A 72,089-nucleotide genomic window follows, 5' to 3' on the forward strand; every position below is an offset into this window, starting at 1 on the left:
TTTAATCATTGCTGTACGTGTAATATGATGACATATTGCCTCTATTTATATTTAATGGAGATGTATTACCAGTGTCTCATGCCCTGCTTCCTCTGAGTTGCCCAGTGAGAGTGTGGACAATGAGTAGCTTGTTATGTTATCTTTTATCTTCTAAGCTCGTGTCCTTGTTATTACCTCCTCTATGCTTATTTCCATCTCCTTTGTGATATCTTGATTGCATTTAGTCTTTCCTGACCTTTGATTCAAGTAGATTAAAGCTTTCTTAATTTATTTTTACATGCATCTTTAGCTTTCCTGAGTAACTCTGCTGATGTTTGGCCGTGTGCTTTATTTGAGGGGCACACAATTTGCTGATATAAGTACATCAGCTGCATATTCCTAGCAGGCTTTTCTTTCAGGTCTACTGTTGGGAAAAGGCTGAGAGCTCCATCACAAAGCCAGGCACACTCCGAGCCTGGTTCCAAGCCTGGTTCATCCAGGTCAAAGCCAGCTCTGCTCTTTGGGGCAGCTGTTCTATTTTCCTCCAGGGAAGAACTAGGCGCCTTGTCTACAGTTCAGGATGGGTTAGAGTTCAGAGAAAGAGAAAACCCAGAGCTGCAGTTGAATAGCGTTGCTAATAGAGCTCCTGCTAGCTATCTTTTATGTCTTTTAAATGTGATTTCTGCAGATAGGTTTTTATTTTGGTAACAGGGGATTGAACGATGATTGCGGTGTCCCCTTCCTAGCCTTGCTTTTAGAAATCAATAATGGCTGAAGACTGTCAGTGGCAGTCACGGTGGGTATGGGCATTCACAGAGAGATGGATCTCTTTGTGGTTGTGGGGGCAAAGGATCATTTAGAGAAGGAAGGAGTTCTGTGAACAAGGTAATAACCCTGGGGAAGTGGGAAGGAAGAGTTGATAATTCACTTAAGTTCTCTTAGTTCATCTCTTTCAAAGCCAGTCATTCTTTTTCTGTTCTTATTCAGTAACATCTTGAAATATTTGACATTTGAAAGTACGAATGCAAAACAAATTGGTTTACCTAAATATAAACTACATCCTGTTACCCATGGTACTTATTTCTTAAGTAGTTACATCAATGTAAGTGAACTCATGGTGTTGTGTATGGTATTTTCAGGCTACAGATTCCTTCTAGAGCACCACCATCAGTTTAAATGACTTCGTTCCATATAATGGTCTTGAATACTGTCTGTTACTGATGCAGATGATGTCCTTTACAGTTAATAAAAATAACAATTCAAATAGTCCAGTCACAAAGTCCAAAATGGCTTCTGTGAACAGAAGGGTTGTTAATGCAGGAGTAGGACCTGTAGATAAATGCTGTTATCTCAAAGTATGGCACACTGGGTGAAAAAACTGTGCAGAAAATAGGAAAACCAGAGCACATGTGGGACACAAAAGGAATACACAGGATGGAAGCAGTAGCCACCTTCAAACAATATGTATCTACAGGGAAGCTGTCATCACTGCTCCTCTGCGTGGCTGTGAAATATGGACAATTGCAGTCATTAAATTAAACTCTAATTGTTTCCATACGTACTGTCTCCATGCCTTGGTGTAAACTGAGATTCTGGTGATATATCCTAATAAACAGGACTAGATAGAGAACAGCAATGTGTCAGAGCATTGCTATGCATTGTCCCATGCAAGAAGCCACCGCTGGAGATGTCCAATGCAAGCAACTGCAAGAAATACAGGAAGCCACACAAAATGCAAATGGAATTGCTCACTTGCTTAGCATTTTTCTTTTGGTTCTGATCTAAGAGCAAAGGAAAAGCTGACTCTGGACCTTCCAGAGCTGTTTGGTTTGATATTTCTGGTGTTTGGTTCCCTGTCACCGGTCTCTGAATCTCTAAGATATCTCTTAATCTGTGTGAGGACTGCATCATTTCTGCATGTTTAATACCTGGATAACTTGGCACCTGTTGTAAAACTTGTGGTTGCCAACCCACACGTTGTTTTTGTAGCATATACTTCTGCATAGAATCATAGAATGCTCACTTGTATCATTAGCATCTGCAATTGTTAACCCTTCTAAAAATGGGGAATCAGCCTTTACAGGTGCTCAGAGCTCACCCACCTTTTCCCTGTCTGCAGGTTGGGCAGCAGAGTACACAGAGGGAAAGTTGTTGTCTTCTGTTAACAAGAAAGCAGTAAAGGTAGATTATTTCATCCATTTTATAGGTGGCAAATGTGTGCATGGGCAGGTGTGACTCAGGTCAGCACACTGGATGTTGCCCAAGAGCTGTCATTCTGATCTTGGCTTCGACATCATCTTATCTCGATCAGCAGCTTGTTCTAGGATGCCTGTCACAGGAAGGAGCTTCCTTGTGCCACCAGGTCTCTATGCTTCTTGGCAACTTGTTTTGGGCACCATAAAATGGTGGTAATACTTCCCACTTCTCCTTCCTCTGGTTGTTATCTGAAGGGCCTGTGTATTCTGCCTTTTGCTGTCAGCAATAATTAAAGCAGATCTCCAAATAACCGCAACTCACAACTGTGGTTTGAACAAAGATCTCAGCTGAAAAGTCCAAATGAACTTTCTATTTGTGAGAAGAGTTATCCCCAATCTATGAACGTTATGTACTTCAAACATTCTTTATTCCTCATGGCCATATTAATACCCAGGGAATGGTCACAAACACCATCCTGAGCTGCAGGGGAGCATCTCCCGATTGCAGAGCTGAAGACGACTCCTTTTTTTCCCCAACCATTTGCAGAAAGCAAAACAGGTTCTGTTGACTCTTTCAGCAACAAACTGTCTGCCCCTGGGCAGAGAGCAAACATGGAACATTTCAGCCCCACAGGAATTGGAGAAAATGAAGAGCAACTGACTTAGGAGGGCTGTAATCACAGTTGTGCTTCAGCTTGAGCTGCCACGATCACTGTCGCTGCAATCTGCACAGCATCAGCTATTGCTGCGAAGGCGTGAGGGCTGTGGTGTGCTTCATCTCTGTAAGCAAAATTAGGCATGAAGCCAACACAAAAAGGGAGATGAAGACACAGCAGCTTTCCACTAAGTACCAGTTTGGCTTTTGACCTCGCTGCTGTGCAACAGGTGAGGGCTGGGAACCTCCAGGCTGTGGGGACGGAGATGGGCACAGCTCTGCCATCATTTGTTTGTGTGACAAATGCGTCAATAACGTGGAAAATGTTATTTATTATTTAAAGCTGCAGCAAGCTGTTTGACAGAGATTCAAAGCGCTGAACGAGTCTCGGTAGGTTTGCAAAGTCACTGCCATTTGCCTTTTAGGCTTGGGTGGAATGCAATTCAGAGAAGTGCCAGCATTTGTCTATGTGATTCACAGTGGGACTGGGATGAGAGACAGGGAACGGTGTCTGCCTCTGTGAAAACAGCAACAGAGGAAGTTATTGGTATTGTTCCCAGGCTCTTGTGATGTTCGCATTGGAACAAGAAGTGATACTTAGTCCATTTCTAGATAGAATTATGAATCATGGTCCTCTGGGACCCTTGGCTCGTACACCTATGAAATCTGGATTGGTGCAGGCTGGAACATAAGCTTGCTTGTAATACTTTCCTTGTTTTTTTTTCCTGCAGTCTAAAGAGAAGGTCTTACCTGCATGTAAAATTCTCAGTGTTATAAATAATTTCTTCTTTTCTTTTCGAGAGCGACTTTAAGAAATGGAAATGTTTGCTTCCATCTTACTTTGTTTTCTGTTGACTTAATTTGATCGCTGCCCAGATGAAAAAGAATAGTAGCTCATATATTGCAACGTATTTACTTAGAACGTGTGTGACATCAGCTGGCTGTTACTGTCTCAGGAAAAGTCAACGTGATGTCATGGAGTCACTTTACTTTGAATGAATTAAAGATGAAATATGGCTCTTCTGTACGCTGTTACTCAAAACGGAGCATCCATGATGTTAATACGGCTGACTTTATTTTGTATGAGTTTAGAAGTGTTTCAGGTTTCGTTGCAATAGTGACCTGCTATCTAATCAATGGCAGACAGTATACAAGTCAGAACAGGATCTTAGAGAGAGATTAATCACTGAAAGCTTTATAATTTTAATTTATATTTGCTGTTTCCCCTGTTTTTTGCAGACTTGGCATTTCTCAATGCAGCCGTTGACTGTTTCTGTGACTGATTCATGGAAGAGTATAAATTACCAGGTCAGTACATCTGCACTTATGCTAATAATAGGGGGGAGTTTGCATAGGTGACTTCAGTGCCTTAAAACCTAAGATAAATATAAATTCATGACAATTAGTCCAATCCTTTTATAGGTACAACCATTTGGTACTGTGCAGAGTGCTTAGTATTTCTGTTTGTCTGGCTGTTAATTACCAGGTAATGAAATTATCCCTTAGCTGAAATACCAGTTGTATTGGCTGCTTCTGATTGCTCAGGTGACATCTAGATACCATCCAAGCCAATGCAAAATTCATGCCTGACTCAGTACGCTTATTTGTGGTTCAGTGTATATGAAGCTAGAGATTGCAAAAGGCCTCAGCCCTATGTCACCAGTAGGCATAAGGGGATGCAAAATGACCCTCTGCTTTTCTTTGGCTGCTCTTGGCTCCTGTTTCTTCAGTAAAACACAAGTCTTTTGCTGGATGCCACGGGGTACCTAAAGGCATGGTGTGAAGAGCAGGTTCTCAGGAGGATGGGGAGGAGTTCTCTTGGGTTAATTTTGTCATGCCAGGTTAATTGGGGAACAAACTTCTCAAGCTTCGCTTGAAATAACTGCATAAGACCGAGGAGTTCTTTACAGATATAAACTACCAGGTGCCCCAAGTACTTCCTTGTCCCATTCAAACATGGATTTTGAGATATCTCACCTTGGGTTCGTTGTTTGTGTAGCTCGAAGTTCGTTCTCTTGTCAGGAGGAGCTTTGCTTTCAGCTATTGAGCAGCGTAACAAGCTCACAACAAAATGAAAGAATTTAATTCTGATTAGTTCTGTTTTCCCTTAAGGAAAGTTATTCTTTAATTTTTTTTTTCTTTTCCCTGATATGTAGTATTTTAGTTCTGGTGTTCTTTATTATACTGGTGACCATCTGGTACTTCGTACATGCTTTCCTGGTGCTGAATATTGACTTCTGTAATGATTCCCCAGCAACCTGGCTCTAATTACAAGGATTTTGTTGCTGTTTTTAAAGCAGATTAAATACCACTTTTTTTTTGTCACGTTGGCACTGATCGTGTGCTTTTTCCTCCACAAAGAGGGAACACACCTAAATTTAAATGTGGATTTTGACTGGAAAGACACAGAATCACAGAATTATCAAGGTTGGAAAAGACCTACTAGATCATCTAGTCCAACCATTAATGGCAGTTCTACCACATGAAATTTTTCCATGTTTTCCAAGAAAAAAAGTAATGCATGCTGTGGAGACTGACTTCACGTGCTGAGCAGGCACCTAATTTGCTTGAGTAAGAACCATCTGCCCCCAAGAGCCTGATGTTATTTCATCATTCCTACATCAATACTGAAGTTTAATGTCAATATTAGGATGAAGTGTCTGTAAGGGTTTGGAAAATAAGAGTCAGAGAGATCAAGTATTTTATTTACGCACAGTGAATTTTTAAAGCCTCCCCCATGTTTAGATTGAAAATGCTTATTACCAAACAATTTAGCTTCAGGAGTCTTCCTCTAATGCAAGATTCATTAGGTAACTGCAATGGTCTGATTGAAACATGTGGGAAGTCAGCATTACCCTCACCTGTAACACAGGCAGCTCTATTTAAGAGGTCTCTGCTATTCTGGAGCTCCTCTGTTATAAGAAACAGTGATCTCAAACTCTGTGTCATGGTCTTGAGATGCTAGGTTACTTTCTGTCACAAATGAATCCAACCATTCGGTCAATATCTTTTTCACCACTTCAGTCTAAAAGGCTTCAAAGACCGACTTCAGCAGCTCTTTTTCTTTTAACTTAGGAAGGATTTGTTGCTGCTGTAAGCGTTGCTGGCTCATTCCTTAGCGCAGATACCTTCAGAGCACACGTGTGGGCTGTAAACACACCACTTGTGCTCTTTTCTGCCAACGCTGTTCATCGGCATATAGAGAAACAGTTTGTGATTAATCAGACTGTTCATTACAGCTATTTATTGTACCTGGGAGCACCACATAGGTGTTTATTGGAGGTGGCACGAACATTTTGTGGCCAGGATCCCTGTCCGAGGGCTGGGATATAATCATACGACTGCTAACATTTCCATGTTGCCAGGATGCTGCCAGTCAATATTAATGGGTTACTTTTTATTCATTTAGCTGGTGTTTTTGCAAGATGCCTAAAAAAAAACAACCCACAACAACAAAAAGATCATATCTGTATGTTGTTTTTTAATTTATTTTCACCTTTTTGTCTCCTTTGGAGACCCCCAGTGTATCAGCACTTTGTTTACCACAAATTAAACCTTAGCTGATTGTTTACCAGACTGAAGACCCTTGTGCATTACTCCAGCACTTTCCCTTTTTTTAATAATCACAACCTGGGATTCATTTGCAAGAGGCCCTAATCTGCATGAGAATTATACAATTAACTTTTGATTAACCGCCTAGTTCTTCTCGAAACCGCGGTGTATAGGATACTCTGCATTTAAATAATTTGCCTTAAATTGGGAGCAGGCCTTTCATTAAACTGGCGAGTTTGACTAAACAACAACATTTGGAGATAATCAGGGTCAAAACAATAGGCAAGGCGGCAAGGCTAGAATGTCATCTTTAAATATAACAGCTGAGATAAAGGCACCCAGATTGTGCCTTATCAAAACACAAAAAATCAAAGCTCTCTCTTGTCTGTGGCAAAATACTAGGCCCTAGTGTTTAGGGCGACCATTGTTTGGGCCTATAAGAGTGGCAGGATTTGCATTCAGAGAGTCGGTTCTAACACACATTACATCACGTAGGGTACTTATCTCGGAGTCTGACAATAATTATCGGGAAGAATATACTCAGAATGACTTTTTTGTGATTTTTATGCATCCCCAACACAAGGAAGAGGAGATAACAGCATTATGAAAAAGGGGAGAGTCTCAAAAGGCTCTCCCTGGAGCTGCGTTCTTCGATTAAATTTGCTATGCCACTCTGGTGTGCTGAACAAGTGGAAAGAAAGACTATGAGGCTTTTATATAGGGTAATAATAGCCCTGAACACAGCCCTTACCAAAAGATAAGATCCATTGTCAAAACAAACAAAAGAAGCTGTATTAAACACCACTTGAAGAATATATATGAGCAAAGTTTTCAATCCTTGGTTTTTATACCTTGAACCTGGTTCGGTCATGTGGCCCTGTTCTAACCAGACCCCTCTGCAAGCACAGAGGGATTCCTGGCTTCTCTTCTGCTTGTTCTGCACTGTGCTTTCATGCAGGGGGGTGTAGCTGTTGTTTCAGGTGAAACAGAAGAGACTGAAGCAGTAATAGCCCATGTTGTGCATCTGCCCTGACTTTTTAGTTACTGAAGCCCAGAAGCCAGACTTTGCTCCCGTGATGCTTTTGCTGAAGGATGCAGTAATCGTTTTCATTACTCATTTTTCCAAAGCTGACTGTGTCCTTGCATCAGAGCTCGGCTTTAGCTCTCCACGAGGCAGCTGAGCATGGCATGCACGTGGTCACTAATGCTCGACCCAGCTGGCTTCCAGAGCAAGTGTGGAAATTCCCAGCAGTGCCCTCTGGCACCAGATCAGCCTCTCCCCTTCTCCTGTTCTTCCCAGACAGCTTTGTTCACCCACCTGCCTGCTGCTGGCTTTGATTTGTGATGGCAGTGTGGGTGTCCATCTCTCTAATGGGTGTAGAGTTGACCTGCAAGTTTGGTGATCCAGATGCAGTCCCTCCCCAAATGCACGAAGGTGAGGATTATTGTTGCCACATAAAGGAAATGGACTTTGGTTTGCAAATCTGCGCTGGGAAAAGTCAGTACAACGTGGTATATACCATAAATCTGTTTTTCTTTCTTCATGGTTGTCATTACTGGATTAAGAATAGACATTTGGCAGGAAGAATTGCTTACCATGGAACAAATGTATGGGTAAATGATGTGCTAATTAGAGCAGGGCTGAATTTGGCTATGGCCAGACACTGGAGAAAGACAAAGCTGTTTAAAATAACAAATACAATGGGTGTTACTTCCACTTAGGAACAAAGGGTACGTCTGCCTTTCCCTCTGTGGGGTGCTGAGCAGTTCTCTCTTTAATCATAGCCTATTATCTGCATTGTGCTACTGTCCATCTTGCTTCTGCTCACCAGCCTCCACTATAGAACTGCAGAACCACAGAACATCCTGAGCTGGAAGGGATGCACCAGGACCATTGGGTCCAACTTCTGGCTCCAGACAGAACATCCTCAAATCCAGACCCAGTGTCTGGGAACATTGTCCAAAGAGGCAGAGTTGGCCAAACAGAGCTGCCCAGCTGCGGTTCTGGTGCAGAAGGACACCTACTGGCTAGGGGTAAGCTGTGTCCCATACCCATAATGTTTTGGGGAGCAGGTGATCAGGGAGAACTGGGAAAGTGTGAGGGGGAGTGTGGGGATGTGGCTTGGGACAGGGAAGTGGATTCTGGGTTCGTTATGCCAGGAGGTTGAGAAGTTCAGCCTTGACAAAGCTTTGGTGGTTTAGATAAGCATCTTTATACAAGTATAACCCTTTCAAGTCTTTATTTCAACTTTTTTTTTTTTTTCCTCTTAATCTTTCAAGGTTTTTCTCCTCACTCTTTTTCCTAAGCTCTTCCTGCTTTCAAGGGACCCCTTTCTTCTCCTAAATCGAATCCAGGTGCTCGCTTCTGTTCCTTTCTTTCTTGTTTTACTCTTCCCCCCTACCCAGCAGACTGCGTACCTTTTTGTTACTGCAGCATGAAGCCACCTGTGGTGTTCTAGTCCTTATGAAGTGCTGTATGCCAGTGACAGAGCATGTCTCATGATGCACAAGCAATCCCAGGCACCAAGGAGTTGAGGTGAGTCCCCCAGATCATGTCATTTGGCTTAAGAATAAGACTGTAAAAAGGAAAATGTCATTGGCGTCCCTGTATTTTTTTTCTGTTGATGGTCTATTTTTTTCTTCTTCTTCTTAATCTTATGGGTACTTAAAAAAAAGAAAGGAATCTGAGATGTACAGAGGCACAGCTTTGTGAATAACACAAAGTATCATGGGGCTTGTGATTAAATCTGTATATAACATTTGAATGGAGCAACAGAAGATACTTTATTTCTTAAGTAAATCAAAGAGCTTTGATATGGAACAAACTGCAAGCGTGAATTTATGGGCTGCTCTCCTCCAACATCAGACCCACCCCAGGGCATACAAGCAACCAGCCCTACTGCAACACAGTACAAGGGCTCCTTAGCACATAGGCTCGGTGTCTGGCTTTTAGCTTCTGCTGCTGGGAGCCCGACAGCACTGCTGGGTGCCTGCAAAGTCAGAACAAGGAAATCCTCGCCCCTGTCTGTGCAGGACTGAAGGGGATGAGCCCTGGGGGTAGTGGAGACCAAATGCATATTGGCAGAAGGCAATTAAGCCTGAAAGTGGATTTATTTCTTTATTTAGATCTCCTGAAACCAACCTGCCCGAAGTTGTTTTACTGCCTCCTCCCTGTCCCTGTGGTAAAGGCCCACCTGAAAGAAAAGCCGGAAAGTCCAATTCTGCTGAAACTTCTCTACTCAAGGTATGAGAGTTCAGAGCACCAGTGTGGTCAGATTATTTATCTCTATCTAGCAAATGTCACCATTGTGCTTCTTCATCTGAATCAAACAGATCACAGGGGCAGGCTGGAGTCCCTGTGCCCAGATGTGAGTCCTAATCAGTTAGCATTCGGCAACGTGGGATGCACTCTTTGCTTTAATAAGAAATATGACAAGTCATGGAATCATAGAATCATGGAATGACTTGAGTTGGAATGGCACTGCCATTCCGTTAGGCACTGGAATGGTTGCCCAGGGAGGTGGTGGAGTTGCCGTCCCTCGCAGTGTTCAAGAGCTGTCTGGATGAGGAGCTATAAGATGTGGTTTAGTGGCTTGTGGTAGCAATGGTAATGGGAGGATGGTTGGACAGATGATCTTATAGGTCCTTTCCAACCTTATGATTCTATGACCTTCAGCCCCTGCTGTGGCTTGAATGCCAGCTCAGGCTCCCAGAGCCCATCTCTGGCCTTGGTACCTCCATTGATTGGGTAGCACAGCTCTCTGGGAGCAGTGCCAGGTCATCTCCATCCTCTGGGATCAGTTGGATCATCCTAGATGGATTTACATCAAAATAAATGAGCCAGTTGAGGTTGAGTAAGGCTTTAATTTGTCTGATCTACAATAAATACCTTTGCAGGAATGATATGGAGAACCTGCCATTAGTGCCTTCATGGGGGGAATCTGCCCACTGTGAGCACTGAGTGCTCACTGTTGAACTCAGCCAGAGCAACTTTCATTGCTCCTCAAACAGCTTCAGGACCTGGCAGACAGCAGCGCATGCTTTTTCTATTTGAAGACAATGCCCTTGTTTATTCCAGAGCCTAAATTAAAAAGGGAAACAAAACAAAAAAAGCACGAAAGAAGTTAAAAAAAACACCAATGTCTTGCACAGGAAGGAGATGCTCACTTATTTTCTGACAGAGTGAGGAAGCCTTTGGGGGATCTTGAAAGCGTCTACAGCCAGAAGGCATGTGTGAGCTGCAGCAGGCCGTGCGGCGGGAGGAGAGCCATGTCGCTTCTCCACATGACAGAGTCTGGCAGTCGAAGTCAGTAACTGTTATGTTGAAAAAACTGTTGTAGCAAGGAGGAAAAGAAGCAGAAAACCTGGGAGGGACCGCAGTGTCTGTGAGTTTTAGAAGAAATTCGAGTTTTCTGCTGGTTCATTCTTTGTTAATAGCATGAATTAATAGCGTGAATCTGTGGAAGGAGCTTGTACTAGGTCAAATCAGGAGTCCAATTTTGGCTGCTTTAAGTTAGAATTTTCATGGAGATGTTCATGAATAGGTGTCAAAAGAGAGAGTGGAAGGCAAGGCTCAATGAAAGAGACAAAATGTGACCAGAGAGGTAGTTCTGAGAGTCATTTGTGTAAAAATGGACGTTGCACTGTTGTTGTAGGATGGCTGCTCGGCCACCAACCTCAATGTCAGGAGAAGTCAGTGTCCATTGTGGGACATTCAGCACTCAGATGAAGAGGGCAAAAGAGGAAAGTGATAGATGGGGGTTGAAAGAAAGATGAAAACTGGAGACAAAAAAGGTCTTCTCTCATATGTGTGGCAGAATAGACCTGACTTGAGATGTTCTGGGCAGTGTTTCAGAGTAACCAGCAGCAAATGTACTGTACAGTTGTATTAGTGTGAATAAAAGCTTAGAACTGTTATTCTGGGTGAATTAGACGGCCTCCAGAGGTACCCCCCAACCTCAGTTCTTGCATGGTGGCATTGCAGGGCTCAGTAAGTGTGTGATAAAGCTATTTGAAAGGCTAAGCGGATTCCAAGGATTACTCATATAGGTATTTTTTTCTTCTCTTTGTATTTTTAAGGAAAGCTAAACTTAAGTGCAAGGGAAAGGTCGTAGCTGTACTATATCACATGTTGGTGTGTTCAGGAAAGGTTCTTCAATGTGCTGTCAGAAGAAAATCTGTGTCAGTTAGGAACTGGTAAAGGGCCGGTGCTTATGGTGGAGATGCTGCCAGTGTGAACAGGCAATAGCAGATATGATAATAAATGTTTTTAAGGTGTCTGTTTTGAACTACTTCCAGTCTGGCAGAAGGGAAAAGCAAACAAGCCAATGTATTTGCTACCAAGCTGAAGTTATTGGTGAAGAGTTGAAATCACAGTGCTCATTTCCTTTTACATCAGCTCTCATTTTTAGGCTTCCCATGTCAGAAGGGCCTCACTGTCCTCTGGTGCCGAGTGAAAACCTCATAGCTAAATGTCAGTTCTGGTTGAGTAGGGTTTTTCCTGTTTTATCGCATTATTTTTGCTATCAGTTAGGGGAAATGGACACTTGATTCATCTTCTCACATACATTGATTCAATCTTCCTGTTAAATTAGAGCTGGAGAAGGCTATTTGCCTCCATTCACATTTACAATAAGATAATATAATCTGATAGCTGCTCTCCCAGCCCATTATGGAAGAAGGATAAAATAGTTTTGTTTCTGTAGGTAAAGATCTATTGACTTACCCTCCTTCAGCTGCATTTATAGCAGCTGCTGTCCTCACTTCCATACGTCTTAATAGCGTTCCGCCCAGGCAAACTATCGATGAGAATCCCTCTGAAGAGCAGAGATAAAGGTGTGGGTAATGCCTTTCTCTGCACAAAGAATCTAGCATTTTTCCCCTAACTTCTATCAACTGCATTGAGAATCGTGCAAAACAAGCACTATTTCTGCTATTCCTGACAGGAATTTCTTTGCAAACTTGCCTCTCCAATTTGGCCTTGTGGGCAATCAGGAGTAAACTCATTCTGCATGAGCAAAGCCAGGGCACAGAAATAAAGTGGCATCCATCCCTGCCCTCCTATGACAGCTGATGGACCAATAATTAACATGCCAAGTGGCAGAGGAGATATCCACAGTGAATAATACTTTAATAAATGTTGCCCCACACTTGCCTGTGCTTGCAATGTAGTGGCATTAATCCATATCCCATTTATTTCAGTGCATGTTCAGGTTTTAAACCTGAACCTTTTAAAGACAGGGGAGGTTTAGGAGGAAGTTTTTCCCCCAGAGGGTGGTGACGCACTGTTCACAGGTTGCCCAAGGAGGCTGTGGATGCCCCATCCCTGTAGGCATTCAAGGCCAGGCTGGATGTGGCTCTGGGCAGCCTGGGCTGCTGGTTGGTGACCCTGCACACAGCAGGGGGTTGGAACTGGATGAGCACTGTGGGCCTTTCAACCCAGGCCATTCTGTGATGTTTCTTGTACAGAATAAAGTGTATCAAACAATATTAGAACTATATAATTTACCAAGGAAAAAAAAAAAAGAAGTACTGTGTGTCATAATGCACTTTTCCTAACAGAAGAAGAAAACAATTTAACATAGCGTGTTAAAAAACAAAACACACCCACACCACGATTCTAATTGTTCTTGTCATGGAAAAGGTATGACTGAATTAAATTAATACATGAGAGACTCGTTTCATTCCGCGGTAACCACCGCTGTTCTTTGAAAGGCTGTTCTTTTTTTTTTTTATTCTTTCTTTTTTTTTATTCTTTTTTTTTTCTTAAAGAGTTCCTTATCTGAAAAGGTTTGCCGCGTCTTCATGCAAGAAGTTGTCATGCTTTAGAAAAATCACAAGCTGCAAAAAGTCAGGATTGTCAGTTCAGAAGGCGCTGCTTGTTCCACTGGGTAAAACGGAGAAAGCATTGCTGGCAAATGATCTTTAGGAAGAAAAAAAAAACAACAAACCCAGGATGGAAACAGCAGCAGAATGAAGATAAAAAGGCTTGCAGGCTTTATTCTCACTGAAGGTTGGCAACGGGAAATCTGTTGGAGTAGAAGAAGAATATCTGATAGGTCATCTGTTGTGTAATGAAGAATAGAAGACAGGAGACAAGCTAGGAGAAGCAAGGTGATTCCAAACCTCCGAGGAATGTGAGATCTTATGAGAGAAACATGAAAGCAATACCTTTATAAACTGACCAAATTTAATTTACTATCAGTGAGCTTTGTAAGACTGTAGGCTGACAAAATCCATTTATAATGTTTTGGGTAAGACTGAAGTCATACATTTTTCTCTTGTGGAATCATTTTATTATGCATTCATTTCTTTTTTGAGCAGGCCTTCTGATTAAAAATTACCACTAAGATGTCAAATATTTCCTTGTCCTCCGCTATCTGGGCTCGGTTACCCAATAACTTATTCTGACTATCCATCTTCTTTAATCACAATAAAACGTGTTTTCAAAGGGCGAACAAAAGCAGATAAATATGCTGTCATATAATATGCACAGTTCTCAGGGACGCGTCCACATTGTTCTGTTCCTTGAGAGGCACTGCAGTTGTCAGTATGTTTTGCTGCAGTGTTTTAAATGCTCAGCCTCACCATCAATGAGCGTCACAAGAAGAGGTGCTCTGGTTGCTTTCTGTCTAATCTGTGACACATCCCGAGACGTGAATACTGGATTCTTTCTGTGTGGAGGAGGTTCGGAGTGGATGCGTTAGCAGCTGATTTGCATTGCTCTGCTGGAATGCTTGAGACAGTGAAATCCCCAAGCCAGGCTGTGGAAGAGATAGGGGTGGTTGTGGTGTTTATTTAGGGGAAGGAAGAGCTGACTGAGTCCTGCCAGCTGCTCCACTTCATAGTTGTAGACTTAGAATTCCTTGGTGGGACCTCTCTGGTCTTCCATGTTACAGAAAGGTGTTGGAGAGCTTGGTGCTCCCATGGAGCTCAGTGTTTCTCCATGGGAAAAATGGGTGAAGAAAGCTGGTAATTGGAACAGGTTGCTTAAGGAGGCTGTGGATGCCACATTCCTGCAGGCATTCAAGGCCAGGCTGGATGTGGCTCTGGGAAGCCTGGGCTGCTGGTTGGTGACCCTGCACACAGCAGGGGGTTGGAACTGGATGACTGTTGTATTTCTTTTCAACCCAGGCTATTCTATGATTCTAATAGGTAGTTTTCCTCCTGGGACGTGCAGCCTGTTCTGAACTGAAAGTTCACTGGGTGGCAGTGGAGGTCTGATCCCATTGCGCACTGCAGGGACTCAGCTGCAACCTGGGAGAACACAGTGGGAATCAAACATAGGGTCTGTGTGATGAAATACACAAAGATGTCAGTGCTCTGACATGGTGGCATAGTAGGAATGTGTTAACAGTGAGTTCTGTAGTGCACTGTAATACTCCATTGTAACTCTTTGCCTGAGTTTTCCTCGAGCCATTATGCACAGCAGCATATTTAGTCTCAACTTAGAAATTTAGCAGACAAAGAGCTAAATTAGGTTAAACTACCTGATGATTCTATTACATGCTTTTAAATACCCTACAGTAAGAAGACTGTTAGAGACCTGATTTATGGGGAGGGGGGTAATTTGATGGCAAAGGGCAGAAGCAGCAATGTGCTTCAGGAGCTGCTGTGGCCATAGGAGGGTAAGGACTCTTTCCTGACCTGGCAATATGAGCACATTGCTGCTCTCTGCAACAGCTGCAATTTCTCAGCACGGTCCTGCTCTTGGTGCCTGGTTTCTCATAGACTTACAGTAGAACCAGACAATTTCACCTGCAGCACAGCATGCTTCTGCTGCAATCTGTGCCAGCACGCTCGTATTATTTTTAAAAGAATGTAAGTTTTCCTTCATAAAATTCCAGTGGGCAATGCATTAAAAATGACAACTCTATATACAGTGAAAACAAGAAAATAAAATATACAAAACATTGCTAATGATCAGTTCTTGAAAAATTTACCAGACACATATTACCCAGGGAGCTAAACTCATTAGCAGAGACTGATGCAAGAGCTGAGATACTCCAGGATGACGCTCAGGCGCAACATATTCAAATGAAATATCTTTAGCAAAATTGTTTTGTTTCTTTCGCGGAAATATTTGGCAACAGGATGTCTTCCTTTAAGAAAGAAAAAAAGAAGGTGTCTGGGAGGCTGGTTGCAGCCGCTCATTAATCAGTCATCCCGATGTGCATGAGCTCAGGAGCTCCTTGGGGAAAGCGGAGGAGTTCCTAATGATGGGAGCGAGTGATTCCTGTCTCGTTGGCACTGTCCCAGTCTCCGTCCCATGGTGATGTGCACCTCAATGCCGGTCCCCGTGGGGACAGTGGGCAGCTGGAGAGCTTGGGCTCGCTGCAAGGTGCCACACCGTGCTGTGCATACTGTCAGCACTCAATCAACAATCGTAATTAATAGTATCTGGCCGACCTCACCCAATGGCTGTGTGACATTGGATATATTGGGTGGTGGTGTATACCGATCCATTAACTTAACGGCGCTGTGTGTGTACTCTAATGCTGACACCTCCTAGAAACAGACAATTGTTTCACACCTCATTTGCAAACTGGAGGAGATATGAAATGAATTAAACTTCCTGCAAACACTCAGGAGGTTTACAAAGGGTCCTATCTCTAAGTCTACCGTACTATTTGCATAAAAGAATTCAGTATCAGTGTAATTATTAATGATAATTCTAAAGTAGTTGTGCTGCTTCAGGATTTTTCAGATTAAGAATGTAATGAATTAGTAATAAAATCCTAACACGAATTTATTCCAAAATACAATTTCCTTTCTGGTTGTGAATCCCCTTGTATTTAGCATAGAAGTACTTGCTGAAATAGCTTTTCTTCAGCACTGTGGTTTAAAGATGCACGTCTTTGACAAAGTCAAATTTGTATTAATGAACCACTTGTGAAAAGTCATCGTCTTCTTTAGCAAAAATAGGATTCAGCTGATGTGTCCTTGCATCCTTTTGCTTTGGATGGCGGTGGCAGCCCATTCCCCAGCCCAACAACCGTGCCTAAGTGAGGGAGCAACCCGGAGTGCTTCCCATTGCAGTGCTTTGCTGCTTGTTTCCCTCTCGTCATGTAAATCCTCTACCTCTTGAACTGAGTGCACTCACCCCCCTCATCGTTAACACGTACCTTTTTATTTGTTCCCTTTGCATGCCATTAAGCCTGTGTGACACCACACATCTGCGCCTCAGCATGCCTTTCTGCAGACCAGTGAGTCATTAGCGGAGATAAGATGAGTCCCAGATGTTCAAGAAACGTGGTAGCACTCCATGGAGTGCAACTGGGACAAATAAAAGCCAAAGTTTCAACGTTTATTGGGCGCCACAAGGTAAGGAAGTTCAGTTAGTTACGTGCAGGTGGTGACACCTTTTAATGTATATATTTTTCAGAACCCACCTCTTGATGTTCTTTTGTGCGGTGAGGAGTCTCGTATAACCAGGGCAGACTGAATCTCCCCTATGAACCTCCCTTTCTCCTTTTTCCTCTCCAGGTGCTGCTGTAAATGCTGGTACAAATGTTGCACTTACTGGGTTTTAAGTTTCGCTGAAAAAATGTGGTTATTCTCAGAATCTTTGGAGCTTTGTCATCAGCTCTGGCTGCTCCAGCCTGGCCTTAAATGCCTGCAGGGATGGGGCATCCACAGCCTCCTTGGGTAACCTGTTGCAGTGCGTCACCACCCTCTGGGTGAAAAACTTCTTCCTCATATCCAACCTAAACCTCCCCTGTCTCAGTTTAAAACCATTCCCCCTTGTCCTATCACCCTCGTAAGCAGCCATTTCCCCTCTTGTTTAAACACTCCTTTCAAACACTGGAAGGCCAGTTTTGAGCATTTTGTGTCTGTATTGATGCACTGTGAGATTAAAAATGCAAGACCCAGTTAATGCAGCTAGCATAGTAAACAGTGGATGTTGGTTTCACTCAGAACAGAGGTTCACTTCCTTATTTCATGACCAGATGGGAACATGCTTTCCTGGTTGGATGGATGCAGTAAGGTCTGGCCATGAGTGCTGCTTTCCCACACTTCCAGCCAATCTGTTTGCCACAGCCCCATCCTTCCCATATTCAATACTGAGTATGACTGCAGGAAAACATCCCACATAGCGTTATAAATTCAGTCTTAACACCTCTTTAATGATTTTATCTTCTAGTGACCAGGATAAAGTGAAAGCCTTGCTGTGAGGTGGTGTCACACCAGGTGACAACAACCCAGGGCGCGTTATCCTCCGCTCAATGCAGCAAGGCTCACGTTTTAATGGGTGAAACACTGCTGAAAAGTCGATTGCTCGGTATGGAAAAAAGCCCAGAGGAAAAGGGACTTTTGCCCTGCAATGCTCCCTGAGAAATTTAGCGCTGACAGAATTGTTTAATGATATTACCATGAAAAAGAATTGATGTTTGCTGAAAATGAAGATATGCTCTTATTCCGTTCTCAACTTTGGCCTCCAGAGAACTAATTTACCAAGACATACTTTTTTCTTGTATTTAAGACCACTGGAGCACACGCTTTACATTAGACATGCTGATCTGTGTTAATGATGGCTCTGGTAAAATTTTCATAGATGAATTTATTTTTCCTGGTGATCCAATTTTCTGTTCAGATTCCATTAGCATGCTTAACGTGAATAATAGCAGATTCCTGTTTGTTTCAGGACGCAGCAGGAGCTCTGGAGGAGTGGATTTACTTATTCTCTAAGTTACCTTGAGAAGGGAGAGCTGCTGGATGTAAGCAGAAGCACGATAGATGGCTCCAACACAGTGCTATATTTTAGTCTAACAACTGAAAGGTTAATTGTCTTTAAAACTGTTTGCACATGGGCAGAGCCACAAGTCCACATGCTTATTTTACTTCCTTTTCAAGCTGAAGTGTGTGGAGAATCAAAATGTCCAAATTGTTTATTTCGGGTTCATTGCTGTAAATGGCTTGTTGTCTTTCTGGAGCAAACAGTCCTGGAGGACCTTTAATTTACACTGAGGAGAGCAGGAAAGCAAGATTAGTGGCTACTTCTCTCCCAGCAATACAGAACCACCTGGAACTGTTTGGAAAGGCTGTTTGTAAAAACAACACCAATGAAAAACCCTCCTCTGTGCCCGGGTGTGGGATGGTGGATATCTGCACTCACCACTAGAGAGGAGCTGTAGAGCCCAGCCTTTACCCCAAGGCTTGGGAAGCATTGCAATTTAGGCTGCAAACATGGCAAGTGCTGAAAGGTCCGAAAAGGACTCTTTATTTTAATCTCAATAGTTTTTGCATCATGGAAAAGCATTTTGGTTGAGCTCTGTGTGGCCAACTCCAGCCCTGCCCGTGGTGGGGCTGATTTAGGAGCTGGTGCTGTCATGTGCTGAGTGCTCGGCGTGTTCCCCAACATGCTTCTCTCTGTTCTCCCACATGCGTTTGGTACCGCCTCATATCAGATGCAGCCTGGCTCATCCACGCTCGGTTTCAGGATTGAATCATGACCCTACAAATATTAAATCACCACGTTTGGTAAGAGCAACATGAAGCGCCGAGCCTCGTCTCCTCCTTGATTGTTTGCAGATGTTGGGGTTGTCCTGAAGAAGCAGACTCATCCTAAAAAATGGTCAACATCTGTGCAAGCACTTTAAAAACGTGATGTATATCAGGTAATTAGCACCACATGCCTCCCCCTTCCCATTCATATTAATTGATTTATTTATATTTGCTCGCTCTCTAAGATAGCATAAGAATGAAGCTGTTTAGCATCTGAAGCTTTATGCTTTTCCGCCTGTCTAATGCGCTCTGGCTTCTGCCAGTTGTGGGCTTCCTCTGTTGGTGTTGTTTCACCTTTTGTTCCAAGCAGTTGTTCCCCTCACAAAACAGCTCCGCTATCTGTGCATTTTGCCTGTTTGCTGTAATGAAGACAACTGGATTCGTAATAGTCTATTAAATGGTCTATTAAATAATGTAGTTGCTGGAGGGACCCCGGTAACACTGTACGGAGCGGCAGGGTAATAACTCTGTGATTCAGAGCCTGCATGGATTTCCTTTCTGTTGCAGCTGTTTGAAATGTTTTCTTGAGTGTTTTCATAAATCTTTCTACTTCTCAGCTGGCCCACAGCCAGGGTGGATCCACTCATTTAGCTGGAACCTGAGTTTCTTGGCAAGTTCCTGACTGCTGGAAGTGTTAGCCTGTTATCAGGTCTGATGGCTGCTGCTGACATGTAGAAGTATGCTCCTTGTTCAGGACCGGTCACTTGGCTGAAGGCAAAGCCCCATTGTAGTAGATGGACATCTAGGTTAACCTCAGTGAACAAAAGTGTGTATTTACTTTCCTGAGTGTGGTCACAGGCCTTGATCTGGGGACATCTGTGAGCAGCTCCATGGTTGAGATGCCTTACAAACCTACTGAGAGACCATCTCAGTGATCAGGCAGTCTTAACCTTAAACACAGAAGCAGTGAGCTGCTTTTTGTGGCTGTAATGCACAGAGTGCCTAAGTACTTGCTCGAGACATATGTTGAAGCAGAGCCTGAAGAGTATTGGTTTGGATTGACACTCCAAGGCCTTGTGATCAAGACTTAATTCCCCTTTCAGAACTTGGTCTCAAAGGCAGTGCAGATGGTCTTTTCGAGGTGATGGTGTAGGTGTTTTTCTGAACTAAGGACTAACTCACTGCCTCACCATCTGCAGAGGGGAATGTCAGATACCATTGACTTCAGATATGGATTCTACTAAAGTTCTTTGAAACCCTTTTTTTTTTCCTTTTTCTTTTCAGTTTCCCCACAAAGAGATTCATTTTCCTTTTTCCTTCATCTGTTCTTCAGTTTTTCTCCTCTACCACTGGAATATCGGATTCATATTCCAATTTATGCATTATAACCCCAAACCTTTATCATGATATAACATCTCATGGTACAGTTTCAGCATGACGACTGTACTTTGGGATAAGTGTTGTTCTTCATCAGAGGTTGGGCTGTCACTCTAATGTGATCTGTTCTGAGTGGCATTAAATCACAGCACTCCTTCTCCTTCCTGCTGAAGTAACTATTGTGTGTTAAAAACACTTGAGATGAAATTACAGTAATGTTAGAGGCAACTTTGGGTAAAGTGCTTCTGTTGGGAAGAGTTTTTGTTGATGTGACCGTGGTTTATATCACTAACACTTGGCCAGTTATTCTACTCTCTGCCCTTTGAACTGAACAGGAGGAATCGTTCCTGCTTTGGTCCATGTTAAGTTCAGTGGGTTGCTGACTTTCTGCTCAGAAGCCCAATGCGTTTTCAAGGTAAGAACTTCTTTCTGCTTGGATTTCAGCATGCTGTGAGCCTCTCTTTTCTCTCTGGGGAAGGGGGATGATGGGGTGTTTGACTTTTTTGGCCTTTCCTACCTTTGGAAGCATCTGATGGCATGATTCCCTTTTGCCATCAGGGTTTATTCTCTAATGCTGTGTTTCATAGAGGAGTAGGTTCCAGAAGAGATGTAATATTTCTGTTCTCGATGTACACTGCTGATTTTGTGCTCTCACATCTGGTTTCTGTGGTATCCCTTATGCATAGAGAATGGTGATCCTGGGCTGGAGGAGCTGACACCCTATGGATGACCATAATGCATTTATTGATGGGACATTGTCTTCTGTTTGTCATCATTTTGCTTATGAGCTGCGTCAGTGCATCTTTTCAAGTACTGCATTGCTTTCCTCTCCTTTCTCTTGCCCTAAGAAATTACTGAGTGTTTCTCCAAGAGTTCCATCTACTAAGATTTTGATCCTGTTTACGCTTTGTGGTGCTGTTTCAACACTTAGCTTGCTCGGTGTGTTCCTTTTAGTCTGCATATACATTCTTTTGTGTGTTCCTTCTGCTGAACTTAAATCCAACCTGCTGCTGACTCTGGGGACCAGAAATATTCAAAGGCCCCACAGTATGAAAACCTTTGAGTGGCATTTTCATAATTTCAGGCCAAAGTTTTTTCTTGCTAACCGCACATGAATCCTCCTTCAGCACAGCCTGCTCCTTTTTAGTGATGTGGTTCACACTGGACATTGGTTATAAGCCTGATGTCATCCTTCTGATGGCAGTTTAATGGTTACGTATTTTAGGCATGGTGCTCACAACAAATCCAGTGCAGAGAATGAAGTTTTATGTTGGAGCCAGGAAATGATTTTATTCTGTGGTTATCATACGGTGGGATTTAATCCTGAAAAAATGTTGGCTTTGCTTAAATTGGTTACCTGCAATTCATTTGCAGTATTGTTTCAGTTGGCAACCGCGTTTCCCTGTGTTATCCACCGCATGTAGTCATCGTGTGGAGTTGGATGGCAGGTGCTCCGGTTACCTCCTGAACCTCCTGGCTATCTGTGAATGAGTGATTTGGCACCACTCAGTGCAGCTGGTGCAGCTCTCAGAAAGGGTGGCTTTCCAAGGACTGCTTCGAGATGGTTGCGATAAATCCAAAGTTGGAGAGGTTTTATTTGTTTTCCATAGAAAAGCTATAAAGTCGAAGACCGCTCGTATGTTGTAAGAGGACTTTCTTTACCCTGCTGAGAAGTGGCAGATGGGAAAACAAGAATCTTACGTTTCATTGATACCCAGCATGTTGTACATGTTAATGTGCTGCTTCCGATCTTCAACAAATCTCCAAGTTTAGAGAGCAAACAGTGCTACATTAAAACCTGCAGCAAGAATCTGTGCCAGTGGTTGCTTCCCATTCTTCCGTGCATGTGCAGACATTACCCATGCTCAGTGGAGCAGTTTGTTGCCATTCTTTGGTGCCAGTTTGAGACATGAGCGAAGTGTTGGACTTCCAGCTTTGCGTCTCTGGCGCTCTGTAGACAGACACTGGTGGAGCTTTGAGCTGGTGCTGTTGAGCTCCTTTGAGATGGCGTCTGGGGTTTGGGGTGCTTGTCCAGAGACCCTCTGGGAGTCAATGGCTGTTATGTGCCCTACCCTGACCGGGGTATTAGCTGCTATATGTTCCTGTAGGTTTTTACCTCTGGGCGCTATTGAGGACAAGCTGAATGTAATGGACATCCTTGTTGCTTTTGCTGACATTCAAAACCTGTCTTCTATAATGTAACAGATAATTCTGGTGTCAGTTAAGGAGATGAGATCCTTATTTCCGTGACCATCTCAAATGGATGTGAAAGTAACATTTTGCTTTGTCTGATTTATGACTGCACGTTGCTGTTGCCAGTAGATTATCTGAACTGATAATGGATTTTTACTTGGCGTCGTGGAGACTTGTTACAGATGTGCGTTTCTTCCTTTTATCTTCCTCCAGAAATTTGTTCATCCTGGAATACGTGGGTTGGGCAGGGAACAGAATGGGCTTACGCTGCCCTTTGTGTGAGCCACCAGAGCTGTTTCAGCTTTCCTGGGGATTGCCACTTGTTTAGGGTTTGCTTCCATCCTGCAATCCCTGTGAGGGAGCTTTTATTGACACTGCAGATCACGGAATTGGATCACTTATTCCCTTACCAGGTTGCCTTACCCAGTCTTCTGGCATTTAGCAGAGCTGTACACACGCCTGAAAGCGCTGTTAACTTGTTTTTAGCTCACGTTTGGCACCGAGGGCTGGCTGTAGGCATGCTGCACTTTGTTTTATTTATTTCTCCCTGCCAGTCTCTCATCCCAGCAGGTTTTCTGCTGCCCCAAAGCCATCTCAGCAGGTTCACTAGGGGACCCCTGTCGAGGCTCAGCGCTCCCCATCCCTGCCCCACAGCTGGGAACGGGCACTGGTTTGGTGAAGACAATGATTCGTGCAAAATAAAAGAGAAGAAGATGAGCTGGAGGTGATAGGAGCTCTCGGAGCTCCCCGGTGTCGGTGAGTGGCAGACTTGGGGCTGTCGCGACAGGGCGGCTTGCAGCGCGTCCCCGTGACCACCCGGTGGCAGCACCGCCACACGCCGCGGCTCCTTTCCTTGTTTTTTCCTTTTTCTTTAATATTTTCTTTTCTTTCCCCCCTGCTTCCCCCTCATTTCTCTCTTTTTTCCTTCTTTTAATTTTCTCTTGTTTTTTTTTTTTTCTTTTCTCCCTGTGACATTGCCCAACGCATTGGTTTAAATCCCCTGTTAAGACACACACGCAGTAAATAATCCTTAACACTTCAGGCTGCAGCAAGTGCAAACCAGGCCTAAGACATTCTCAGCGTGTGGTCAGAAATAGCCATTTTTTGGGCTGGGTTTTGGAGTTTTGACTTGAGCGGAAGCATCAGAATTAAGTGGTGGGAGAGGATCATACAATAATGTACAGTCATTTTGAAGTAATTTAATCACAAAAAGTAAAAATTTGGAAGCAAACAGATATTTTACTTAATAGAAACCATCTGCACTGTACAGTAGGCAAATTGTATAAAAATGAATAAAACTGTCTCTGGAGGCAAATGACTCAGGCACCAGCTTATGTAATGAAGATGTATATGTGCCTTTTAGCATTTGCATTGTCTATTAGACTAGGTAAATCGCAGCGCTGGTGTAAGAGAAACAGTTACAAATTTTATTACCATCATATGACTGATGACAAATGCGGCGTGAGCAGCAATGGAGGTGAGGCAGGGCTCCTTCCAGCCCCCAAAACAGCCTTGTGCTGTGGATGGGACACGATGAGTCCCATAGTTTCAGGTGCTGCTTTTTGGGTCAGCTGCTGGCCTCGATGCCAGGTGGGTTCATTTGTGCTGCTGGGATGGCGCCTCGTGTGCTGCCGTCAATTGAGGATTTCCAGCTTGCAGTGTTGGGCAGATGCTCCCCAACTCATTCCTCTGTGCAGCACAACGTGTTTGTGTGACGCAGAGATGCTTCTCTCCTTCCCCGCTGGCGCGTCTCTCTTCCCCTCTTGTTGAAGGACGGGTTTCAGCACTTCTCAAAATATTTATTCATTGGCGCTCAGCAGCTTGCCTAAATGATGGCAAATAATATGAATTATTCAATGTCAGGGCTGCCATGGCCCGCGTCTGCGCTGCTTTGAAAATGAAGTTTGTAGGAGCCACGTTCAGCTGCTGAGATTTAACACTCGAAGGAAACGTGCGCTGTGCTAAAAGCTTTGTACCGTTCCTTCCGAAGCCACAACATTATCTGTTTAGAAAAGCAGGGTGCAGGAATGTTCTGACACAACATTGCTGACAACAAAGGAAAATCCCACCCTCCCGGTGACATTCGTGCTCATACTTTCCCAGCTGGCAGTCCAAAGGATGGGTGGGTGAGGGAAATCTGTGCAGTGCAAGGGCAGATTTATTCTCATTTTAGGAAGAGTAAGGAGGTGAAGGCAGAATTGGTTTCCACTTGCATATTAACCGTATTTGGCAACGAGAACATTTTGCATTAACAAATATGTAAAGTAAAAATACGTCCCAAAAGATTAAGGCTTCTGTGGATTTTAAAACAAATTAGATGCAGTTTTCCACCCTGATATTCTCCATTTCCATTCTGCTCGGCGTCGTTGCAGCTCAGAGCAGGGAGGTGGGGAGCTGAGATTTCAGCCTCTGGGGACCCCCAGCTCAGAGGCTGGGTGCTGGGCTGTGCTGCTCCCTGTGCTGGGGGGGATGGATGTGGCACCATGGAGGTGTTGGGCACCAGGAAGGTTTGGGTGCTGAGAGCAGATAGGTGAGCAGGGAGGAGGGTAGTGCTCACCAGGTGACAGGGAGGAGAGGCCACTGGGTGCCTGCCGACCCCCAGGAAGCATTTTGGGCAGAGTGCTGCATGTTTTCCTTGCTTTTTTTTCCCCTAAGGTGAGGCACAGAAGGTGGGATCACACCCAGGAGGTGGGCAGCAGGTGGACTTATGGCCACATGGCGCTGCTTCTATGTGCCCCCATGACAGTGAGTTGACTTTTTAGCAACCCCCCCCCACAGTGTTTGAGTTTGGAAGTTCTCTAAGAAAGAAGGAAATACTTGGAATCCAGGGGCTGCTCTTGGCCAGAATGCAGTGGTTTTGTGGTAAGTCAACTATGGGGCCTGGCTGCTTAATAGTGGATCTGTAAGGACAGTGTGTTCTCCTGCCCCTCGGGGCAGCCTGAGGTACCACAATGACTTCAGTGGGCTTGGATTCAAACCTTCCCTGGCACAAAAACACAGATATTTATCCCGGACCTACTGAATAGAGAAGGAATTGGACCATTAAGTTCAGTGATGGATCAGTCCCATGCTCGTCAATATCTTGTTAACGGTATTTCATTAATTAATAGCAATCCCTCTGACAAAAGGGAAAGACTTTTGTTGCCTTTGACTGTTCCAACCTGAAGGAGAAAAGGTCCTTCTGCTTCTTTTGTATCTTTGTGCAGATGTGGTCTGCATTCAGGAAGGAAATAACAAAGATTTCCTAAAGACATAGGGACTTTAAAACCTCACAGATGTCAGAAGTATAATTGTTCTTACATAACAAGACCAAAGGCACAAATAGCAGCTTATCCTTTTATTTTCTAATTGGGTGGTAAAATCCAGCACAACGTGGAATTCTGTGGTGCAAAAGTAGTCTGAAAGCACAAAGGAAATGGCCACGGAATGAAGACATTTATTTTCTTCTTGCTTCCTTGTAACGTGGTTTATTTAGTTTCATGTGATTTGTGCCAGGACGAAGTGCGTCCTATAAACGAAAAAAGGGAAAAGGTTAAACTGGTAATGAAGTGCAATGACGATAAAAAATAACGTTGACCACATAGGAAAAAAATTAAGAATAAAAAGGAGTGAAGAGTATTTACAAGGGCAGGAAGGGCGAGTCAGTGGGACCCCAAAACAGGTTCACTGGGAAATTAAAGACTGCTCTGTTTGGTGAGGGAAGGGAGGGGGCTTGGGAACAGTTCTGTGTCCCTTAGGCCCAGCTGCTCCTATGGAAATCGCTGCACTGGTGCTCTCAAATCACGTCTTGCACTTTGGCAGATTGTGAGGACTTTACGCCCTGATCCTTCTGCTCCTGGCAGGGGGGATTTTGCTGGTGCTCACATCCCTTCCTCCCTAAGCTGCACGGCCTGGGGATGCTGGGGGGACCCTGGTAGGAGTTTTGTTACACGTGGGATGGCTGCTGATGGGGACCTGGGCTCAACCTGGCCATGTCAGGAGGGCTCTCACTGCTGCGCCCCACGAATGGGGCTGGGGGCGAACAACTGACCCTGCTGCCGGCCCTGCCAGCTGTGCATCCACACGATGGCACTCTTAAGCTTTCAAACAATTTCATTTAACTGCATCTAATGTGAAATGTAGTGGGTTTTTTCCTCTGCCAAAAGTGAAGAAAAAGGAGCTGGGGGGGGAGGACACAGCACACAGCATGGAGTCCTGTGCTGTCCCCAGAGCCCCTCATGCCGGGCCCACAGCTCCACATGGGGACACAGCCCTGGCATGGCTGAAAGGTGACAGGAACGTGAGTTTGGATGCACTCAAAGCATTGGTAAAAACAAAAGCACCCTTCTGTGTGGCAAAAGGGCCACAAACTCAGCAGCCCCAGAGCTGGCTGCTCTTTGGATGCTTATGGGGGAAAAAGGTCACGCTGCTTGTGGTGTAGCTTGTTCTGCTCTGCCTAAGCTGTACAAAAGTCAGAGCATGGGCTGCTTTCTTGCACAGCTTTAGCTATGAAGTGTCTTTTATAAACAAGAATCCATTGCTATCAATCTGGCAACTTCTCAGAGTGCTAAATTTGCTCCATATTAAAGTGTGTGTGGGAGGGAAGGGAGGTGGAGGGGTGGTGGGGGTAGATCCTGTTGTGCACTGCGCAGTTACCCTGATGGCTATATCACCCTGTCTGGGAGGTATGTGTGCGCCTGTCTGAAAAGTCAGCACATCACTGCACACCAGCACAGCCGTGGAAGCAATTTCTGCTCCTTTCCCCCTGCCTGCCAGGTGGGTTTGGGGCTGTGGTCAGGGGCTGGAGGGATTTTCTGGGTCTGCAGCCTCCCGGTGCTTGCTCAGTCAGCAGCTTGCCCTGGGTTTGTGTGCAGGTCACTGACCTGCTGTGTTTTCCTGGCAGGGAAAGCACTAGATCTTGCTCCTTTGTTCCGTTCTTCACCTGAAGGTATCGTCTACCAACTGGTTGCAGAACTCCAAACTTCTCCAGTAGGTCTTACAAACCCTTTGCTAAGACCTACATAGCAGTGAGTCACTGCTTCACCATACTAAAGGGCTGTGTGGATGAATGGGAGATGATGGCCTCTTGTGGAGATGTGGCACTGAGGGATGTGGTCAGCGGACATGGTGTGAATGGGTTGGTTTTGGACCTGGGGATCTCAGAGGTCTTTTCCAACCTTAAGGATTCTGTGATTCTATGCGTTTGGATCTTCAAATGTCAGAGGGGGCCTGAATTTTGCATGGATGCGAGAGAGTTGTGCACGTGTTACCTGCAGCCCTAGGTGCCTTGGCCTGCTTAATTCTCAACTTTGTCCATCTAAAGCCAATCAGTTTTTGAAGGAACTTTACCCAGTGCCAGATTAGTGTCTCATTTTTCAGAAGGATTATCCCCCAACCTTTTCAAAATACTCTATGGCATGTCAGGGGTTAAAAATAATTTGCTCGTTGAGTCCTTGACGCTTAATTAAAACAGAGGTTATTTGTACAAAACGGGAACAAACCATTTGGGCAGAGTTCACTCACATGGCATCCTCTGCCTCGTTTTTGCTAAAGAAATTCTTTTGTTATGATTTTTTAGCATGAGCAGGTCATGAGTCATCCCAAGCTTTTATTATTATTATTATTATTATTATTATTAGTGTTACAGTGCATTTAATAGAAATACAATAAGGAGACCTGCACTGCTGTTGCTGTGCTGGTTAGGACAGATTTTTCTCCTCATGTACAAATAATGGGTTAAGTCCATTCTTCACAAAACTCCTTTCTTTCGGTCATAGAATAATACCTTCATGTATTTCCTCTTTACCTGGAGTTGGGAACTGTGCTGCTTTGTAAATAAGCAGCAGATACATTTTAACTCACTGCAAAAAACAATCACCGCTGTGCACAAGAAGAAGTTGGTGCCGTCTCAATACCAAGTTTATTTACAGTGCTTTTATTTCCATATTAGTGAGGGAGGGGAATGCGGCAGGGACTCTTCACTGCAATTATGAAGTATCTCTTGAGGTCACCTGCATTTTCGGTTACACGCGTTGCAAAGGGAGCATAATTTATTCCAGTTAATTTTGGGTTTGAAGAGCAAAGAGGCACAGGCTATTAATCCAGTGAATGTAAGAGGTTTGGCATGGATGTTTGTCTTTGCAGCGCTTTCCTCTGCTCTGAAAGTCTCAGTTGAAGGGGGCAGTTCATCAGTTGGTTTGGGGGGCAGAACTCATCTTTCCTTTAGAAAATGCAGAATGCTCAATGAATGGCAAAAGTGCTTTTAAAAGGGGCTCGTGGAACACTTTGAAAATATTAATTAGTGTGTTGAAGCATTCTGCATAGCATATCATAGTAAAACTGCTCCAGGGGGTTGCTTGGAATGAATTATTAATATGAATCCCTCTCTCCCTTATGCTTCACACCCTGATTTTATGGGACTTGGCGTGGGTTGGGGTGTCTATTAGATTCACTTATTGCCTGTTTAGTGAGAGTACTTTGTAGACTGCATCCAAAGGTCAATATATATATATATATATATATTTTTTTTTCTAACAGAATCCCAAATTTCACATGCCACAAAGACGAGATGGCCCCAAATACGAAAGACGAGCTACTGAAAAGAAGCAAGCTCACCAGAAAGCCGTGATTAAATTCATGCAGAAGGTATGCAATAGCAAAGGGGAACATATCCAGGCCCCTCAGTCCCCATGGCACAGGGATGGAGCCCACTGGGCTCATCACCACCAGCTTGGGCAGAGCCAGGGCTATGGCACAGCGCATGCAAATCTCACCAACGCGCTTGTCCCGATGAGTCCAAGAAGTGCTTTTTCACTACAGCTGTGTTGTAACACGTTCACGCTTCTTTCACACACATTTAGATGCCTTGTTCCACAAGTATCGGATTCATTAAATTCACTGAGTACAGTTGCTTTTCCCTTCTTGGCTTGCAATATCTCAAAGTTGAACCTGTTAACCTAACACTGAAGGAGAAAAACTGTGCTTAAGAAAAAAATTGTTTTTCAGCTCTGGAGGTCTGTTTTGATGATGTCCCTGGTGTACAAATATAAATAAATCCATAAAGTAATTTGACTTTTAATTCTTACTTGGATTACGGAAATATTTGTATTGCGTGGCTGCCAGGCTGAATTACAAAGGGTTTTGAGGGTCCAGTTTTCACTCTTATAAGCAAAAGAAATATAAAAATGATGGTTTGCAAAAGCGTGGCACCTATCAGACAGTGATCTGTGCGCGGCTGAGCAATGGGCCAAAGCCCAGTTTGCCATCATGGTAGAGCAAGGCTGAACTTTGGGCCCAGTGAGCTGTGGCTGAGCATTTGGAGCTCCCACTGTCCCGAGTATGGGCAGCAAATGAACTGTTGAGAGTGCTGAGAAGGAGGGGGATGTTGTGTTGGGCTTTTTTCCCATAATATCTGCAAAGAAAAGGGTCACGAATTAGGAAAGAGTCTATTTCTGTATCTGAAAATAGATGCTTAAAAATAGATCTATCTCTGTGTCATATTTGAAAGAAGATGGTGGGTTTAGGTCCTCTCTGAAGGAAGCAAAAGGAAGAAGGGAAAGCTCCTCACAACAGCACGGATATTCCTGAAGCAGAAAGGGTTAAGTTTATTTACGGTGTTAAATACTTTAGTTTCAGTCATCATTTTAAAAAGGAATTTGCGCCAAGGAGATTCTTAATGTAAGGATTTTTTTTTAAGAAAGGAAGAAAAAGGTGAAAGACGACGCATGATATTGGAGTCTATCAGACAGCATAAATCCACATCATCTGCAGAAGTTTGCCATGGAAGGCTTTTACTCTTGTGCTGCTCTGTCCAACAGCTCTGCCAATGCAGGCTCTGAGCTGCGAGCTCTTGCGGATGACAGATTGAGGCAATTATGGCAGAAACTCATCATTAGCATCGGCCGTTTCGTACTTGTAAGAAAACGAACAGCTATTTCATTTGTTTGAAAATAGCAATCTTGAGAACGTGCTTCGCTTTAGGAGTTAAACTGGTGATGGATTTTTTTCTGAGGAAAGGATCATCTTGCAGTTTCTCAAGTTGTGAGTGTTACTGGCTCGATGTAATGTGTCTTTTTTTTCCTTATTATTCCTCTTCTCTTTTCCTTTTTTTTCCCCCTCTTCCTGAGGAGAAAGGTTGCCAACTGATTAATATTTTAAACATGTAGACAACCTGCAGACCTTGCTCACAGACTCGGATTTCTCCCTTATCCCTCCCGAAAAAAATGGTTTCATTGCTAGAATTTCGTGCTCCCAGGTGAAACACAATTATTTATTCACTCTATTTCCCCAAAATGAAGCACAAATAATAATAGGCAGAGTTCAGCAAAGAGTTAAAACAATATCGCGTGTAATCTCTGCGGGGTTTGGTTAAGATTTCTGTTTCTCACTTAAAATTTTGTGGGTCAGCCTTATGATGTGGGCAATGAATGGGAAAATACTGCATTTCAGGAACTGAATTTTATATGTCCTTAAAGAAGAGGCTGGTAACGCTTGGAGCAGCAAAGTGTGAGATGCCAATTTAAGAGGCCCCACAGAGCAAGCCGTCATGCGCTGTTGTAGGCTCCTCTGGATGATTTATTGGGATTTATTTATATTTATTATTCAGATGAGGATTTAAATATTCCGAGATCTAATTTGAAAGCGTAAGTTGAGAAGCTGAAAGTTGGCTGTGAGATAAGGAAGATGAAGGAGCTGAACAAGGACCTTTTGGAGGCCCCTCAGTCCCGGCCAAGCCCCAGTGGCAGTGGTGTGGGCAGGCTCTGTCGTGGGGCAGGCTTGGGTTGCCTCCCATGCAGCCTTCCTGCATGTCATGAGCCCAGTTTAGCACCTACTTACTCAGTGCAAATCTGGAGCACTCCATCTGCACCAGAATTGCACCAGCAAAACTGGGAACATACAGGTTTAATGATAAAACATCCTGCTCTGAAAAATCCTGTGTTCCTGCTCTTCTCAGGGCCCCATTCTTCTCCCATCGTGTTATTTTTTACAGTGGGGCTCCTTTTGCTTCGTGCCTTTGTGACCATTTCAAAAAGGAATGGTTTAGGGGCCTTCAACCTGGGCCTACCTGAAATATTCAGCTGTAATCACGCTGGATCAGTGCTCGTTTTGCTAGCAAAATCTGCATCTTAAATATTTGCAGAGATACACCCGTCTGTTGTAAAACTGCAGATGTGTGTCTCTGCAGATATATATACTTCAGCGTGATATATTATGTTTTATAATTAAAATTTTATTGAATTTTAATATAAAAACAAATTCATACATTAAAAATTAAGTAGAGAACAAACATGTGTGGTGTCAGGAGGATACAAGCTGCGGTACAGTAGGACAACAACATCTGACCCATAAAAAACACCCTGCTTTAGTTATAAAATACCTTTGTGGCTAGGAGATTAGTGTGATATATTATTGAGATTCCAATATTTGGAGAAATAATACTGTTTTGTTACTTCCATTCATGAGTGAAGAAGCAACTTTTAACGCCATTAAGCGCTGTTTTCCCATGAGGGACTCTCAAGAACGTCAGGGTAGGTGCTGGTTTTGCAGAAAGCAACTTAATTCTCTTTAGGACAGGTGATAAGTGTACCCTGAAGTGCCCAGAACTCTTTTCTATCAGTATTTATCATTCTGGGGACAAATCTGCTATGGAGAAAATGAATGACCCACCTCTTGGTTACAAGAGCGAGAACCAGATGACCCCGACCCACCAAGTCCAAGAGGTTGGCTGCACATTGCCTTCCCTTTCTTCAAACCTTCTGTGTGTAGTCCCGCTGATAAAAATGTATAGGATGCATGCAAATACAGGAGAGAAAATAGCACTGAAGTATTTGAATACTGTTACATAAAGGGGTGATGTGCCTTTGCCTTGAACGCTGTATTCATTTCCATTTCAAAAACCATACAGCTGAAATATAAAAGTTCGTAGACAGTTGATGGAAATGATTAGACACAGGGTGAGATTCATGCATGATGAGAGGCTGTCAGGATCGGGAGAAGAGTTATATGGCTAACAAGAATGAAAATGGTGAAGAGGTATCAAATAATGAGTAGCACTCAGGAAATTGTTGAGGATGCCCTTTTATTCTCCCTTTTTGCTGAAGAACACAGGAATGGCCAAAGGAGGTGACAGGGACCATATCTCAGGCTGATGAAAGGAGAATGATTCTTTAGGTTGGATGTGGGATGTGCTGCCACAAGATGTCCTGAAGTTTGGTGGGTAAGGGGTTTAGAAGTGAGCAATTAGAGACCTGGCTAACAATACTTGCCTTAGATAAGCTATGGGTGTAAAATCTCACTGTCCATGAGCTTCTTGGACTGAGGGAGGTGTTTCCTAGGGTCTTCGCAGGATCACCTGGATCTTTCCCAATGCTGTCTGTCTGCCTGTCTGACTTGAACCTGCCCCACACCAACAGCCCTCCCACCTCCTGCCCTGTCTCCAAAGGAGAAAACAGGCCCAGTTCTGCCTGAAAGTTACAATTTCACTTCTAAATCTGTTCCACAGTCCTCTCAGCATCGTCTTTTTTTCTCTTCTCGTTTGAGAAAGTTCTGCAAATAAATTAACAGCAATATCTGGGGTCTTCACAGCTCAGCAGAGATGAGCGTGCCGTGACTGCAGGACGGAACCTTTCTGAAGACCACATGCGAGTACCACACTCACACAAGATGCCTGTAAGTATAATGTGAACTGCAGGTGACTGTGCCTTCAACTTTTAACACACTTCTCCACTTAAGCTATTCAGGGCTCACACTTAAACAGTGATCCACAGCTGCTGCAAATTGATTTATCCCCTGATGACAGTCAGTTGCTGACCGAGTTGCTGGAGAGAAAGGGCTCTTCAGTTCAGGTATTCCTTTCCTTATTACTTTTTCATTTTTACCCTGGCTTTATCTTACTTGTGGCTTATGATTAATGCAAGATTGCAAGTTTAATATGTGTTACAATCTATACGTCACCTCTACTGGGCAAAAGCAGGGTTTTCTTTTGTTTCTTAAACAGGGAGAAAAAGGACTTTGAAAGGGATGCTGAGACATCCCAATACTGCAGACACCTTTTTAGCAGCACCTTGTTATTTGCGCTCTTGCTGAAATGGTGGTTTTCAGATTGGAAATAGCATGTTTACTCAGCCTGTGGAAAGATGATGGCTTCTATCTGACGAGAATGCAGTATTTTCCTCCACTCATGCGCTGACTTTGCTGATCTTCAAACTCACTGATACATCTCTACATGCAGCTGAGCTATATACCATTTACAGTTTGCATAAAACATTGTGGCCCATCCAGCATAAACCTGTGATGAGAGATTGTGTTACACGCAGAGAATCTGCAGCTCTCTCAAATGATCACCTGATGATGGTGTGTACAAAAATCACATTCCTTGCTTGTATTGGGTTTGGTAAAAAAAAACAACAACACAGTTCGCCTTCAGAAATGATTAATAGTGAGTGTCAGTGATTTGTTTCGGAGAGGGACTGTCTTCATGCTATCGCCTTTCCCCATAACTCAGCAGGAGGATATTGATTACACACACACTTAACTATACTTGCAATTATTTCACTAGAAAGGACAGACAAAAAGAAAGGAAAACCCATGTATCAGAATCAGATATTTGTAAATATCTAAGAAACCTACAGCCAAATAATATATAGGCAAAAGCAGACAAGAAACTAATTTTTGTGCTGAATATGCCTGAGATTGGCATACAGAATGCTGTTAACTTGTTTTTACCACCAAACTGTGCAAATTAACACAGAAATTTACCCAAGAAGTCTTTGTTCACATTCAGGAGCTTGAAGGCGTAGGATGGGCACCAAGCCCTGGGACATGACCATGGAGCAGCAGGCAGGGGCTGCATGTTTGCTGCCTCCTCCTTCCTCACCATCTCAGCCATCCTCTGCAATTCCTCACTCTTGTTTTTTCCCATCTGTCTTCCCATTTGGGTATTCATTTATTTTTTTCCTATACAGTCCCCTATTTGGACTCCACTATTTGCAGAAGACGCTACCAGCATTTTATTGCATTTTCTAAGTTGATCTAATGTTGGGCGTACTGCTTTTTCCTTTGGGAGCTGCCACAGCCAGGGCCAGATTCTGTGTGTCCTTGTGCTGTCCGACTGGGAATAGGGAAAGGGAAAACGATCGTCCGTGCCGTGCCCGTGCTCCTGCTCTGACCTGGTGTTTCCCTTGGCTTTCAGGAGATCTGCCTCTCTGGCTCGGGCTGAGCTCTGGCTGTCTTAAATCAGGTCTGAGAAAAACCCTGCTGAGCTAGTGAGAGCCCTAAAGAAAAAGAAGATTGTTAATAGAAAATAACAACCCTTATGCAGTGCTGTTACACCAGACTGTAAAATTTAATCGAGGGTTTTATCTTACGGTAGAAATTTGGAGGTTTTTTTTCAGGTTGTTTTTTTTTTTTTATTATTATTATTACTTCTTAATACGAATCCCAGGTAAGATTATCATTTAGTGGGTTTGGTTTTTTGTTGGTTATTTTTTTTGCTTGTTTGTTTTTAAAGCAATGTCTATAGGAATTATCCATACTTTTATTTAGATGCATTAAGTAGTTGCATTTATTGAATGCTACAGGGCTCTTCCAAAGTCTTTTTTGTTTGTTTGTCTTCTGAAAGGCTTTAAGAAAAAATGCGACCCTGTGGGAAGTTGTTTTTCTCACATCTTACCTGACATGGGCTGTGTTAGTGTGTTGCTCCCTACCTTTGGGATGGGGACCTGCACCCTTACCTGGGGCTTCACTAGGAGTGGAGCAGATAGCATCATCATCTCCATTGGCACTGAATGCAGCTGATGATCCTGCCTGTGAGTCCTAGGGGTTGGCCTGAGCACCTGTGTGCTTTGCAACACTTTGAGGCATTTTTGATGATTCTGAGGATGAGTGCAATCAGCTTTCCAATGAAAAATAAATTAAAGATGTTGGATTTTGCCTTTCACACATTTGTTTTCCTCCCTTTCATGAGGGACTGCAGCCTGTTTATGGTTTTCTCAGGAGCTGGAGCGTTCCTCACACTCGGTGACAAATTTTCCCCTCTAGGCTGTACAAGAAGGAACAAAAGGAGAAAAGCAAAGATAGTGGGAACCTGGAAATGGGCAGTGAGTCTGCAGGGAAGGGAAAGCCCTCAGGATGCCCAGCGGTTTGGGTTGGTTTCTGACTGTTTATTTACGCAATTAGAGCATGTAATTCCACAACAAAATAAACAGTGGCAACAAAGGGGAAATCACAGCAAAGCACTGTTGAACAGATTGGTTATTGAGGAATAGAAGAAGGGCTGTGAGTTCAGAATGGTCACTCTTCCCAAGTGGTCTTTAGGGTTATTCTTGAGTAAAGCCGGTCACCAGGAATGGAGGAGGCCTTAGCACCGTATTGAGAACATAGACCAATGATGTGCAGTATAAACCATGATTGTTCCCTTGGTTTTAAACTTTATAATTGCTCAGAATTTGATGTCTTTGTGTCCTTTCCCACATGGACAGTCTTGTCATTTCAGTGCATCGAATGATTCCAAGGGGTTGGTTACAGAAGAATGGGTATTATTGCCATAGGCTTGGAGCTGACGTGGCAGTGTTTGGAGATAGGCTTTTGCTTCAGGACAGAAGAGAAAACACTTAGAACAGCAGAAGTGGTGCCTGGAGTTTGCAAGAGAGGAAAAGATTACATAAAAAGCAAAATCCAAGTTGAACAAAAAAAGTTACTCTGCATAGCCAAATTAAATGTGGGGTTATTAAGGTTAAAGAAAGTTTTGTTTCTACAACTATAGAGCTGATTATAGTTGGAAAAAAAAAAACAAGTGTCTTTTTTCTGACTCCTCATGAATGCAGTCCACTTCTCCTGCAGAAGGTCAGTCATCAGGAACTGATCCAGGATGATAGAGGCATGTCCCTGGCACGCTGTACAAATAATTTCAGTAACGTTATATATGACCAGTGGGAATGAGGATGTTCCAGCTTTCTGTCTCCGTGTGTATTTCTATCATGGCCATCAGTGCTGTATCTGGTGTGTGAGATCTAATCAAGTGCACTGCATTAAAGCAAGGAGCAATGGCCTGGCCAGCAGGGCGTACTCTGGCAATCAGAGCACCCGGTCATTCCACATCGAGGCTTGATAAACTGCAAGAAGTGGAGAAATGGGATTTTTTCCTTCCACAATGCCTAGGCAAAGCCTTTGTCTGTGTGTGTTCAAGGCCACAGAGCATCATGCAAGTGGAAGGACGATAGGGCTAGATTCTGCGGAAACAAATATTTCAAAAATGACCAAGAAAAATCTCATAGATAAGAGTACAGAAAGTAAGCAAAGAGCAAGGTGGAAAAGAAAGAGGGTTTTTCTAGCACTGAATTGCCAGAATTAGATGCTGTGCTGGAAATGAGATGACAAGGAGCTGTGGAGGCTTGGACATCTGGTATCGCCTACCAAAACTATAAAAAAAGATTTAAAGAAAGCAAAATCCACGATGCTCACTGTCATAAATGAAACCAGTTGTAATGAGCTTCAGGTTCAGGCATTGAGTCCCCCAGTCCATGGTGGGATTGAGTGGAAGGAGCTGCCTGTGTGACTGGGAGGCTGTGGGCAGACACAGGATGGGCTGTGAGACTTGTCTGGGAGTGAGACCTGTGCCCCTTTGTTGGGTCTGCAGTGGGCATCTTTCCTAACGCTAAGCAGAGGCAATAAGTTTTTAATGACCTACATTCATTTAAGAAATAGAACTACTGATTTATATATTCAGGTCAATAGCACTTTCCCCAGGTTTCAATAATCGGATCAATTATCTGAATCCAATAAAATCTTATTAAAGAAATTCAGAATTATCTTTAAAATAGCTGGCCTTGTAGTCCCTGAGTAGGTTACAAAAACTGCTATGAAGAATTACTGTGACCTACTTTCTGGGCGGTACAGCTATCATTATCATATCAGAGGTGCAGCTTGATAAGGCTACATGACTTCCATTGCTTCTTGAAGGTAGTTTGGGAAAGGATGAGCAAGAAACTTTAATCTAGGTCCCCAGATTAATTTTATTTTCATAAATATGAGTTGAAATTAGGAAAGTCAAAATCTTGTCTGTGAAAAACAGTTTGTTTCAAGAATTGTACAAGGAATAGCCAAGAACACGAGATAGGTATGAGTTCTTGTTGCAGATCACAAGCATTGTGCGTTACACGGGCACTCATGGAAGGAGATCTTGTGCTGCTTGTAAGAGCCAATTGAAAACCTTTCAGCCTTGTTTGTAGCGGGTGAGATATTTGGTTGTTGGATTGCTTCTGAGAGAACAGCTTTGCTAAAATGTGGCTGAAAATGCATCCTGGCATTTGCAAGCTGTTCTCTGCCACTCACTGTTCATGGCTGAGAAATGAGCTGGGCAGGGCTTCCCAACAGGCACTTGGTGGCTCTGCAAGAACCTCTGCGGGATTCTTGCCATGTCTTTGCTGCATCTACAGTGCATCAAAGAGCAGTGTTTGCTCTGGGAACACCCTTTGCTGCGCTGGGGCTAAAGGTTGGGGCAGTGAGACCAGCGGGCAACATGGAGAGGGCATTGGCAGACCCAGGCAGCCCTCACCCATTGGAGGGGGACATTCCTGCTGGGGCACATCCCACAGGACCCCATCATTGCTGCAGGCAGCCGGGAGGGACAGAGCATTTCCATCAGTTAATTAGAAAACCCGTGGCAGAAGGATCCCATATAGCCAGGCTTTGAGAGCGCAAAGAAGCAGCAGTCCCAGCTGCTGCACACCAGCCCTGCTCGTGCAGCCCAGCCGCAGAGCCAGGCCTCCTCCCTGCCACCCAGCCAGCTTTGATCTCCTGGTATCACACCGGCTCTGGCTCCGCGGGGTGGTGGAGGCAGCGGGTGCGCGTGGCTCAGGGCATGCACCTTCCCTGCACACCGTGCCGCCAGCCTGCCATCCACGGCAGGGCACCAAGGCAGGGCCGGCCAACCGGCGCTTTAATTAGGAGGCTGGAATTATAATATTATGTTAAAGAACAAAGAGTCTCCGAAGGAAAAAAGAGAAAGAAAAAAAAGAAAAAAAAAAGAAAAAGCCGCATATCTGACAAAGATAAATTGGATTACTCAAAATATTCCTGATGAAATGTTACATTTTGCAACTAATTATCAATCTGTTTTATCTCCAGACCAGCTGGGCATTTTTGTGCATGCAAGACCTGCCTTACCAATGATCTTAAGATGTCACTGTAGCGTTTACATCTTTTATTTCAAGATTTAAATAACTAGGAAGTAGCTAATGTAATTCACTGCTGAGAAGAAAGGCTAGTTAGTTGAATGCTTTCCAAAGTGATCTCCTCCTAATGAACTTCTTTGGACTGTGAGTAATGAGGCTTTATTCAAATAATCTTTAGGAAAAGAATATAGAATGTAATTTTTAAAGAAGGAGCGAGGCTTTCTAAGTTGAAAATATCTTTATTAATCCTATACTGCCTCATGTAGCACTAAAGCATTGTGAAAATCTGGTATTGAATGCCGCTTTCGGGATTAGTGGGTTCTAGCTGCAAAGAAGCTCATAAATGTTCAATGATAAGTTGCAAATTACAGTCAGACACGATTAAAAGTCTTTTTGCTGTAAAATCATATATTGTTTAGGTATGTTAAGGTATGCATTGTATATATTCAGGTACTTTTATGTCATAGCATGCAACTCACTTGATCCCCAGCCAGACAGAGTACCTACCTACTGCCTCCTCCATCACAACTTGCCATTTTGGAGGCAGTTCTGTTATATTCATTAGATTAATCTACTGCAGCCATGATATTTTCTTGTTTGCTTGATTCTGGATTGGGTTTGAACTGAACAAAGAGAAAATACCAAACTGCTGGTTTCCATTGCAGATTCCTCCAATATTTCTTACTCTGCCCTAGGGACTCCACGAAGCAAAAAGTTCTATTGGACCTGATCTGGTAAATATTGCTTTTATGGGACTGAAATAATCGGTTGGTCACAAAGCATTATAATATGAATTCTCAAAGTTGAGTTTTGATTGGCCAGTTGTTAGGAAGGGACAATTCTGAATGTATTTCAACAGACCCCTGTGCTTGTTTAATCAGCTAATGAAGGGTAATCATTAGACATGGAGTGATCTTATGCTTCAAAAGGGTTGATTCCCACTGTGTATGGGAACTTGAGTAATACACGGTGTAATTATACATTTCTGAAGCTAGCTTAATTTACAGTAGAGGATCAACTGAAAAAGGAGTTATTTAATTCCAGAGTTCTATATATTTTGCTCCTGTTTCCCAACAGTTCCATTTTGAACTCTGTGCTCAGCTTGTCAGTTTCCCCAAAAGTAGGAACTGAATAACAAAACAGCATTTGTTCTCTTGGGAAGGGATATCTATATGTTTTTCTCTGGATATTTCTTTCTGGTTATTGATTGAGTGGAGAGTCCTGGAGGTCTTACACATGTAAGCAGTCCCTGCCCACACAGCAAGTTAGGTGGCTGAGCAGATCTCTGTCCAGGAAGATGGATGAGTTCACGTGGGCTGCTGGGCTGTGTATTGGGTTAGTGTCATTCAAGATGTGAGCTGCTGCTTCCCACTGACCTGGGCTGGAACACAGATGATTTCCTGTGGCCAGCTCAAAAACATGGAGCGTTCTGCCCATGGCACATGGAGTAAAACAACACCAATACGCCCAGTATATCATAGACTAGAATCAGAGTCATAGAATTGCACAGGTTGGAGAATAACTTCAAGATCATCGAGTCTAACCGCAACCCAACCATGCTACCCCAACAACCCACTTCTAAATCATGTCCCTGAGCATCCTTTCCTGCAGAACAAATTGTATCCTAACCAGCTGTGTTAACTATTCAGAACAGCTTCCATCCCGTTACATAAACAAATGCTTTCTGCCCTTTCAATCAGGATCTCCCTGGAGCTGCTCCTTACTATCTCCATCCTCCCATGTGCTATGGAGGCCTGATGCTGTCAAGGACCATGCACCTTTTGGGGTGCTTGGCACTGAAATGCCCATGGTTAGTAACCAGCAGGATCTAGCCCTTGCTTTGCACAAAAATCTCTCCGTTTGAATGTTTCATAATGTATGTTTAAATAGTCACAGCTAGCAAAGAACTTCGATGAGGCAAAGGGGTAATTGGATTTTCTTGTTCTATAATTAAAAAGGTATATATTACATCCACATTAATACCAAAAGAGTTCATCATGATCAATGTTATTACAACGAATACCAAAGGATTTAACAGTGATTGGCCACTTAGTTTAAAAGGTACCTGAAATCATTAAATTGTTTGCTGGAGGGCTTATGAAGGCCTATCGGATCACTTGTGACTACATTTTTTACTACTGGCCTGCAATGTAAGGTTTACTCTTTCAAAGTAGGAGCAACAGGATGATCATTTCCCTTTATTATTCCCTTATTGACTTCTAGTTAATTTTAATCTTTGCATTAACTGACCTCTATTAAGCATGCCATGTATCTGATTACTCTGTCAAGGTTGGGACCGGAAAATGACCTATTGCACCGTGTCAATTGTCCTTTGCAGAAGCCTTTACTGTTAATCAAGAGGGGAAGATTAGAGGAGATCAGAACTACCAGCCTGAAGAACGCTTTGCATTTGACTACACCTTTCTACCAGCATGTTTTTCTGCTGAAATCTCTGCAGGGAGAAGTTCTCCAGGTAAGGCTACATCTGCAGCCTGAGCTCTCCCCTTCTAAATTCTAACTAAGCCATCTCATACTGATTTTTGGACAAACACAATGCACTTTTTTTCTTTCTTTTCTTTTGGTGAAATCACATTTAAGATTCTTTGCACAGACAGTTCTGAACAGGTATCAATTAATTATCTCTGTATCTTACTCACCTTAGCTGGAGACAGCAACTCGGGCAGTAATAGACTGAGCAGGACCAGGGACTGTTGAATTCTTCTTGTTAAAGCAAAGATACTTGTTTTTATCCCAATGTACGTTCAAAACAGGGCTTTAGCAGGCTGCCTTCCTGCATAAGTGAGACTCAGAGTGTAAGAATGAGTTATGCATGCAAAATGTGTGATTCTTAAATATGTGAACTTGTTGAAGTAAGAGCCAGTTTTTATCACAGTGTTCAGTAACACATTGTGAGGCTGAATGTTGGGTTTTTTTCTGCTGTTTTTCACCTTACTACTCCCAGATACGCAGAGTTAGAACAATTCCAGAGGACTGTTTTTACTGTCACGATGAAAATGTAGAGCACAACCAAATGGGAACAACATAATGCTACCTCAACTTATTGTGATCACTCTCACCTTAATAACTGGAAGTGAAACTTAACACTGATGTTTGCAAATGGCTTTTTTTAGAACAACGCTGCATTCTTGCAGACAATTACAATCTTCTGTTTCTTGGATCACTTTGCTGTGAGACCACATCCAAAAAAATTCTTTGCACTGCAGAAGAATTTTTCTAAAGAAATTATTGGATGCAGTTAGGAAAACAGATTGAAGGAGTATTGGTGCCTAACCATAACATTAACTCTAACCCTAGCCATAAGAAAATGGACACCTAAAGAAAATGGGGTTCTCTTGGTCCTAACACCTCCTTGTGAGTCATGGTACCGAAAACCTGTCAGGTGATCAGCAGAAAGGTGGATTTATCACTGATCTGAATACCTTCTGTTGGTGGTGTGTTGAAGCATTGCTTCCTTTTATTTGAATGTAACCACAGGCTTTGTAGGTATATTGTCACTGACAGCTGTTTTATTGATTTAGAGTTTTTCTTTTGAGGGCGTTTTAGGGAACTTCTTAAGCTTTTAAAACTAAACTCTGTGGTAGCTCTTCTGAAAGGTCCTTGCATTCTTGCATGCTTAATGTTCACGTTCATTACTCTTCAGCTCTTTGGAGATGCTTCTGGGATCACAAGGCGCAGGTTGGTGGTGGTAGTACCTCTGTTGCAGGTGAATGAGTTGGCATTTTCCTTGGTAGAACTGCAAAACATTACCGAGTGCTGGAGCCCAGAGGGATGATCAGTAGACGTGTCAGTATTTAACGCTAACCAAAGGCATTTCAGACCACACTGAACTAGTAGTTAGTGTAATTTTACTAGCAATTAGTGTAATTAAATGTTTTCACCAGGATGGAAAGTCGTGGTTTGATTTTGAGGTAATTTGCTTGACAGATATCAGATGTTAAAATAATTAAGGATTTAGCATTTACATTTAATCTCAAGTGAATCTATGAAAACAAGCTTCTACGCTGTACCAGATTCATGTATTAATTGACTCACAGATTTTAAGACCTACTATTGTGGTCACCCAGTCTGGCCTTCTGCATGAGTAGTCATGGAATTCCAGTGCAGTAATTCATGCTTCTTCAGAAGAAATCCATAGAAACTAAAAAGCTTACAGGTAACTTGGTGGTTTTTAAAATCTCGTTAGATGGAAAATCTATAGAAATACAGAAGCTCCAATTGAGCATGGAAAAATAAATTTGGCACAGGTACATTTGGAACAGAGTTATTGCCCAATCATTTGCAGTTTCAGTGATCTTTAGTGCTGCTAAAGGGGTGAGTGTTAGATTGTTGGTTTTCTTCTGTTTGAGGCAAAATAAGTTCCTGGTGAAACTCAGACAACGTTATCAAAGGGTAACAAATACATTGTGCAGTTTGTTTAGCTTTCCTGGGAGCTTGTTGAGTTTATTTTCAGCATAGGGGATCCCAAGAGCATTTGGCTTTTATAATCAATTCTGCATGTACTAGCTAATTCTTAATATAAAAATGACTGGTTGGCACATAATAATGTCAGTTATTGGGATTCAGGTCAATAGCAGTATTTGCTTTCTGGATAGGAGAGTCACCTCCAAAATGCTATGACATTCATTAATGTGATCATTGTACTTTATGCATACGTACTTAACAGAATAAGATTAACAAAACTCAGAAATGTTTCTGTTCTACAGTTAAATTCTCTTTGGAACAATAGATTTGTCATAGAAAAGATTCTATTTACTTTGACAAGGCAAATAAGTTGCATCATTTTCCAGATATTTAAAGGAAACTGAGAGGGATCAAAAAAACCCCCACATATTTATGAATCTTGATGACTTGAATCACAGCTTGTATATTTATGTCTTTTAATACACAAGGCCGTATGCTCTTCCTCTTCTTAAACATGAAGACATATGCCTTCCTTTTCCATAAGATATACCTTATTTTTACGAGTCTAACAGATGCACTGTGGCCAATTATAGGGCATCTTTAAGGCAGCCGGCTCTGCTTGTTCTAATCAACTTGCTGTATGAACGGGAGCACCAAGGGATTGGCAAGAGTCGGGAACAGCGTTTAGCACTTTGCTGACCTTGAGTCCACCTTTTCAAAACTCCTTCTGGAACTAAGATTTTTTCCAGCCATTTTCAAGTGATTTCTTCCACTTTCTCCTGAGACTAAAACACTTGATTGACCCATGATGTTAAGCGAAATTCTTTCACTGGAAAAGAAAAAATTGTGGATACTCCTTAGACATGAAAATATTTGTGAACTCCATTTGGGTGGCTAGAATTAAAACCTTCGAAAAGGTTTCAAGGTATCAGTCTAGACAACCTAACGAGTATTTCATCCTGAAGTAAGGCACAGAGGCAAAAGCACAAGCATACATATAAATAGCTAGACATTGAATCTTAAATGCATATTTCTTAGTTCTGTTTCAGGCTTGTAGATGCCACTATTATCTATGTATTTGTTTAAACCTGGTAGATCTCGTGTGGCATGGCACCAAAAAGCAATGATCTCTGCTTTAAATTCCTGAATGACCCAATATGGCAGAAATGACTCCCATGATTGATCTGGTTTCCAAAGGTAACACTAGAATTATTAGTTTCAGTAAAGGAGAAGCAAGCAAAAAAATAAAAGTGCAGATTTTTCATATTCAAGGCTTCACATTAGTTTGATGCACGTACTTATTAATTATTTGTTAAAAGACATCATCGATCAATACAGAAGGAATATACCAAAGACTACATTCTGCAGCAGTACCTTTGTTAGTAGCTGTACCACAGGTAATGGCATTTTGCATCACCCTGTCTATTTCCTCCCTCCACCCATTGGGAAGGAAGGTTTGCTATTGAAACATACCAAACTAACTTCCAAAGCTGTGCCTCAATGACATGGAAGCCCAGTTTGCACTCCTATTTTCTGTATTCCAGATGTTCAAAGGTTAAACATTCTCTGTACATTTACTCCTATTGCTCTTTACAAATACTCCCCTGGCACAGAAGTAGCTTTTGCTTGTTTTTCTGTGCCAAAGAAAATAAAAATGGACCAAACAATGAAGGAATCTAGCTTCAAGAGGAGCGCTCAGGAAGATACTTAGCAGTTCACTTCTTAGCAGTTCACTTCTATTCATGGTTATGTTTGAGATTCTGTATTTGTTTACTCTGAGTAGTTATCTTGGCTTAATGGAGCATGTATTGCCAGGTATCCATCCCCCAGGCTCGCTCTGCCCTCTGGGTGCCAGTGAACTGTGGTGTTAATTTTATTGGTCATGGGGATTTCCTCTGTCTGGTCACCTTCCCATCGAAATAAACAGCATAACACCTAGGACCCTGTTCAGCCCTCAGCTGCACTGACAAGATCTCTTCTGCAGCACATAAAATGCACTATGGCGTGTACAGTATGTGTAATTTACTTTTACAGGCTCAACTGTTATTCTCTAATCCCCATGCTCTGCCATGTCAGAAAGCAGGACTTGATGGTCTGTCTGGGTTTCCATGTTACAGAGGTGAGGCAGAGGGTCAGTAAAACAAACAGATGAAAAGAAGCAGGCTGGAAAGTTGGAGAGTAGTTACATGCTACAGGCAGGTTCACGTTGCCTGAGAGGAGGATGGGTTTTATAGCTTAGGAGGCTATCCTGTATGTATTCCAGCAATGGAATAGCATTGCAGTTTGTGGCCATGTGGTAGAAAAATCTGTAGCCTTTGGTATGTTGTTTAATCTGCTTGCTTGTCTATAAACTGTGAATATTGATTCTTATCTCATACCATCTCCTGTGAGGTTTAAAAGTTTATATGAAGCACCTATAGATCAGTATGCTCTGCAGAGGTGCTTTAGAAGTGCAAAGTACTTTTAAATGGTGCAGATGCATTCTATGAAGGTTTGTTTAGCGGGGTTAATTCACCCAAAGATTCACTACATTTTATGGGGCGGGTGCTTGGGGGCTTGCAACTCTGCCTTGCAATGGAGTCAGCAGTTTTTACTGAAAACAGAGCTGGAAAAGTCAATTCAGCTGTTGCTCAGGTTAAGGTGAATGTTGCATTGTTATACTTCTAGTCTCAATTCTGAAGAACACTCCAGTTGAATACAGACCATATTAATGTGCATCAGTTATACATACACAGAGTCGGTCAATGACTACATTGATCCAGTCCTGTGTTTTCTTTTAGAGGATTCTACAATGAGGCAATAGAAATCATTAAAACTTGTGATATTGAAATCCTCTTGGTGCAGGCAGACGTGCAGCTCACATTTCACATGGTGGTGCAGCATCACTGTGCAGTCATGCCTAGAATGTAAAGATTTCATTTATGCTTCTGTTGAGTATGAATTTTTTGTTTTCATCAAGATCATGTGTACGTAGCACATCATCCATTTTCTCATGTGTTGAACGTGATACTAAGTATTATAAGAAACAAGTTTTTTGCTTTTAAAGCTCTATTTATGCTTATTAGATCCTACTCAGAGGGATCTTAAAGATCCTTATATCTCCCTGCAGGTTCAGTGTTGGGATAGGGTTTACTTGCAAACTTGATTGGGATACGTAAGTTTGAACGCATGTAAGAAAAGCTGAAGCTTGTTGAACAACAAAAGCTGCCTCTGAAACATGGCACAGCACTTCCCAAGAGCGTAGAGCCCCAAAACTATGTGGTTTTCCCTTCTGGAGGACTCTGAACATCACAGAAGTCATCACAAGCATTTTTAACTTAGCCAGAATTTCAAAACCTCGCTATTTCAAAGAAGGCTTTATGAATGGAAGAGTGGCCGGGCGTTTCCTGGGCTTGCAGGATTGGTATCTTGTTCATTATAAACATTGTTAGTAACGATTTGATTTTCACAAAAATGTTTATGAGTATTTCTGTAGAAAGCAGCGTGGAAGCACAGAATGGAAACCAGCTCTTGCTCCTATCTTAGCGCAGAGAGGTTTGTTAGAAGTAGAAAATAGAGAGAAATGATGTGACACTTACTGGTTAACTTAATACAGACATCTCGGCAGTCTGCAGACTCGTTATTGTCAAGTTCTTTAGTTCACTTCATAAAGGGAGACGGTGAATAATGATCTAGAAATGAAGAGCAGGAAGAATGAATCAAACTGCATTATAAAAGCTGCAGGCTTGATTTGGAGAGCAGGGCTAAGTAAGAAATGGTTGAAAACAGAGCAGATCTGAAGTGGAGGACTCTTGCTTAGTCATGCAGTAACACTGCACTGAATGTACTGAGTAACATATGCTAATAAATCTGTGTGCAGGATGGAGGGCTGTCAACAGATCACTCCAATTTGCAAATGCAGTTTGTCCTTGCAGGTTTCCTTCACACCTCTCCTGACGGTTGCAGGATTAAAACTATAAAAAGAAATAAATTGAGAAATACCAACCCTCTTCCACCTTCACATTCCCTTTTGAAACATTCCCAAAAAAATTCTCATAAGATGAATGTTGATGACTTGAGGGGTGGAAGAGCCGGGGTGTAGGTGCTATAGGAAATGTGTTGGGCTATGGGTAGATTATGAGGCTGATGCAGCTAATCTGGATATATTAGGTGCCAGTCTCTGAGGCCTACCCTGCCTGAAAGTGGCAAATACTGCTTTCATTTCCTGCAGTGGCCCTAAAGAAGTGTTGGAAGGCTGCTTTTCCTAGAAGGCCCTGAGATAAATAGGAATTTCATATGAAAAGTTGTCCTTCGCTGTATCTCTGCTTCAGAACTGCGCAACCGAAGACTTTTGGGTAAAGTTTTGTTAGCACTCTGTGAAGGAGAATCTGTTATTGAGGGCACTGTCGTTGAGGTGAAACACTACCCCCCAAATCTTGACTGTTTGTTGCTATTAAAGACCCCTTGGCACTGTTTGTGAGAGCAGAGGTGTGAGCCCTGGTGTCCTGGCCAAAATCCAGCTTGGGTAATTAAATTCTGCCTTCCTAAAATCCCCCCTGTAGTTCCAGCCGAGTACAGCATTCTTCATTTCCTCTCCAGAACTGCTGCACAGAATTGCTTTGCGCTGGTAAACAGCTGCCACATCTCACCCCAGAGGAATGGCTGCATTGCAGTGCCCAATTCCCCCCTTTCTGTCTCTCTGCTGAGAGACACAGAGGCACAGCGCTGCCCCGAGCTGCCCTCCTGGCCCTGGGTCAGGGGCACAGTGCGGACAGCAGCCCCCCAACCTGCTGTGATAGCAGTAATCCACGCTTGGCTTTAGGAATTCAGACTGAAAATACCTTGCTGTTCCTAAAGAGCTCAGGACCTGAAGTGCTGTTGGTGTGGCTAGCCTTGATTCCTAGATATTGGTCATACCTGGTAAATGGTTTCATTTTCTTTGCTGAGGAAGAAATCTTGAGTCCACTTCTACTGGGGCTTGTTAAGCTGTTGCCTTGGGGGCCAGTTGATCAGTTGTTAAGTAGTAAGCAGCTTTGGCAGTCAACAGGCATAGGATCCCCTGCAGCTACTCCAGCCTGCCTGCCCTATCGTTCTTTGTAGAGGTAGCACGGTATTGTCTTAGAAGTGCAATAATGGTAAAATAAGAGCAGAGAGTGCTCAGTCCATTTTGCATGCCCCGGTATTTTAGGAAAGCATGTGGCATCTGTATGGACATATATAAATGCATTTACGAGGCAGTAGTGGCTATGGAAGTCCCGTAGAGAAAATTTTAAGAGGTTTTTGTTTGTTTGTTTGTTTTTGGTGTTAGTTCAGGGACTCTTTAAGTGAAAAGAAAGGGGAGTTAGAATGGCTCTAGCTGTACCTGAGGGCTCCTCAGCTGTTTGTCCTGGCTCCTATCGGCTCCCTTCAAGTCAGCGTGAAAAATTAGGAGAAAATGTGGCAGGGATTAGGAAGTTTTTTTTGTTGGCAATCCAGCAAAAATCACCGCCAGGCCTCAGAGAGCTGTGCTCAATGCAGGGCAAACCTGACACACTTCTATCTGGCAGCGAGGAAGTGCTTCAGCTGCAGTGTCTGTTCCGAATTGTTGTGTCAAATAGTGAATTCTTATTTACTCCCTAAAGTGCTGTGACATACGTACATGAAAGAAGTGATAGGTTCTATGTATATGGGGGGGAAACAAAACCAGCTTTTCTTTATCTAGAAAATGTTTCAGTACTCGCAGATACACTAATTTAGTAATCCACGCACACATGAAGAAATGTTGTCCATCTGACTTTCTCTTAGCTGAGTACACCGGGAAGGATTCAAAGCAAGCTCGACAGATTTCCACTTTTCAGAAGCCAGTAGGGTTTTTTAAAATGTATTTTATGCTGGGGTTATTTTGTTTGGGTTTTTTTTTTTGCTTGAATGAATTACCTATATTCCTTGAAATGGTGTTTAGTAATTCTCAGCGACTGCGGAGATGCCTACTGGGAAGTGGTCAACTGATCACAACAAACCCCACGGACTCCGGGCTCTCCTACTGCTTTAACTCAATTGCACTTTCTTATCCAACGCCACATCTCTTAGGAAAATCCCAGAAATGCTGTTTACCGTGAAGCATGGTTTTAATATTATCACAGCTATTTGAAAAGACAAAAGATGAGAAAGACTGGTAGTGAAGGAAGAAACAGTTTCAAGGGATGGATTTACAGAAACAAGACTCACATTTGCTGCTAATGTTTACTCCATAGTCCATCCTTGGCTAAAACACTTACCCCTTGATGCTAAGAGCAACTACCATGGATGTGAATGCGGACATGCATTCTCCATCTGTGTCCTGATCTCCTACTGTCCGTAAATAATTATCAGCAAAATGGAAGCCTAGGAAATTATTTCATTTTTCTCTTGTATTGGCAGTGCATTGTTACCAAAAAATAAAAGCCCATAGAGCTGATGTCCAGCTAAAGAATTGTTTGCATCCTCAGGAATGACTATGAACCCAGCTATGACTTTGCAGCAAGGTAGGCCATTTAGTTTGAACAGCTGTTATTGGTCACATCTCGTGACATATGGTAGCAAATATATTGTACTAGACAAGAGGGACCAGAAAAGGTTTCCAGAAATGGCTAGTAATTATAGCACTTCAGTTTCTACCTGTCCAACTTGAAGTCTACGGGAGTGTTGGGCTAAGCCTGGATCAGGCCCCTGGAAGAAGATGGGGTTTCGTGGCAAGTGCCACCTCCTGCAGAGTGGTTGTGCTCCTGAGGCTCTGCACATTGGTGCACGTTTGCTGTTGGTTCCTCCAAAAACAATCTCTTCTTCTTCTCTTTGTTCATCTTCTCTACAGAAGTGCTCCTTTGGGGTGGAGAGGAAGGATCTGCAGGTAGAATGTGGAAATATTTTAGCAAGAGTCGTTTCAAATCAAAGCGTGGCAGCTTACAGGCAGAACTCTTAATGTTGAGATTAAGATCGTTCTTTGCAGCTTTCTGCCTTCCTTTATGGTGGCTTTCTTCTGGAGATGGCTTTTGGTGAAGACACCAGGAATTTTGCAGATCTATTAGTACTCCATAACCAGATCATTTGGATGTCCTGTCTCATGGCAACCTCTTTGTTTCTCCGTGTGAGGGGAGACTTTCCTTTTTGAGTTTAACACAAAAATAAGCAAAAAATATTCTCTGGTTCTGTGATGTTAGCCCTACTGATGGCAGCAATCATAGTCTTGAAAGCAGCATCACTGCCTGTTGGATCTTCGATACATCAAACACCAGCGCTGGCATTGTTTTGAGAGGGTTAACTAAGATTAATGAGAAAAGAAACATGAAGCCATGGAGGATCAACATAACAAATCAATGACTGAATAAATTTAATGCGTATTCCAGCTGTACTTTACCTGGCATCAGCCTGATTCTTAAGACTGTATCTTTTGTGCTTCTAAATAGCCCACTAAGACATGAGCACTGCTTCCAGTTTAATAACGCTTTGTTTAAGCTTTAGACAATAGTTGTCAATGTATTGATTTAGGAGAAATTTGCAGAATAAAAAGGAATGTTTAATAAGATACAAATAAACTCCTCCAGCATTTTCCGGTCCCCATCCTTAGTGTTTGCAAGCTCTATCTTCAGTATATTATTTAAGGACAGCAAAATCATTAGAAAATAAAATGGGACTTGCTCATAGTCAACATGAGTCTGAACCTTGGCATGAAGTAACTGGAAGGTGAACTCTCTCAGGTGGGTAAGGCTTTCTCTGTCATCGCTGAGGAACTTTTGAAAGCTCCTTTTGTCGCAGCCGATGAAAAGGGAACGCTTATTTTATTTATTTATACCTAATTATTGCTTAAAGCTCGGGAATGTGACCTGTGTCTTTGCGAATTAGATCCATTGTCGGTAAACATGGCAGTGGAGATGGTTTCCTCTCTCTCTTTAACGAGAACGCTATTACCCACAAATTGCCTCTTAAAGCTGCCATTTGTCTTGCAAATCTGACGACTTTGCTTCCCTCCCGATAATGGCACGTATAAAGCCTGCGACAAAAAGGAGAGCTTTTATATGTATGAACGGTTTCGCAGCCCAGGCTCATAATCAGATTCCAGAAATTGAACTTGCAGAAAGTTTGTGCTAGCCTTGTGGATTTTCATTTCAGATGTTGTCAACTCAAGGGCATTTGGACCAATCAATATCTGTCTGTCTTCTCGCACAGAGAAAGTTGGCTATTAGAAAAGAGAGGCTTACAGCAGGCTCAGCCAATACCATTAGCCCTAGCCTAAGGGCAGTTGTGTCCATGTGCCGGGGTAGGCACCTGCCCCCTCCCCTCCCCCACCATTAAGAAGGCCACTGGGGATGTCATTTGGACATAGCGGGCAAAGAGCACTTCTTTATTCTTTCTCTTTTTTACACCCAGACTTCACCAAAAATCAATAAATCTGTTCTTTGCTTATTTTCAGAACTTTACTTCAATATAAGCAAGGACTTTCCTTCCAGCTACAAACTCCAGTAGCACCAAGTCAGAGATTTTTGTGTGTGTGTGTGTGTGTTTTTTATTTTCCTTTCCCTGTTCCAATTTGAGAAATAATTGGAAATAATATCCACTGTTTCTTCTTTTCCCTGCTAAAGATTTTTTTTTTTCCTAAGAAAGACCTTGATCTGCTGACTCTTTTCATGATTCAGCACTTGATTTTTCTTTCCTTGCCATCCTTTGACTGCTAACGATGTTATAGGATCAGGTAAATAAAAGATATTTTTCTTTGTTTTTTTCCACCGACAAACTTTTTCTCCATATTGAATTAGCTATTGCTATTTTCTGCATCGATGCACTGTTAATGATAGCGCTGTTGGTAATTCTTTAGATAGGAAACAGTCACACTTCAGTTTTAGGTACCACTGCATTTCTATATTGGAGAATCAAGTATGCATTCTGGAAGAGCATTGAGCACATGCTTGAAGCTTGTGGGGTTATTTTTTGAAGGAAACTTCATTTATAAAAACCTCTGTCTCTGGTAAATGCAGGTAAATGAAGAGCTGCTTCAACTCAGAGGCACAATGACCAAAGCACTTGGCAGTGGGCATGAAAACGGAGACTGAACATTAAGAGACTGGTAAGAAATGCAGGTAAATAATACAGAGCACCATTATTTTAGTGTTATTTACTGAAAAATGGTGATGGAGGACAAAAGGAGGACAAAGGCAGAAACTGAGATGATACAGGCAGAGGCAAAAGCACTGTAGAGATGGATCCACAGAGCAGGGAGAAACAAGTTGGAAGGATAACAATAGGAGTAAGTCTTAAGATAGAAGGCTGTTGGTCAAAACAAGTGGAGGGATGCAGCAGGGATAGTTTCATTTAGCTGGTTGTTAACAGAAGTTGTCTACAGTGAGATTTAATACATACACCAAACCTCGTCCTTTTGGCCATGAGAGTGAAATCCAAATGGAAAGAATTCCTGAAAACAGGAGTATCACATTGTCTGACCAAAACTGTGGTCCCTAAAACAGTCTGTGGAAAGTGAAAGCTCTGCCAGCCTCAGTTAAGGTAATATTTAACATTTTGACCCCAAAGAAAGGAAGGGAATCCTGACAGGCAAATACATCTTCTCTACTGTGATTATCTTGTCCTCAATTAAGTCAGGATTGTTGTTTGAATGAGAGGCCTTTTGCTCATATAATTTGGTGAAGCTCTGTTCAGATCAGCAGAGCTGACACACAGCAGACCTGGACTGAAACCATCATCCACAGAGGAGCTCTCAAGGCTGAAAAGACCTCACTGAGTTCCTATAAATACATTCAGATTCTTAGGAAATTCCAGATTAGGAAGACTCCTTTTCTGTGCTGAGCTTGGACTCGATCTGCACAGATCTAAAGACCCACAATTACTGAAAAGAGAGGAGAGAATCCATGAAGCCAAAGAATTAGAAGTATTGATTGGGTTGTTTCACAGAGAAGATCAGATCAAGCATTTTTTAGATATTTCATTCTAATAGCAAACAAAGAAACTTGCTATTAAATATTCTTCAAATAAACTCTGAGAACTTCTTAGGGCTGAATACTTTTCACCACCCAGGGAACTCACAGTCTTATGATGGGGTGATGTGCTGTAATGCACCCGAGCACCTCTTGCAGTAAATGGCAGAAGCACTTTGCAAAGCTACAGCTAGTTACGCTGTTTTGCATTTGAATGGCTTAACTGCCACCTTACTTTTTTCAGCCATCAGCAAGATGCTCCAAGTAGGAGTGTTGGGACCGGAGAGCATTCTCACCCCACCAGGGCTGACGTGGATGATGGATGTGATTCCAGAAGGGAAGCGCATGGGAAGGTCCTTGCAGAGAGATTCCCCAGGAGGTGGCAGGAAGACAGTTAGGATGCAGAGACGAGCTAACGCAGTCGGAGAGGATATTAGTAAGTCGCAAAGGGCTTGATTCCTTAGGAAGGGATATCCTTATATCTATGCAAACGAGGCAGTCTTTATTATGACAACACTGGCTAATTTCTAAAGTAATTTAAAGAAGCACTTTTTAATTATTATTATTTTGGAGTTGGTTTTTGTTTGTTTTTCTCTGAAATGCTCAAGGCTCGGTTTCTGGGTTCCTCTTACAAGCTGGCAAGACTCCTGGATTTTCAAATGCTCACGTAGCTGCACTTGCTGCTTCACTGAAAATAATAGTACTGTGCTAAACAGCATCATCGTGGGATCACTTATGGGATTTAGTTGTGTTTAAGGGGTGAAGGTGAGGATGCTGCAAAGTGAAATCCTCCAGTGCAAAGAAAATAAGGTACACTTCCCATAAACCCCTGAAATAGCTGCATTTCATGTAAGTGGTCGAAATGTTTGTGGGAAAAAAAAATAAATATATATATACTAGAAGATTTTTATTTACTCCCTAGGTTATAATGACTTGGTAGGATTTGTCAGGATTGATGGATAAAGGGTCTGACTTCTTGGCTACTTAATCTCCAGTGCTGAAAATATTTCTTCATTTGAATGAGGAAACTTGTTATGCTGCTGGGTGGTTATTCATTGTATGGATTATTGTTTAGAGCTAGAGTGTGGTCTTTTATTTTTGATATTTAAATTGAAAGAAAAAATAAATAGCGTGTCCTTTTCAAAGCAAACATTTCAAAATGACTAGTCAATACTGACTAATAAAAAAAAAATAGCTAGGTCCCTTAGCTGGGCTCCCACATCATTAAACTCCAAGGAAGTTTTGTTGTAGACATGTCAGAGCAAGATCCTACCCTTACACACCTGTCACTGCAGGAAATTGCAGGGAACTGATGACTTCTAAAACCGCCAGCTAAATGTCATGATCAGCCAGTCATACGTTTGGGCTTTTTGGTAGTGCTAATGATTGGGGTTTTTTTTACGTTTTACGTTTTATTTGCTCTGTCAAGGGCGTTTTGGATTAATGAGAGTTTGAAATTAATATCCTCAATATGGGAAAATATAGCAGGGTCCCAGGTAAGCCCAAAGTAGACCCACTGTCCTGCCAGTGCTGCAAGGTGCTTTACTCTTTACTCTTCTATGGGCTGGGAGGAGCGCTCTCATGCTCAAGGGGTCTAAAACCAAAGAGATACAGAGAAAGAGAACTGTTGAAAGACAAGTGACAAATGATTCAACAACATCTCTTCCTTACCTGTGCATTAGTTAATATTTTAGATCAACCAATAATTGTTGCTGCAGAGTCCCAGACCTTTGCCTGTCCAAAGGCACAGTAGGTTGAACAACATATGAAACAAATAAATGACGCATAACAAAACTCTAATATCTGCCAAAGAAAAAAAGTCGTCATGGAACTGTTCTAAATCTGTTATTCAAAGTATTCTTTTGGAGAAATGTTTTGCCAGAATGTTACACTCGTGTGTAGGCAGCAGTTTCTTAATATATTGATTCAAAACTGGTCCTTGTGTGTGGTGTTTGCCACTGTAAGGATAGGAATTGATTGAGATTCTGTCATTAGAAGGAAAAAGGCATCTGTAAGTTTTCTGATGACTTCTTCTTAATATGAAATGTGCCCCAAACTATAATATAGTCTATGACAAAGAGGGTAAAGTTGCTTGTGAGTATCATGAAAGTCCAATCTGAAGGGAGGTTGTGGTGTGGTTGTGGGTCAGCCTCTTCTCCCACTTAACAAGCAGTAGGATAAGAGGGAATGGGCTTAAGTTGGGCCAGGGAAGATTCAGGTTGGATCTCAAGAAATTCTACTTCTCTAAAAGAGTGGTCAGGTGCTGGAATGGGCTGTTCAGGGGGTGGTGGAGTCACCAGCCCTGGAGGTGTTCAAGAAACATTTAGATGTTGTACTGAGGGATGTGGTTTAGTGGGAAATATTGGTGGATGGTTGGACTGGATGATCTTGGAGGTCTTTTCCAACCCTGGTGATTCTATGGTTCTGTGAAACACACTGTGTGTCTCTCTGCTTCATTTTGAGTTGGGAATCTCGTTTTCTTCTCTCTACAGCACCTAAATCCAGCCTTGGCCTTGCTGAGAACAAGTCTGGCTTGTTCAACAACAGCATTTATGTAACATTACTTAGCTCAGGTGGCTGTCTTCAGCTTGTGTTATACTACTTGTAGCAACAGAGTGTTTCAGACTGGAAGAAGTCTCAATGGTTGCTGGAATTTAGAGAGCCTGCTGAAGCTGCTTATGAACTCAAATCCCTAGAAAACACATTGTCACGAATCTGCCATGCATAATCCACTCACAGGCTCATATTGTACACAAACAGCATGATGTTACCTGAACCAAGAGCAAATTCAAGCTACAGCAGGCGATGGAATGCAGGATATACATTACAAATATTGTGGGTTATTTTTTGCTGAGATATTTGGAAATTTCAGTGCTAACCAGGCGCGAGGACAGGGATGGCCATGAGCTCTCTTGCTCTCTTGTGCCAGGTGGGCTCACTTCTCAGCTGTGTATGCAGCCACGGCTATGAACACACTTTTCTGTGGGTTCCCCAGTGTTGACAGTTGAGCACATTAGTGTCACTTGTGGCTGCAGCATCCCTGGCGTGGGCGCCTGTCTAAAGGACAGTGTGGGAGCCAGCAGTAGGCAAACCCCTGAGCTGGAGCCCATCAGCAGCCAGTGTCTGATCTGTCAGCTCCTGCTTCCTTGCAGAAAATGTTACCTATCGTCTCCAGCATCACTGCTCCCAGTGAGTGTGCATGCCAGCTGCAGCATCTGCTTCACTTGTTTCAGGTATTTTTGCATCAGCATCCTGCTAACAGCCAAAAGCCTATTTTGTTTTTTTCTTTTTTGCTAATGATATTTGTAAATATTCTTCACCTTTGACCAAATCCTGACGTTCTCCATTCTCACAGAGGCAGAACTCTGGTTGAAATTCTGGACTGGAACAAAGAATGCTGGATTTACCCGTGTTGCATATTAACATTGCAAAAAAATTAGATCTGTGAGGATTTTCTTAATAATCTGACCCATCATATGTCTCTAAGGAACAACAGGAATCCATGTCTTAGAATTTTTAAAGACCTAATAAATAATTTGCCATAACCACGGGGTACCATGGCATCATGGAGCTAAGGTAATATTTAATTTGCTTATTTACAGCATTAAGTAAATATTATGCTTCTTTTGCTTCTTTTCTTTCTTTCTTTCTTCCTTATTTATTTATTTTTTTTTATTTTATATTTTTTTTGGCAGTATTTATTCTGATCAATACTTGAAATCTCACTGCTCAGTTCTCTACAGACTTTGTTGGTATGTTTTGGAGCCTCACACGGTTAAAATTATTCCATTACGCTATTAAAGCATAGAATGTGCAACACGCCATACACCTCAAGGCATTTCTCAGCTCATTTTTATCTTTTTGAATACCTGTAGCTTCCTGTCTGCACTAACATTTTACTGCGAGCGCTCTCTCGTATCTGCCAGTTAACTTCCCCTTGAAGCCCAGTGGCCTCCTCGGCTCCGGTGGTCACTCATCTCTCCCTTCTCAGATCTCGGAAGGGGGTGGCAAGCAACACAGTGAATGAAATATCAAGCAAATTCACATCAAATAGTGGTGTGACCCTCAGGTAATAAACAGGCTCCAGGTGCAGGAGCACTCAGCACCGCCACATGTCACTCTCCTTGGGTTTGTGCATGCCCCCTGTGCTGACGGTGGTGCTGAGGTGCCCACTTTGCCCATGTGCATGCTTAAACCTCAGTAATGTGGAGCAGCTCTGTGCTGTTCATTACTGGATCGCTGATGTTATGGCTTTTAATTAGAGATGCAACACAAGGTAGGCAGTGGTCGAGGGAAAGAAGAGTGGAAAAGCGAATGGCAGCAGTAACTGTTTTGTTGATGCCTGTAGTCTCGGCTAAAATACAGCTCCTGCTGCATTTCTTCCAGCAGCACAAGCTGAATCTTTTCCCTCATTTGATACAGTGACCTCTCAAGTGCATCATTGCCCTGAGGGCTGAGGGCAGTCCAGCAACTGTTAAACCCCTTGGGTTGATAATCTTCTCCCACATTTGCCCTTAACACCAGACATACCACCATTAGCTACAGCTCCACTGGTGCTCATTAGAGCCGATCAATATAGACTAACATAAAGAATGCTGCTGCGCCTTCTGTTATTTTTCAGTTACTGCAGATTTACAGACTTTCACCTACAATGCAGGGCTTTGCTGCTGGACTATGTAAAAACGAGGATTTTAGACCAAAAACAAAACCAAACCAGACAATTTTTTAGTAGACATATGTCTGCTATTAATCTTGCCTTTCAGAACACCTTATCACTAGGAGGTACACAGAAGATCTGTACAAAATTTTCTCTGGATTAAGTTAGCGCAAAATTCCAACTTTCATAAATCACAGCAGATGCACTGATAAACAAAACAGGTGCATTTTAATATGAAATAATGCTTGAGCCTGTAAACCCCGTGTAAATACTTTCATGAGCTTGGCATCATCATTTTAAGCGCGCTCACGGTGTCTGTGCTCTTTGCGGTTGGATAGAAATTGTGATGCCATTTGAAGGTCTATACGTTGAAGGTGTTTGTGTAGAGTGACTACAGCACTGCTTGCTGCCACCAGCAGGTGTTGCCAAAGATCACAGCAAGAGAGGCAACAACAATTAGCAAATATATCATTATTTTTCCACATTTTATCCCAAAGAGTCTTTCAAAGATTCACTTGCCACAGCTAATGTACTTAATAAACAAAAAGGTATAAATGGCACATAACATCTATTAGGCATTTTGTTAGCAATCATACACGAATACCCAATTCTCTTGGAGGAATAAGTTTTGCTACTTTTTATTTGTATTTGGAGAAAAGCCAGGAGGAAAAACTTGGTGGGATTTACCAAAGGGCGATGGGATGCAGACACCAAAGGCAAGGTTTCCTGTGTTTTGTCCTTTGGTTAGTTTGCTCATTCAAACTTTACAATAAACAAAATGGAAAATTTGAATGAGGTAGATAGAAAACAAATACCTAATTTTCTATTAAAATTGATATCAGTTATCACTCTATACAGACAGCCAATGTAAGAAATATGGCTATTTGAAGCATTAAAAATATTGGGTACATGTTGAATTCCAGTGAATCAGAAGTCAAGGAAGCCGTGCCTTTTCATATTGCTGGGACTTTCAGTCACCTGCACTTTATTCAAAATGGCAGCTTAAAGAGTTCAATGTCAATTGCTGAATGAAAGGGAATTAAGAATGTCTTTGAGCTAACAAAGTAGTATATGGTAAATTTTATCTGTTTTCATCAGAAACATCATTCAACAGTCTAACTTTTTAATAGTTCTCTAGTGCAGTAGGTGATTAAATACTTCTGTTGAATAGCTTATTTATTCAAGGCCTTTCTGTAGAGCTGGAAGGGTATGAGAATTTCAGATTTGAAGCTAAGAATATTGCAAAGTTCATTAAAGTACCTTTACTTCCAGAATGACACAACTTCTCCAGATGCGTCCTTTGCTTTAGTGGACCTATTTGCATCTTAGGTATTACTTAGTATGAGTAATGTGGTAGGACTTAGCCATTGATGATAGGCTGATTAATGAAATCCGTTCTGCTGGGTGAACATAATGGAAAATGTGATTCTGTTGGCTTCTGAAGTCTGAAATTCATCTCCATGCAAACGACACACATTTTATGTATGTCATAAGCCTTCTACTACCCTTCTGCATAGATGCGGATTTCATCCAGTGAATGGAAGGCTGCTTGTTCCACTGATCCACTAGCATCTTTAAAATATACCCGGTAAACACTTTGCATATGACTTTGCCTCAAGTTTGAATCTTCTGTTCGAGAAGAACTTGAATAAACTTGAGGAAAAAACAAGCAGTTAATCAAATTCTAAAAAATGGAAAAATATAAATATGAAGAAAAAAAACAATTAAAAATAATCATTTGATTCTAAGACATTTCATGGAAGAGCACTGACAAAATCATTTGGCATATAACAACTTTTGGAGCTGAAAACGACATCCAATTTCTCATTCACCTTCCTCACTCAGCTTGCTCTTGTCAGTTGTCCTTATTCATAGTCTGCTAAATTAATGAGCTGCATAATCTGAGCTCCCCTGTTTGTATCCACGCAACTGTGAATCTTACCCTTAATCTTCTGGTCAATTGGCTACGAGTTCCTTAGTTCTCCCATGATGCCGACAGAAAAGAGGCATATTTTCCAGATCACGCTGCATTCCTATCGTTCTTTTCTGAATTCCCCCGAACTTTTCCTGCATTCTCATTTCCAAGTGTAGGATCCAGTAGGGAGCACGCATCTCAGCAATGGGTCCACAAATCTTGCTGACAGCAGCAATAATTCCTTACCACGCCCCCTTGATAGTCCATAATTTTCAATAATGTCACAATATGGAACTAACACTGACTGTCCAATTGAGAGCAATATATGACTTTATGTTTTGATCAACAGGGAAAGGATTTGAGAAACTTTCTCTTGTCAGAGCTGGATATATATTCGAGGGCCTAATTATTGACCAAGTTGGCACTTCATGCAACAAAGTCCGTGGTTGTAAATTAGCTGGTTTTAATGGTCTGCAGCAACACTTTCAATATCCTCTTTAGTGCCAAGTTTGAATGATGGAACTTGCTATAGATGCTGACACTTTTTGTTCTTAAACACCTAATGTGCAATATGTTCCCGTGAGTTTTAAAGGGTAAGATAAAATGTCAAAATTGTTCAAAAGTATCATGTATATTTTTTACTCAGAAAGTTACATACTCAAAACTCTAATCAGTCCACCTGGAGTTACGAAATCCCTTGTTATCGTAGCAGTGTGAAAACTGGACTACAGATAAAGAAAAGGGTATTTTTATAGAACGGTCCTTTGAGATGGGACTGCTCCTCTGTTGTCAGTGTAGGCCAAAGTGCCAGTGGGAAGTGCAGTACATGACCTTAGTCAATTAGCAGGGTCTCCTTAATCTCTTGGGATTACTTTGATCTGCAATATCAAGTCTACCACCTTAATGAAATTTTACAGATAGTCACGGAAGACATCCATGTAGCAAAAAAACAATTTTATTTTATACCTAAACTCCTAACACATGCTTAATAAATCCCCAAAAGGGAAATAATAACTATAACCATATTCAACATGCATTTCTTTCTTTCTTTTTTTTTTTTCACACTATGTTTATGGTTGAGAAAAGTGAGATTATAATAGATGTGACTTTGCCTGTGAAAACTGGGAACAGATCGTGCTGCTCATTCACATTTTCCTTGTGGAAAACACATAATTTGTGGCTGTTACGTTTTAAATTTTCTGAAATCAAGGTTGTGCGCCAAATCTCATGGTTGTATTTGCTGTGTGTGTCGTGTGAATATAATGCAGATATATGAAATTTCCATGACATATCACTATCCTGATTTGTGTATTCAACCCTGCTTTTTTTTTTTTTTTTTTTATAGATAGGGAGTACACTAGTCACTGGTAATAGAGAGGTAGAAGATTTTATCGCTTTGAATCATTTTTTTTTTTTTTTTTAAATTTATGCTAAGCCAAATCTCGTTTGTCATTCTGGTATGAGCAGTTTCAATGGAGTTAATTGGACAATGCAGGCGTGGCAACCTGGCCCGTTTCTGATGTAATTACTGAATAACTGCGTGACAAAAAAATTTGATCCCATGTTGGCTTTCCTATTGTTATCTTCTCTGCTTAATGAGAGTATTTCACCTGAAGGTAGAGCAGGGCCTGTCTAGCAGAAATGCAGAAAGACTTTAACGGGAATTTTTTTTTTCTGGGAAAATTATGTGGGTTTCCCTGCCCAGATATAAAAGCTGCACAGATTCACACTGTCTTGAGAAGAAGGGAGGAAACGAAGGATGAGGTTTAATTAGGCCACAGCTTTATTAACTCTGGGAATTATGCAGTGATTATTCACACTGCGTCCATTTCCTTCCTTGCTAGCAATGCTTGATGCTGCTTGTCCCCTACATCTGTGGCCTTCCAGGAGTGAGCAGTGAGTCTCAAGGTTTGGGATTGCTTCTTCTTGCCTCCACCAGCCTTGTTGGTCCTGAGCAGGGTCCCTCTTTGCTGTCCCCCAACAGTTTGTCAGCGCATCCTGTGCTCACACCCAGGGAGAAGCTCCTGCCTCTGCCCTGATCTCCAAAGCCCCAGTTTCCAGGTGGGGGTTAAATGTTTGTTTTGAATGTGTGACTGACTCAGCTGTGATTCGGGGAGGTATTCAGTGATGCTATTTGGTGATGGTGGCAGTGGTAAAGGTGGTAATGATGATGGTGATAGTGGTGCCAATGGTGGTACCAGTGGTGTTCATAGTGCTGTTGGTAGTGGTGGTGATGGTGTTGGTGGACTCCTGCCCTTTACAAAAACAAACTGCTCAGATGGAAGAGAAGAGGTACTTGCATGCCTCGCAGGTGAGCAGGGGCAGTGGTCCCATTGACTAGAGGATAGCTCCTATGAGTAAAATAAAGTGGCTGGGATCACTTCTACTGCAGACTCTAAATACTACAATAAAAATACCTCATTTTGTTCTCTGCTGTTCTCTAGCAGGGCAGTCTTGCTGCTTATCCATCACATTTCAGCAAAATCTGTTTCTCAGGGCCTGACCTGCCCTCCTGGGCAGGACACAGACTGTTTTCAAGGGAAGTTCACCCAAGTGAGGGCTTTATCATTGCAACTTGAAGAGCTGCAACGTGTCTCCCGATGCTCTACATACAGAACGTATCTATCCCTAATTAGATGTGATTAGAGGAACTGGAGATGTTCAAGAGCTCTCTTTTATAAATTGCTTTTTGCAGTCAAATTAAGGTTTATTGCGTAGTGTCTTGTGGTTTAGGCTGACTCTGCTTTGCAGTTTTATACCATTGTTTTGCTTGTTGTACTCATATGGCTATATAGCAAAACTAAATCAGCTCTCCCTGTAGGCCCAACAAGTGAGCTTTCCAGTGTGTGGAATTCAATGGACAATCCCCTTAACATTTTCTGTTTTTTAATGCATTCAGTAACTGTAAAAACCTCTTAAAATTGAACAAGGTTATAAAACTTGGCTCTATACAGATTCCCCTAATTAACATATGACAGATAGATGCAGTCATCTCACTGTGCTCTCCTCCGGTAACTGCTCAGCATAGCTACAAAGCAGCTTCCACAAGGTAGCATGGGCATCGGCTCTCCCTTTGCACACATCTGTTGCATTTTTAAAGGAAAAAAACCAACAAAAAACCCCTAAGTTTTAATTTTTAAAATCTCAGTTTTAATAATGCATAAGAAAAAAATGAAAAAAAAAAAATCTGCTTTATTTTTGCACAGGTCTCATCTTGCATCTCTTTTCAGTATTGCCAAATGGCTCCCAAATACTGTCCATTAACTCCAAGCATCGGTGTTGATGTGCTCCCGGTGACCGTGGTGGGGAGCAGCTCCAGGCACATACACGCTGCTCAGAGGACATGTCTGGTGGTCAGAGGAGGATGTACTGTAGCTCTTTTCAACTGTTTGAACCATTGGGTGAAATTCACAACAAGGATCATTTAATGGCAATAGGAGCACCGCAAAACCCAAGCTAAAAGGAAGCACCAAACCCAGGGGAGTTTACACGTATTTGAATGATTTGGGTGAATGATCCATGGGTGTTTCCAGATGCCCGTGTGCTGGTATGTTTTGGTTGCACAGGTGAGTCTTGTATGCATTTTTAATTTAAAACACTCTCATAGAGCGATAAGAGAGCTTTCATATCTAAATATGTGAAATCTCTATATATAGGATTAAAAAATCTATATTCATTGTGGGGGGAAAAAAAAAGAGGAATACAAAAGACCAAAAGCTCTAGGGTTCAAGCTAATTTTTCATCATTTCCATGGGGAAAAGCACTGGTAAATGTTAAGAAACACTCTTCAAGAACCTTTAATTTGTTTTTCACTCTCCAAGATATAGATTTTCTCCTCTCTATTTAAGAAAAAGAATTTCCTGTGGGTTTGTAGAGTCATTTGAGAAAATATATATTTGTATAATATTACATTTCTTCTTACAGCGCTTTGATTAGGCTGGCAGGTCAGCATAGGCAGAACCGGGCCTGTCTCAAATTCCACCAGCTTTCCTTATCTTCTCAAGAGGAATTTGTTCTGTACATCGCACAAATAAGTTGTGGGACCAAGGGCTTACCCTGACATTTGGGCTTCGTTGCAGTCAGCTCTCACCCAGCATGGGCCAGAAGGTGAGTGGGAGCAACACTGGGTTATTTTAGGTTTGTTGTTGCAGGTGGTGTTGCAGGTCCAGAACTGGTTTCGGTGCTGATTAGCCATTGTGTTTGAGTGGTCATGAGTGAACTCAGCCCTTTTTGTCAGCAAAATGTTCATCAAGAATTAGAACTAGAGCTTCCACCTATGTTTTGGTGTACTTCTAGGTTAATGAAGACTGGAATATGTTCTTGTAGACACGTGCACACACATACATGTATGAATAGAAAACATTCACAAACGTGTATCTATATCTGAGTGCATAAACACCCTGTGAGGAATCGTATTATTGCCACTATTTGGGACTTAAATAGATGGGTAATATTTGGCTTTTTCTAAAAGCACCACTTTTATATATATAAATTATATATATATTAATAAATAAGTAAGCATTGAAAGCATTCTTTGAGTATGATGTTACAGCTTCCAGTTTCCAATGAGAAAACTGAGGCAAATTGACAGAAGAGGCTGATGACAGTGGGAAATGGCCAGTGTCTGAGAACAGAAATTGCCTGTGGAACCAGCAATGGTGAAATGGGGATTCTGGTGCTACTGCACCCATCCATCACTGTTCTATGCTGGTATTATTTCAAAGCAGTCTACCACAACAAGCTGTGTTTTTATTCAGACAGAAGCTGCTGTTCCTGGAAAATTCAGCTGTTGTCACAGCCAGTGTGAAATTGTGTACAAGTTGCAGCAGACTTAGGTAACAACACCATGGGCCTCCAGCAGAGTTACAAATGCATACATGGAGAGGCCTGTTTGTCCTTGCAAATCGCCGTCACCCGCAATCTGTATGGCGATGCAAGCAGAATGCTCTGGAGATTAAAATGATGCCTATTTCAATATCTAAGATCAAAACTCATCAAAAGAACTTCCTACACCACTTATCAAAGCAGGTCAGAAGGGGTTTTAGTGCGGAGCATGGTAGCCAATGACCCCCAAGCTTAATTTCTTAACATTCATTTTTCTTGCGTCTATTATGTGAAGTGCAATCTCTTTTCAGCTGCTCATATCTTAAACACATGTGAAATGAAAATAAAGCTTTATTTCCATTAAATGAGGTGCTTGTCTTTCAATTTACATACCACTGACAAAGTCTTGGCCTCAGTGTTAACTAGTTCCACTTGGTTATTTGGAAGCTGCCTTTAACTTGGCTTTATTCTCCAGAACTTATCCATGGAAGTATTTGCAGGTGTGTGAGAAAACAAGCTTTACATTTAATGGCTCACACGCTGCATTTATTATTTTCATCCGTCCATGTCTAAATCTGGAAAGTCATTTACCCCATTAATTCCACTGTGGCTGCGATGCTGAGTGGGGATTGCACTGCACATTGACTACTGTGGTCCTTAGGAAATGCCACCAAGAGGCACTCTGTTCACTTCAGAGCACAATCTGGGGCACCAATAGCCTTCCATAAACATTTGAGGCATGTGTTGTACCCTGTGTGACTGCTTTTGTTGGCTGGAGCTAGCTATGAAGGCAGGACATACTTTAATTTTTAAGTGTGATCTTACAGAATGATTTTTAATATCACGCATTGTGTGATAGATATCACAGTGTCATATCTATGGCTTCAAGTTGCACCAGGACAAGTTCAGGTTGGACATTAGTTGGACTTGGGTTAGTGGGAAATACTGGCAGTAGGTGGATGATTGGACTGATTGATCTTGGAGGTCTTTTCCAACCTTGGTGATTTTATGATTGTCAGTAACAAATAAAACCATCAAAATGGGGCTGTGTATTACAGTAATTAAGTTGGCAGTTTGAAAAAAGAAGTGCAAATATGTTTAAACCAAGATGATGAAGTTGGGGTTGAATGTGTTTTGTGTTCAGTTTCTTTGATACATTGCTATTTGATAGTTCATGTGTTGGGAATACCATTCATGTGAATGTTCATTATAGCTTTTTTGATAGAGATTTCTTTTTGGAAGGGCTTTAAAAATGCAGCCAAAAGAAGAAAATAAACCACAAACAAGAACTTAGTTTCCAAGCCTGAAATTCTGACATCACTGGAGTCAGTGGCATAATTATGGACTTTGAGTTCTATAGGATTTGGCCTCTGGACTTTGGAGCTGTGTTGCCAAGAAAAAAAAAAACAAACAAAAAACATAAATCTTGAAAAATGATGTATGAACTTCATAATCTGAGCCTCACTTCTTAGACAAGCTCTACAATAAAATATCCTTAAAATCTCATACCGCCTTTCTCTGTGGGGCTGATTTGTAGTCAGGCCAGTTTAGTACATGCTCAGTAAGCTGAGAAGTAGAAGACTATCAGCAGCACTTTTTTCAAGGTCTTGGTCCAAAACTTTCCAATGTGAAAGTGCATTGGATCTGACTCTAATACCCTACTCAATAAGAAACTAGCTTCCTTCTAAATGTGACCTGGCATGGTCTTTGCTGTTATACTAAATATCACCTTCTCAAGCTCGGGTGTTTCAGAACTAGTTGATGACAATCTGAATGTGTATGAAAAAGTGTGTGTCCTGCCCCTGAACACCCCAAAGCCAGGCTCTGAAGAAAGACTCAGGCCATTTCCCCTCACAAGATAGAAATGTCACGCAAAAGCAGCATATATTTGTAGGACATATTTACTTCTTCAAGACAGGTGGATGGCATATGTGCTCTTGGGCTGTTCATGTTTTACAGCTACATATTTATGTGTGAAATCTGAGGATATGTTACCTTCTTGCTCATCCATATTCAATGTGTAACTCAACCAGCCAGCATGAGAAGGACAAGGAAGTAAATACAGTAATATGACATATTTATTTTTATACGGTTTATGTGGTTGCGATACTGCAATGTTTTATGTACTTTTCTATATCTGCTTTCTATTTTTCCCAGTGTTTCACAGTAAGTTTGATCGATTTGGAAAATCATATATCTTTCTGGAGTTAGAAAATGACTGTTTTCTTCTTACTGGAGATGTTTTCTTTGTGCTGTATTGCTCCTAGTTGCTGTGTTAGCACTGCTACCTTTCCATCATATTATTTTTAAACAATTTGATATGTTTTCTCTTATTTTATCCCTTCATGCACTTTTGTTTTCTCTCCTACCAGACTTTAGCTTGTACCCATATTCCATTGTTCTTCTTTCCCCACTGCATTTACTTTCTGTCCATTCTTTGTACAGTTTTGATGCTGATGACGCCAGGCAGGCTGCCCAGGACCTGCAGCTGCGTGCAGGGCAGCGCCTCTTGCAGAGGTGATGCACAGTGGGCAGCAGCCAGGCCACGGGTGCAGGAGCCTTTGCAGAAGAGCGCTGTGTCTCAGGGTGGTGAGCCTGAACGTCACAGCTTGACAATGGGAGAAGGTTTCTTGGTGTTGTTCTTTTTTGTTGGGTTTGGTGCTTTTTTATATAGCTTTCCCCAGTAGCATATCTGGCCTCTGGACAAATCCAGTGCAGGGTAGATTTACAAAGCTAGGAACATTAAAAGGAGGAAAAGGAAAGACAAATTGCTTGAATTGCTTAAAGGGAACAGTGGTGGGTTTTATTTTGTTTTGTTTTCCTTGATTTGCTTTTGTTTTGTTTTGTTTTGCTATGCAAAAGCAGAGCTCTCTGTGCTGTAAGGGATTCCTGGTGTAGGAACGAGCACTGCAAGTGTTGCCAGAAATAATGTGGGCAGAAAAAATAGGAACGATAACAATAAAAGCCCATGGTGCTAATTGTAAATGCTGCATCCCCGAAAGGTGGCAGAAAGGCTTCCAAAGTTCACTGACTTTGCAACCCCGGCAGTGATTCTCCTGATAATGGCACAGCAGGTCCACAGTGGCAAAGCCTAATTGGCAAAGATCAAAATCTAATTTGGATAACACCAGGAGCCGAGGGGGTCATGCTCCAAATAGTGCTTGAGCCACCACCAGCCCTGTTTGTCATTTCACGGTGAAAATGCAAAAAAGATTGTTCCAGGTCCCCAAATGAGGAAGACGCCAATAATATTGAAAGGCAGACACAGGAAGAAGGCTTGCTCCTGAGGGTACAATTACTGCGGCTGTGATGTGAGATGATAAAAAAATATATTAAGTAGGTTTTAATGTTGTAACAAAAGGTGGCCCCGTACAGGGCATGAATAGAAATCGAAGTTCCTTTGGGCACCAATATGAAAAATAATACAAGCAGCTATTAGCAGAGCCTTCAATGCTGGGATCTTCCAGTGCGTCACTGTGATGAGTATTTCCCTACCTGGAATATAGGTCATGCTTCCTCTTAAGAAGCAGGCACTTTATTGATGTTGTACCCTATTAATTTGTTGAAGGTAAATCTTCTGACCTGACCTCTGGCTTGAAACTGGAAGAAATATGCAGAGTGTCTTTGTTCCATCATTTGACCCTGCTTTCTGAGGTGGCCGTGTGCCCTGGCTCTGGCTCAACTGAGATGCGTTAGGGTAACTGAGGGGATGAAAGGTCTTTCGTGCATGTTTCCAGGGCTTTCCCAAACAGAAAAAGGTTGAAGCAGGATTAAAGGAAACCCTACAGGACTCTATCTTTTACTCAGTTCATTTGCTGGCAATAAAAACAATTTTTGAGTAAATCTTGCAGCATTCTACACTTCCTAAGAGAAGAATGCTGAATTTGACTTGCCTGCCTGCTCTCCCCTAGCAGCTTTTTCTCATTCTCATTTTATAATTTGCACATCACATTGGTAGATAGATAATTCCAAGACTATCCTCGGTATTGGAACTGAATTCCCATCTGCGATGCACCTCTGCTAAGGGACCAGGCAGACTGGCCATCAGAGCTGTTAGACATTATTACAAAGTATATGCTAAGAAGCTTTTACAGAGCAGATTTTCAAGAAGAAAGGACAATTATTTCATAATGGACAGCAAAGAAGGTGCTCGGAGAGCTGGGGCTGAGCTGGGGGTGCACAGGGCTGCTAGTGGTGATCCATTTGACTTCCATTAGGAGCTTATGGGAGGATTTTAGGGAGACTCTTGAGTAGCCCTGAAGTGCACTCCATTGACTCAGGTCTACAAGCACACAGATGTGTTCAAAGCAAAGATCTCGGTGCATTTGTGCTCGTGAGCAACTTAGGTGCTGCAGGAAACACCACCCCCTTCCAGCGCTTGATAGAAAAAAATAAATACTGATAACATAAATTAAAGCAAAGAGATCCATGTGCCTACTTTGGCAGTGCATCACTGTTTGGAGAACGAATAAAAGAATCATAATGAAATGATTCCTGCCGCTGGCCGGCACTCTCGTTTTTGGTAACACTTCAGTTTTGCAGTGATTTGGCAACCCTCTTGTAAACGGTCCAACGGCACTTCAGTGAGGCCTTTGGAGAGCAGCAATCTGTGTCCCACATTAATTTGGCACGTTGAGCTGCCCAGGTCTATCTCAACGCAGAGGTGGCATAAAGACCTCCTATACGTACTGCTCGCGGTCAAAGGGTAAAGCCATTGACAGGCAGCACTGAAAAGATTGCAGTGCAGCTGCCCGCACACCACCTGATCCCACCACCACCACCAATATTAAAAGCGGAAGGGAAAACACAGGTTTAGCTGTACGTTTTCACGATCTACACAATTTCTTTTCTTCGTGCTGGTTTCTTATTATTTGGTGATGATCTGGATAGAACAGGTTAGGGAGAGGCAGGAGGTGGATTCTCTCTGTGACCCACCATTCGTCGTGCTTGTCAGGGTACCGCAGAGATTTAAGGTTCTTTTCATGACAAAAAAAAATGAATGATTTTTATATTCTCAGAGGTGAAATCAAACCAATCCCATTAATTTCAATTAAAATGTTACCTGTCTCAAGCTATCTCTTTTTTTTCGTCCTCAAAGACTGTTTAGGGATGGGAAAAATGAAATATTAATGCATTCTATAAATAATATGTGCGAGGTCTGTGGGGACACAGAACCCCCACATCATTAGTTAAATTGATCTTCCTCTTAGATTTCGCAGGAAATCGGGGGGTTGCGTGGCTTAGATTTCAGGAAAAGCAGTCGGACCTGGGCCTGAACAGCTGCACATTAGCTATGGAGCTGAGGTTCCTCCTTCTGCTCAATAGTTATGGCCACTTTGCGCACTGTGTCATGGCAGAAGAAGAGGGAAAAGACCTCTGAAATCCCCCAGCCCAACACCAGCCATCCCCCCTATGCCCACTGCCCACATCCTTCAGTGCCACATCCCTGCGAGTGTGAACATCTCCAGGGATGGGGAATCTCCCACTCCCTGGGCAGCTGTGCCAACACCTGACTGCTCTTTCCAAGAAGAGATTTCTCTTGATATCCAACCTTCCTTCTGCAGGACCCTTCAGCTCGCTCCCAGAAATCAAGTCTCTTCATCCTTCCCCCAGCTGCTGCTAAATCCAGCAATCTGTACTTTTCTCCCTCCCTTCCTTTCCTTTCTTTCCTTCTTCCTTTTGTTCTTCCTCCCTTCCTTTCTCTCCTTCTTTATTTTGTTTCTTTTTTTTCTATTGCGATAACATAATGTCACTGCATGAGCAGCCAGCAGTGTTTATTAATAGAGATCTCCAATTTTGGAGCCTTTGGTAAACTGAGAACATACTGAGAAAGAATCTTATCACTCAAATCATAGGAAATCCATTTCCAAGATTTCTGTTTTTCATCAAATTAAAATTAGTTTCATGGGAATATGAGAAGGTTTTTATAATTAGATAATGGAATTTTGCCTAGGTTATCTTCCACTTATTTGGATGGAACATAAATAACAAGAATGTCACGTCATGCCAGTATTTACTCATCTAACTCAGCACAAATCTTGGGTTAAGTAAAAAAAGATTCGAAAACATTTCAGTGCTCGTTGCTTGGAGACAACTTTTAACCAGCAGAAGGGCTGCACTCCAGTCTGTGTTTGCACAGCACAAAAAGCATGAATACTTGCCGAGCTCTGGTAAAGATGTTACTAAGGTAAAAGGCTCCCAGTGGTTTGCAGAGTGTTTGGCCAAAAGGGAGTGATATCCCTTCCCCAGCTGGCACAGAACTGCATAGCTGACAGCTTGACTCTGAAAGGGAGTGCAGAGTACAGTAGTAGGGAACCAAAACAGTGCTTTCAGACACTTCTGTTTTATCCATGTGTGTCCCTGAACCACACAAGCACCCAGGCTGCCTCCTGCCCACTGTGCTATGGTAGACGTCCATTGCATGTGACCCAGGTTACAGAGCCAGGCAGCAACCACTGTGGGTCTCCTGGCTCCGTGTCCAGTGCAATCCCAGTAAGCTCATCTTCAGATGGGTCTGAAATTCCTGTTTCCATTTCCCTGCAGAACAGTGTCTTTAATAACCTCTTCATTTGAATATAAATGGAGTCTAATCCACTCTGGAGTTAATATTATCTGGAGCAGTACGGCAGGAGCCCCCCAGCCTCCATCAATAGCTCCAGAGATCAGGGCGGGGGGGATTACCCCAGATATCTTATTGGAATTCAGATGACTATTAAAACAGGGCAAAGATGAAGGAACCTCGGGTGAGGTTGCCTGAAGAATAGGAAATTCAACCTCCCACAAGAGCGCTATGGGAAGACTTTGCTCTTGAAGAAGGGCCAGACGTTGGAGCCTGCATGGGAGGACCCTGCAAGACCCAACTAAGTGGCTCAGCACTGTGAGTGTGTTTGAAGACAGTCTGCATTGGTGACTGCAGAGACACTAACATGAAGTAAGCCCTGGAGAAGAGCATGTCCTGCATTATAATTTTCATTTATAATTCAAAGGAAACATTTGAATAGAGTCATAGAATCATAGAATCACAGAATGGCCTGGGTTGAAAAGGACCACAATGATCATCTAGTTTTAACCCCTCTGCTATGTGCAGGGTCACCAATCACCAGACCTAGGCTGCCATGCATTCGTATATTAACATCTTCCATTCAGAAATGCAGTGTCCCAAACACATCATCCTGCTTCACTCTATGGCTCCTTGGCAAGAGCCCATACACAGAGAATGGACTCACAAACCTATTGATGAGCACTGCTGTGCCATTAGAAGCAGCCAGGGTACAGCCTTCTCACTTCCCCCTTTGCAAAGCTCAAGAGTTAATACATTCTATATCCTTGCCCCTCTCCCCCTATGTTCTATTCATTCTTTTTTTTCTCTCTCTTTTTTTTTTTTTTTACCCTTACTCTAAATTCTGTGCATTTACCCCCAGGACACAGGATCAGTAAGAGCAGATTGAAATGAGTGCCTAGAGGCAGAATTTCCCATCTCACTCCAATGCTGCGCTCCTGATGCTCCCCAGCAATGCACCCAGCACTGGAGCAGAGCAAAGAGTGGGTGGCAGCCACAGAATTGTGCCTGACATCTCATTACGCCCCGGTCCTTGGCAACAGCTTGAAGAGAACTGACCTCTTGCCAATCATCCTGGAAAACTGCTGCTTTTCTCCTTGATGTCTTTAGAGGCTTCTGTAGCATCACACTCCTTTTGCATGCTTTCACTGCCAGGTACACAGTGGACCTGTGATCATCTTGGAGAAAGGCCCCTTTTGGGCCTTGGGAATGTGTGTATGTTCCACATGTGTGCCTGTTTTATGGCTTC

General features: G+C 42.4%; 2 long non-coding RNA genes across 2 annotated transcripts; one reads left to right on the top strand and one right to left on the bottom strand.

Annotated features, from left to right (window-relative positions):
• Positions 1 to 8,112: 8,112 nt before the first annotated feature.
• Positions 8,113 to 9,828, top strand: LOC107316235. The gene is made up of 3 exons (XR_001556248.2): positions 8,113 to 8,415; positions 8,816 to 8,917; positions 9,508 to 9,828. It is a non-coding gene; the product is annotated as an uncharacterized LOC107316235 (long non-coding RNA).
• Positions 9,829 to 42,051: 32,223 nt separating this feature from the next.
• Positions 42,052 to 48,517, bottom strand: LOC107316234. The gene is made up of 4 exons (XR_001556247.2): positions 48,310 to 48,517; positions 46,547 to 46,639; positions 43,669 to 43,797; positions 42,052 to 42,300 (listed from the first exon to the last, which is right to left on the bottom strand). It is a non-coding gene; the product is annotated as an uncharacterized LOC107316234 (long non-coding RNA).
• Positions 48,518 to 72,089: the final 23,572 nt, after the last annotated feature.

Source organism: Coturnix japonica, chromosome 6 (genome assembly GCF_001577835.2).
Source record: "Coturnix japonica isolate 7356 chromosome 6, Coturnix japonica 2.1, whole genome shotgun sequence".
Taxonomy (NCBI): Eukaryota; Metazoa; Chordata; class Aves; order Galliformes; family Phasianidae; genus Coturnix; species Coturnix japonica.